General features: G+C 43.7%; 5 protein-coding genes across 5 annotated transcripts; all 5 read right to left on the bottom strand.

Moving 5' to 3' along the window:
• Positions 1 to 12,922: 12,922 nt before the first annotated feature.
• LOC308120051 (protein LBH-like) lies at positions 12,923 to 27,341 on the bottom strand. The gene is made up of 4 exons (XM_080480433.1): positions 27,115 to 27,341; positions 20,178 to 20,256; positions 17,604 to 17,778; positions 12,923 to 14,067 (listed from the first exon to the last, which is right to left on the bottom strand). Exons 2-4 carry the CDS (start codon positions 20,253 to 20,255, stop codon positions 14,003 to 14,005), a joined length of 318 nt encoding a protein of 105 aa, XP_080336559.1. The 5' UTR covers position 20,256; positions 27,115 to 27,341; the 3' UTR covers positions 12,923 to 14,002.
• A 5,441-nt stretch (positions 27,342 to 32,782) lies between these two features.
• Positions 32,783 to 33,808, bottom strand: LOC308120165 (uncharacterized protein; the record flags this gene model as incomplete). Its single annotated transcript, XM_080480608.1, has 1 exon — positions 32,783 to 33,808. The coding sequence occupies one exon, from the start codon at positions 33,806 to 33,808 to the stop codon at positions 32,783 to 32,785; it is 1,026 nt and encodes a 341-aa protein (XP_080336734.1).
• Positions 33,809 to 33,848: 40 nt separating this feature from the next.
• Positions 33,849 to 35,140, bottom strand: LOC308120164 (uncharacterized protein; the record flags this gene model as incomplete). The annotated part of the gene is made up of 2 exons (XM_080480607.1): positions 33,849 to 33,909; positions 34,404 to 35,140. The coding sequence occupies 2 exons, from the start codon at positions 35,138 to 35,140 to the stop codon at positions 33,849 to 33,851; spliced, it is 798 nt and encodes a 265-aa protein (XP_080336733.1).
• A 547-nt stretch (positions 35,141 to 35,687) lies between these two features.
• On the bottom strand, positions 35,688 to 40,018 carry LOC308120162 (uncharacterized protein; the record flags this gene model as incomplete). Its single annotated transcript, XM_080480605.1, has 2 exons — positions 35,688 to 35,747; positions 35,837 to 40,018. 2 exons carry the CDS (start codon positions 40,016 to 40,018, stop codon positions 35,688 to 35,690), a joined length of 4,242 nt encoding a protein of 1,413 aa, XP_080336731.1.
• Positions 40,019 to 40,602: 584 nt separating this feature from the next.
• Positions 40,603 to 60,583, bottom strand: LOC308120161 (protein AHNAK2-like; the record flags this gene model as incomplete). Its single annotated transcript, XM_080480604.1, has 8 exons — positions 40,603 to 40,614; positions 43,676 to 44,374; positions 44,461 to 44,621; positions 45,653 to 45,806; positions 47,031 to 47,144; positions 47,575 to 47,685; positions 48,466 to 48,524; positions 60,526 to 60,583. The coding sequence occupies 8 exons, from the start codon at positions 60,581 to 60,583 to the stop codon at positions 40,603 to 40,605; spliced, it is 1,368 nt and encodes a 455-aa protein (XP_080336730.1).
• Positions 60,584 to 72,089: the final 11,506 nt, after the last annotated feature.

Below are 72,089 nucleotides of genomic sequence, written 5' to 3'. Positions count from 1 at the left end.
CCTCCCTCTTCTCCGTCCCCGGGTGGTGGTGGTGTCAGTCTGAGCACCGTCACCCAGATCACATTGCACCATTAAGAACCTTCCAGCAGGTGGAGAGCCCACAGGAAGGTGGAGAGCCCACAGGAAGGTGGAGAGCCCACAGGAAGGTGGAGAGCCCACAGGAAGGTGGCGCCCGGCGTGGGACATGGACCCTCTACCTTGAGACAGAGAGTCTCATGCTCTACCAGCTGAGCTGGCCGGGGGACATGAACCCTCTACCTTGAGACAGAGAGTCTCATGCTCTACCTACTGAGCTGGACGGGGGACATGAACCCTCTACCTTGAGACAGAGAGTCTCATGCTCTACCTACTGAGCTGGACGGGGGACATGAACCCTCTACCTTGAGACAGAGAGTCTCATGCTCTACCTACTGAGCTGGCCAGGGGCTGAGATTGTTCATACAGCATGTTATTTTCAAGTAGGACTACGAACAGGATTCAGCCTTTTACAATGATTTACAATGAAGCCAGTTCTAATGAGATGGCTGGATCAACAGAGAGCAGCCAGAGTCACTGAGCTCCATCACGTTGAGCCCTCAGAGAAAACAGCATCATCTTCAGATCTTCAGCCGTAACGATAATTTATCCAGCAGATGGTCTAAACCTCATGTCAATATCAGGGAGTCAGTGGGACTCCAGGAAGAGACAGAAGGAACTCAGACATCCTCAACATGTTGAGTCTTACCTGCTCAGTACCTCTGAAAAGAGCGTCAAAGTCTCCCTCAGTCACTCAGAGAAAGTTTCTGGTTTTAAACTTTGGTGGGGAGTTTTCATGTTCTATTTGAGTTTTCCACAACTTCCTCTCATATTTACCAGACATGTTCGTTATGTTCCATAACTCATTCCCGCGTTTCCACGGCGATGGAGCGTTTTTGAAAAGTTTGCGATTTGGGTGTCTGTTTCCATGGCAGCGGTCCTCAGAGACACTGGAAACGCAACTTATAATATACTTGAGTTTTAAAAAAGTGGATACTGAACCCGGCCGGGGCACTGTGTTGGAGTGCCAGAGGACCTTCCAGATGTCGTTCTTCCTGTGTGAGAGCTGCAAACTGACGCTTCGTTTCAATAACATCTGCCAACACATGATGTGTCGGAGTCACAAGGTAAATTATGTGCAGAAACATCACACTGAGGTATTGTACTACTGGACCCTTCAGGATTTGAGCGAGGAAGAGTAACTGGAACTTTTAGATCTTTTAGAATCAACAGTAGATGATATGGCAATTCAACTCTTAACTGGATTTGATAAAGTAGTTGATCCCATATCTCCTAGTGACAGGACCCTGACCGTCCTCTGACCCTCCTAGTAACAGGACCCTGACTGTCCTCTGACCCTCCTAGTGACAGGACCCTGACCGTCCTCTGACCCTCCTAGTGACAGGACCCTGACTGTCCTCTGACCCTCCTAGTGACAGGACCCTGACCGTCCTCTGACCCTCCTAGTGACAGGACCCTGACTGTCCTCTGACCCTCCTAGTGACAGGACCCTGACCGTCCTCTGACCCTCCTAGTGACAGGACCCTGACCGTCCTCTGACCCTCCTAGTGACAGGACCCTGACTGTCCTCTGACCCTCCTAGTGACAGGACCCTGACCGTCCTCTGACCCTCCTAGTGACAGGACCCTGACTGACATACAACACCTGGAGGACATTGACAGTGACTTGGAGGATGGAGATGATGGGAATGATGAGAACGGACAGATATCGCAGGAGGTATGACAAGCTGTTCAGAAGACTCGGTTGTGGTACCCGCTCAGGCCTGATCACCCTGACGGTTATTACAATGCTGATAGTCGGACCCATTTTGTCGTGGGAAGCACAAGTCAGGAAGTTACTAAAATAAACGGCAAAAATTAAATCAGTAGAAAATATGACCACAAAAGACAATTGGATAGGATCTGAATCTATTTTTGTTCGGAAACCTCAGAACAAAAACATGGAACGCATCAACTATGTCCAGTATAATGTACAAAGGCTAAACAATCTGACCAGAGACGGCTCGAAGCGGCCCGTGGACAAATGAGTACATCTTCACCTATGACCTACCAAAGTAGGCTGGCCATGGATTAATGTTTGTCTGGATCGGTTGGTGTGTGAAGCATGTTTGGCTCTTTCTGTTGCACATTTATTCCTGATAATATGGAACCTGATGGATCATTCACTAGGGCCTTAGAAGGTCTTAGGTTTATGCTTGAATAATTAATAGAACACTAGGGTGTAACCAACTCTTTCACAGAGTGGTCAGAGAAAATATTTGGCAAATGTAAGGGATGTTTTTATCCTGCTGATAGTGGTAATTGCAGTGTTAACTCTCTGCGGGTGCTGCTGTATCCCTTGTATCAGAGCACTCTGCGTTAGACATATTGATACAACCATTAACAAAAAATAAAATTTACTACCACCACTCTACCAAATGACAGGAATTGCCCACTAATACACACCCCAGAAGAGGAAGACGTGGACCCACCTGAACACCTAATGTGCCCAGATGAGCCATGGGACGAAGATCACTCCCCACTCTTCCCCTAATTTGATTTAGACATTTTGCTCTGGCTAATGATATTACATAACCATATATACTTCGCTACAACATGTAAAATACTGGAGTGATAGGCAGGAGAACAAATGGGGGATATATTGTAGTTTTTGCTTCGGTAAAGGATGGTAAGAAAGGAAAAGCTAACGCTAGTGATAAAATGCTCTATTATTACCAATGCTGATCTATTTCATGTTAATCAATAATTCTTACTCTGTGCTGATAGTTGCTATACATACACGGCTTACACATACTTGCAAGATCATCTTTACAAGGGCATGGTGACGGCCTTGTTTGAAGTCCGATGTACTAAGGGGGGCAGTACCACGGTGTTGAAGATGGAAGGACCAGCTCACCTAAACCGTGGCATGACTACACACCTCATATTTAGATTATTAAAGTTGACTTAACACCAAGTGACGGTTTTACCTCCACACTGACAAATGTGGGGAGGATGTGTCACTGGCTTTGTCCTAAAGATCAACGAGGGGCCTGGAAAACAAATCCCTGGGTCATCCCATTGTGGGTGGATTCCCAGATGACTCTGGAATATTCAGACATTTTTTTCACTAAACAGAAGTACTCCTCAGGAGGATTTCGCTTCCAAGAACAGCACACTTTTGAATTTATGATGTGATTTAATCAACAGGGGGAATTGAAGGGATGGCAAGTAATATGCTTCACTGAGCTGCAATGCTACTCTATGTTTGAACAACAGAAAACTGCCTGAACCAGGGAGTCATCAAGACACCCGTACCAGGTCAGTAAAACACCTGCAGGAAGCTTTTGCCAGGGAGTCACGGTGTCGTTGAGATAAGAACGACTAAAGAATTTTAGACTCATTAATTTGCCTCGTTAGCTTCTCCGGGCGGAACAGCAGACACACAGTTTCATGAGACTTTTTTAGACAACCAAGTTCAGGATCAGCCCCCAGCTTGGCGGTACCCGAGGACCGTCTGTCCATAGTGCCGAGGCCAATTATGTCTGCAGAATTATCTTATCAAAACCAATCACGACGCCCGCTCCATCTTTCGACTTCGAATCAAATGTGCTCGATCATGTTTCACGAGCCAATCACACCGTCAAAGATTGTCCCCGCGAGCAAATCGCTGGTCCCGGATCATCTTTCGTTCAACCAATCAGGGGAGGGCGTCTTCAATGACCAATCGTGGAGCGGAGCGGCGTGACGTGATCGGACCCAATCGCGGTGTCAGCTCTATCTTTGCAGTCTAATCAAAAGCCTCGGGCCATGTTTGGCAATCCAATCGAGCTGCAGCAGGATGGTCTCTTCCAGCAAATCACAGGTCTCGGATCATCATTGTCTTCAACCAATCAAGGGACGAGCTGCCAACGAGCAACCAATTATGGCACGAAGCATCTTTTGCCACTCCCTCCCACCTGCCGCTAGTTTTCCGTGGATACCAACAGAGAAGGTGAGACTTCTAAGTTCTTACTGTAAATCAAACGGAATGGCTGCAGCAACTTGTTGTTAACTAGTTAACCACTGGGGGGCGGTGCAGCTCGTTAGAACCCAGATCCTTTGTCCCGGTGTCTGAAGAACCCTGAAACTTTGGGATTATGTCCCAAATATGTAGATCATGCATAGGACTGTATAGGTATGTGATCAAGTTTTACTGAAGTACATTTACACATTTGTGGTACTTCTACCTTGGGTATTTCCTTTTGGTTTTTTTTGGTTTTTTTGTTTTAAAAATGTATATTTCTACTACATCACATTTATGAGGGAAATACTGTAATCTACTGAGTGTCACCAAGCTTTAGTTACAAAAGTTTTAGTTACTAGTTACTTTAATTAAAGCCCTCCTGTCCATACAGTAACTGCAACAGACTTATTAATACAGCAGGTATTTAGATTTAAGAAGGATATACTGTGCACTTTTGATACTCTCGGTACATGTTTCTGATTTTCGTACTTCTAATTAAGGACCTGGGTTCTATTTTCATCACCAGAAGTCCTCATATAATGCATTGTATTATATTTAAGTGAAAACTGTGGTATATTGTATAGAAAGAATGTTTGTTTGTTGCTCTAGCATTAAACTACTATTTTATTGAAAATACATGAGCGTCTGTTCCATCGCTTCATTCCACATTTGGGATTGCTTGAAGTTGAGCACTTTTGCAATTTCTTTTGTTTTGTTTTGACTCGGAGTGGCGTTCACGCCTCAGAATGTTTGCGGCCACTGGAGCCTGGCCGTCCAGCGCAGGCAGCAGACAGAACCTCTGGCACCACCTTTACAATAAGGTGGTGCCTGGCCGTCCAGCACAGGCAGAACCTCTGGCACCACCTTTACAATGAGGTGGTGCCTGGCTGTCCAGCGCAGGCAGCAGACAGAACCTCTGGCACCACCTTTACAATAAGATGGTGCCTGGCCGTCCAGCACAGGCAGAACCTCTGGCACCACCTTTACAATGAGGTGGTGCCTGGCCGTCCAGCACAGGCAGCAGACAGAACCTCTGGCACCACCTTTACAATGAGGTGGTGCCTGGCCGTCCAGCACAGGCAGCAGACAGAACCTCTGGCACCACGTTTACAATGAGGTGGTGCCTGGCCGTCCAGCACAGGCAGCAGACAGAACCTCTGGCACCACCTTTACAATGAGGTGGTGCCTGGCCGTCCAGCACAGGCAGCAGGCAGCAGACAGAACCTCGGGCACCGCCTTTACAATAAGAATACAAAACGCTGGCAGCTTGGACTTTATTTCTTTGAGGACGAGGACAGAGAGCAGACGAACACAACATTATTAAATGAAGACGGATTCTGTAAGACAGTAGAAAGGTTTTGTATGGCCTCAGATAGACAAGTGTCCTCTGTAACAGAGGGGACAGAGGACCTCACTGGGACAGCCACGGCGGTGCCTTTGTGGATTTCACACCAGGTAACTACACATAATTTCTAAAAGCTGCAAATATGCTTTACTGTATTTCTAATGTGAAGTCAATACTCACACTGAAAGTACATGAGCAACCCTCCATGTCTGTCCTTTGTTTTCAGTTGTCCTCTTCACAGTAACATGAGTCCACATCGCCGGGCAGTGGAGTTATTTCCTATTAAATCATCCTAGAAACAAGAGACTGGACAGGGACAGATACTAGTGTTTTTAGTTCAACTGAGCTTAAGAGAAAACTGTAGTTGTGTACGTCATAGTACACGAGCTCCAGTACCAGATTTTGGTTTGAGTTTTCTATCTTATTTAACTAATTTCTCAGAGCAGTTGGATGGAATATTGCAGAAAGTATTTAACCTTCTGGCAATGTAGGTCATCTTCAAACAGTACTATTTGGGCCAAATATAAAAACGTCAAAACTACTCTGCAGGAAACATCAGGGTACAGTCCTCTGTAGTAATAAGACTTCAGCTGGGTATTTTCTGTGAAGTACTCTGGAATGACAGGTGTAAAATCCAACCTGTCGCTGGATTGTTTGTGTTAATGGACCATCAAAGCAGCAGCTCCATTGTTCCGCTGAAGAAATGGAATTACTGACCATCAGGTAAGAAAACACTGCAATGGGTAAACAAACCCTGAGCTAAACAAAATACTTACATAATGTAGTTTTATAGTTTTCATGCATCCCACAGGCACTAATGGGTACTAATGGGTACTAACCAGGCACAGTTGGTGGTAGTAATGATTGTGTGAAATGACTGATTAGTTATGCTTTACATCCACAAGACAAGAGGATTGTTAGAATGTGTGATAGACATAGGGCATATAGTCATAGAGCATATAGACATAGGGCATATATACATAGAGCATATAGTCATAGAGCATATAGACATAGAGCATATAGCCATAGGGCATATAAACATAGAGCATATAGACATAGGGCATATAGACATAGAGCATATAGACATAGGGCATATAGACAGAGCATATAGACATAGAGCATATAGTCATAGGGCATATAGACATAGGGCATATAGACAGAGCATATAGACATAGGGCATATAGACATAGAGCATATAGTCATAGGGCATATAGACATAGGGCATATAGACATAGGGCATATAGTCATAGAGCATATAGTCATAGAGCATATAGCCATAGGGCATATAGTCATAGAGCATATAGCCATAGGGCATATAAACATAGAGCATATTGACATATAGCATATAGACATAACCGTCTGTTGAATGCATGTAAACCTTTGATTATTGACTGTACAGGTTTCTGCTGCTACTGGTCAGAGCATCCAGTCCCCCACCAGCAGTCCAGCCCACATGTCCTCTGTGGGAAAATTGACCTCCAAATAATTGGTTTTGCACTTATTTAATTAATAATCATAAGTATCATTTTATGTCCAACTGCCCTTTCGTTGTCTGTCTGACTGTGTGTGTGTGTGTGTGTGTGTGTGTGTGTGTGTGTGTGTGTGTGTGTGTGTGTGTGTGTGTGTGTGTGTGTGTGTGTGTGTGTGTGTTGTAATGTCCAGCTCCCCTCTGTTGCTCCAGTGGTGTCCCATGCAGGAGACACATCACGTCCTCCTGCTCCCCAGGCAGTGTCATCAGACATTGAGTCCCTCAAAAAGGGGAAATGAACTATAATAATGGTGAGTAAGATGGACACTCACTTATTTTACGAGCCATTCCTACATCACCATTCTAGTCTTTAATATCTTATTATACAGTGGTTCAGCTCACCCAAATTATCAAATTAAGAATTTACCAAAAGCATGTGAATGTTAGTTTGTTTTGTTTTTTCTCCTTTAAGTTTGAAAGGTGAAGGTTTGGTGGGAGGAATGTCTGAGAGGCTAAACCAAACCTGAACCCCCAGAGACAATGTCCTCAGACATGGACCCACATTCAGAGGAGACATCCCAGTTGCTGGAGCAGTTGGATGTGTCCGAACCTGTGGAGGAAGAGGAGGGCTTCCAGGGTTGGAGGGAGGAGAAACCACATTTGCAGACCTCGTAGTCTGTGAACACTACAGAGGTGTTCCACTCCTAGAGCTCTGTGCTGCCTCTCCACCCTCTCCACCCTAGAGCAAGGAGCTCCTCCCAGCAAGATGGAAGTGATCATTCACAGGTCTATCCACAATCAACACAGACACTGGAACACTGGATACAAAATAACTTTATTACTAAAGCTTAATTGGAGATTGTGATGCTGTGAGTCAGTCTCTATAATCAGTTCAATCACTCCAGTCTGCATCGCCTGAGCCTCCACTCCAGTCTACATCGCCTGAGCCTCCACTCCAGTCTACATCGCCTGAGCCTCCACTCCAGTCTACATCGCCTGAGCCTCCACTCCAGTCTGCATCGCCTGAGCCTCCACTCCAGTCTGCAGCTCCTGTGCCGCTACTCCAGTCTGTAGCGTCTGTTCCTCCTCTCCACCCTCTCCACCCTCTCCACCCTCCAGCAGGGAGCTCCTCCCAGCAAGATGGAAGTGATAATCTTATCATTTCTGTTTTCTGACCAGTCAGTCTATCCACAAGGAACTCAGGCTGAGCAACACTGAAAACTCTGCAATCAGTTACATATTTTTCTGTAACCAAAGCTTAAATAGATAGTAAAGAGATTATGATCTGGTGGAGTCCGTCTTTAACACCACCTCTATTTCTCCAGGCTGTGGATCAGAGTAACATTCCTGGCCTGGATGGTGTGGAGGACCTGGCAGAGTCCCTGGTGGAGTTCTGTTCACTGACGAGCCTGAAGCGCTGCTCCCTGCAAACACACAGCCTGTGAGTCTCCCACCGCATCAACAGGAACACACATACAACCTGCCACCAACCACCGCATCAACAGGAACACACATACAACCTGCCACCAACCACCGCTGGACAGGAACACACATACAACCTGCCACCAACCACCGCTGGACAGGAACACACATACAACCTGCCACCAACCACCGCATCAACAGGAACACACATACAACCTGCCACCAACCACCGCTGGACAGGAACACACATACAACCTGCCACCAACCACCGCTGGACAGGAACACATACAACCTGCCACCAACCACCGCTGGACAGGAACACACATACAACCTGCCACCAACCACCGCTGGACAGGAACACACATACAACCTGCCACCAACCACCGCATCAACAGGAACACACATACAACCTGCCACCAACCACCGCTGGACAGGAACACACACAACCTGCCACCAACCACCGCTGGACAGGCAAGAACACAATTTAAGAGGATTCAACCTGCAGCTCCCTCCACAGCACCATCATCCAAAAGTCACGTTTATTCCACTGCAAATGCCCCTGGTCCAGGGACCTAGTCCAGGGACCTGGTCCAGGGACCTGGTCCAGGGACCTCTGTTCAGCAGGGACTGAGACTTATCCATCCTGTGCCCACAGTGCCACTGTCCCAAACCCAGCTACTGCCACAGCCCCAGCTCCAACGACTGCCCCAGCTACTGCCACAGCCCCAGCTCCTGCCCCAGCTCCAACGACTGCCCCAGCTACTGCCCCAGCCCCAGCTCCTGCCAAAGTTCCAACGAGTGCCCCAGCTACTGCCCAGCCCCATCTCCTGCCCCAGCTCCAACAACTGCCCCAGCTACTGCCACAGCCCCAGCTCCAACGACTGCCCCAGCTACTGCCCCAGCCCCAGCTCCTGCCCCAGCTCCTGCCCCAGCTCCAACGACTGCCCCAGCTACTGCCCCAGCCCCAGCTCCTGCCCCAGCTCCAACGAGTGCCCCAGCTACTGCCACAGCCAATGCCACCTACCAGTAACACAGCTGTGCAGTGAAAAAGGAAATACATGAGAAGCGTCACGTCAAGCAAAAGCAGAAACTGGTGATTTTGGGACAAAAGACGGGACATATTGACCAAAAACTGAACAAATCACGGAAGAAGAGTGTCTGAGGCTGATGAGGCAAGAAGTAAAAGCTCTTAAGTTTTCATTTGTGCATCGATAAAGCCCAGGTTTCTTGAAGTTTTGTGTTTGTAATTTGTGTGTTTTCAAGAAACCTGTGCTGCAGTATATTGTACCTTGTTACAGTATTATTGCTACGTTCACACTATGTATGTATATAATAGGTTTATGTCTTATTATAAATATCTATATATTTATTGTTTTTTTTAAATGTATTATATATTGAAACTATTTTACTAAATGTGTGTATAATAAATACCAATGTGTTTTATTGTACAGTATATTCTATGTGTGATATATCTGTATTAACTAGTGATTCCTAACGTGTCTGAGGGTCTTTGGGTTGTTAGAAGGCGACAGTGTTGCACTGGGAACATCGTGTGCTAAATTTGATTTGTCAGCACCTTTCAAACACCCGAATTCACTTTAATTACTAGTAATTACTAGTAATGTAGTGGCAGATTTAGGTACATCGGTAGTATTATGAGTATAAATAGTTTTGCTTTATTGTATTATACTTAAACTTTGACACCTTAAAACAAATTATGCCAGCATTTCACAAGAAAAAACGACAACATTTGACAACTGAGCGGGATTCGAACACGCGACTTAACGTTGTTGTTTTTTTCTCTTTCCTCCTCCCCTCCTCCCCTTCTTCCCCACTTTTTACGGATGAATGTTCCCCAGCTTTGGTGGAGTTGGTAGAGCATGAGACTCTCCGTCTCAAGGTAGAGGGTTCATGTCCCACGCCGGGCACCACCTTCCTGTGGGCTCTCCACCTTCCTGTGTGCTCTCCACCTTCCTGTGTGCTCTCCACCTTCCCGTTGGCTCTCCACCTTCCCGTGGGCTCTCCACCTTCCCGTGGGCTCTCCACCTTCCCGTGGGCTCTCCACCTTCCTGTGTGCTCTCCACCTTCCTGTAGGCTCTCCATCTTCCTGTGGGCTCACCACCCTCAGGAAGATTCTTAATGGGTCAATGTGATCTGGGTGACGGTGCTCAGACTGACACCTCCACCACCCGGGGACGGAGAAGAGGGAGGAGATGGATGGAAGTTCAGGATCAAAGGACCAGGAGGAACCAGCAGACCCAAGGCTGGGTTCCAAGAAGCTGATCAGTTTTCACTTTGTTTGTGTGACTCAGTGACAAAGTCCCACTGATTGCTGCTCCGCAGCAGCAAATGTTAAAAGCTTCCACCTTTGTGTGAATTATGTATAAAATATGAGCGAGACACAAGCTGTGTGCTCGGGAGGAGAGCCGAGTGCAACTTTTCCCTGCTCTGAAAAGCAGCTTGTGACATTTGAGAGATAATTGATGCTTGCTCCCCACAGCCCTTCATTTTCCCAGGAGTGACCCGGCGTGCTCCGATGAAGTGCTCTTCACAGGGTTGTCATCAGAAAGGTCACATCCAGAGAGTGAGCGGGGCATGAAAGAAATAAGATGGAGATCCCGCCATCCATCTCGCTGTCTGGATCAGGACACCAGGCTGACCTTTCGCAGTATATCAGCTTCAACAAGCTATCAGAGTGGACGTGGGAGCGACACTCGGGTCGCGTCTTCACTTGAGTGTGTATGAGACAGGAAAGAAGAGACAGACTGAGAACAACAACTCTCATGTTCACTCCTAAATACACAATTTGTTTTCATTTCTGCTCCCCTACTTGATATCATCATATACATTTCAGATATTATTGTTAATGCAAGTTAAAAAGCAATCATAACCCTTTGATACAAGCTTTTTGACAATAATTTGCTAAATTATGGATGAAATTGACAAAACTTAAGTTTCTTTCACTTGTCATTATGATGATGATTTTTTCATTTGGATTCATTACTAATTTCAGCTCCACAAAGGTTTTAGATGGAATATCTAAAGATATAAACTTTAATTAAAGCAAATATAGACATAGTTTCACTTTAAATGTGTGCATTTACACTGTAATCCTCAAAGTTGTGGCTGGAATTATCAAAACTATTTACATTTTTGGAAAACTTACTGTATGTATACTTTATTGACAAGTTTAAATTATTTTACCAACAAAAAAGCAGAAAAGTATATTTTCATTTAAAAAAAGACAAATATAAGCATGTCCCACCAATTTAATGCAAGTTTTAAGACAATTTCTAAAATTGTGGCAGAAATTCTTGGAGTAAAGTGTTACGTCACTGTAAATCAATCTGTTTATTTCTATATATTGTGGAGGCTGGGAACGATGAGACGGACGAAGGAGTCGAGTCGGCTTTCTTTATTGTCTCCAGCCTCATGACAGTTCACCTGTCAAACATTTCTCCCTGTGCGTCACAGCACTTCCTCTTTTGACACCTCCCCGTCACCAACACACCCCCGCACGTCACCGACACACCCACTGCATTCTGCTTGGGAGAACCTCCCTCAAGGTGCACACCACAATATATTAATTTACTTCATCGATTAAAAAGGCAGACAAATCTCATGCTGGGAAATTTGAAACAAAGCCAATATAAACACATGAGACTGTAAAGAATGTATCATAATGATTGTTTTAACTCAAGATTAATATTGTGATTTTTCTTTCGAGATTATTTTTAACTTGAAAAAGCAGAAAACCTTTTTTATGGCTCAATTCACAAAGTCAGACCACTATAAATCTTCATAAGGTCAAATAGAAGCATGTCGAGGATAAAGTTGATGACTTTATTATCATCAATGATTGAAATGACCTAAACTAAGACTTGTTTTTGCTGGACAGTCTTATGATCAAATATATCATTAATAAAAAATGTAATAAAAAAGGCAGAAAGTTCAGCTGTGTTGTGAGTTACATCAAAGTCAAAGTTAGGCTGCTTTCTCTTCCTCTCAGTGTTAAAGGCGAGCAATATATTTTTTCAAGCTGACATGTTGAAATGAAGTAATTTCTTTCTCGGGACTGCAGAGAGTAAAATACACATGTTGTTGCTTCATGTCCTTCCTGGATGAGACGAGATGATGAAGCAGCTGAAGCAGATGTTGTGTTCACTTTCCTCGAATAACTGAGAAGCTGGAAACATAAATCAAGAGACTAAAACGAGAGCAGTGTCTGGACTCATCGTGCAGCCTCCAGCTCCTCCAGAAGGACGAAGAGGAGGAGAAGGATGAAGAGGAGAAGGAGGAGGAGGAGGAGGAGGAGGAGGAGACGACACCAGAGTGTCGCTCACTGAGAAGCTTTTATTTACATTGGTGTTCAAAGAACTTAAAGGCTTAAAATATATTAGTTAACATCCAGATTATAGAGCATCTTCCTCCTGTAACATCCAGATTATAGAGCATCTTCCTCCTCTAAGATCCAGATTATAGAGCATCTTCCTCCTGTAACATCCAGATTATAGAGCATCTTCCTCCTCTAAGATCCAGATTATAGAGCATCTTCCTCTGGGAAGTGGAACAAAGAGGAAGCTTTCATTCACCACAGACTCACAGCCCAACAATCAAAGTGAAACTAACCTCTGAACCCAAAGAGGGAATAAACACAAGTCATCATTGTAAGAATTTTCAAAAGGTTTATTACTTGTGCAATATTTTGGGCTTTCCAGTATGTTAAAAAAATATGTCTGACAAGCGACACACATCTAAAATATACTGGTTCTGTTTCCTTTAGCTTCTGTAGCAAAATGGACCTCCTTACATTCCTGTCAGCATATTGCTCCAATATCTGAAGATAAAACACAGTTACATTCCCTTTAAAACACCGACCCAAAGAAGACGACGCATACCTATTTCAATATATTAAAGAATGTACTAACATCGAATAAAGTGATAGATTTGTTCTTAATCAAATACTCATAGCTATTGTTACTAAGTGAATGGTCAGATCAAGATCACCAAACTACAGCAGTCAGCACTCCACGCACACAGATCTCATTTACATCTAAAGTCAAGGTGCACAAAATACAGTCGCTACCATTAGTAAGAGTAATAGTAGTAGTGGTAGTATGGCACACATGAGCTAAATACTTCATACAGCATTTGGAAACATCTGTCCTGATGTGATGTGCAGATGAAGCCGTGGGCATCTGGACGGCGAGGGCTGGAGCCAGAGAGTAAATTAATCACCGTGATTAAAAATCTGTATTTACAAAGCTGGAAACATGTCAACAGTCGTATCCTGAGGGGAAATGTTGACATTTAAATCACATCTGCTGCCAACAGTTATTGTATATTCTGGTTATTTTCCAAGCAGGATGACTCAACATGTCAATGGGTTTTTTTAAAAGGCTTGTTTTAAAAGAAGATTGAGGAAATAATAGCAGCTTTGGTCCGTGTTCAGTTACAGTTATTAGTTAACATGAGTCAGAACAAGCTTCCTCACCTCGGGAAAAAAAAGAGAATCCACCGTGTGAGTTTTTCTGGAAAACTCTGGCTCTAAGCCCGAGAGCTAGGGTTTGGGAATCTGTTGTTTTCTAACTTACTGTCTTCTTCTCTCTCTCTCTCTCTCTCTCTCTCTCTCTCTCTCTCTCTCTCTCTCTCTCTCTCTCCTCGCGTTGTGCTCTCCTCTCTGAACTCGCTGTCACTCCTCCGGGTCCGGACACACTCACAGAAACAGTGTGTTTCACAGGAGACGCTCAGTTGGAGTCCTGCATGTCCACCCCGGAGGCCTCGTCATCGCCCACGCTCGACGGCTCCGCGCCTGGAAGAAGATGAAGACTCAGAGGTCAAGGAACTGGAGGTGAACATCTGACGCAGGGTCACACTGCTCACGTTCAGTCACATGTCACACAAAGGGACATTCAGCTCCACGTACTTCTCTTTAAGGAATCTAACAATGATGTCATATCACCCAAAACACAATAACAATGAATAATGTAATAACCACCAATTACATAGTGTTCACCAAGAACAGAATAGAACCAATAATAAGATCTTCACAAGCAAAAACTTAATAACTACCAATAATATAATGAATAATAACCAATAATAAAATAACAAATAACGTAGTAACAAATAAAAATATAATGAAAAAAACAAAAACATAATAAAAAACAAAAACATAATAAAAAACAAAACATAATAAAAAAACAATAACATAATAGCATATAATGTAATAACAACCAAAAACATAATGATAAACAATAAAAAAAAATCATAATCAACAACATATTAATATATATTTTGTAAAATTCAATTTCTTCCACAATCATCTGGCAACCCTCTAAAATCATCTGGTGACACTAAAATAATCAGGCGAGACCCCAAAGTTAAAATGACTGGTCCATGCAACAGTCCAACCTGGAACTCCAGCTGACAAAAATCACCACAAACTGACTTTTGAACGTTGACGCGGAATGGAAATCATCTCGGAGAACTGCAGAGCTCTGCTGGAAGGCTAAAAAAGGGCCACCAATTTTGGAGCAGCAAGACCAGAGACCCAGAAGGACGAGAGAAAGCTGAAGTCGTCCTCCATTCAGATTCCCTCAGACGTCCAGACGCCGAAGGCTGGACTGTTTTAACGTGTTTGATGTTATAACGGAGGCTCTGTCCTTCCCTGATGTCTCCTCACACCCGTCCCACTGGGAACTTGTCTCTGACCAGGACTATCAAGGCCGTCTCATGACACCAGACGCCGGACTGACACTGCAGAGAGAAGCAGCAGAACTCTCACCCCCTCGTTGGTGTGCTTGTCTTGAAGATATGTTGTAATGTGTGTTGATGCTTTAAATGTGCTTGAAGTGGCTTTTCCTAATGACAAACTGTCCTCCCTTAGAGCTCCGTCTGAAATCTGCCTGTTTTCTCCTCTCCTCACCTCGTCTCTCTTTTCCCAACGCTTAACATGAAATTTTGTTGTATTTGTACAATGACAATAAAGTCTGATTGATTGATTGAAATCAGCACAAACTCTAAATGCAACGACACACAAAGTGCTCATCGTTGTACGTTTGATATCAGACGTCTGCAGCAGCACAGACTGAAGGTTCAGGTGAAAACATTCCCCTCCAGCTTTATTCTCTCATTGCTAAAGCTGATGAAGTCCACAACCCGAGCCGGCATGAATCCAACCAGTAGGAGATGTGAGCTGTCAATCATCTCTTTGAGAAGCTGTTTACCCAGAGTCAGGTGACTCCATCAACGAGACGTTCTGCAGCGCAGCGATCAGGTGGACGCCATATCGATGTTCATTTTTCAACTCAGTGGTGCACGAAATCACTAATTGGTGCCTCAGTGTGTCTCCGCCGCCCGTCTGCTCCAGACGGTTTACATTGTTTAGTTCACCTCATTCGATGATGCTTCATTAGTGTAGAGAAGAGACGACAGGACGCCACATTCATTCAGACGTATGCTCATTTCTGACAGAAAAATGCAAATGAGCTGATATAAATGTGAGCTCCATGTAGGATTTTACAACCAACAGGAAGGATTTTCACACACAATGTAAAGTACTTGGACTGTATCTGCATATTTCTGTATAACATCAGAGAATTATTTTTATTTTCCAGCATTTTTCTGGTTAAAAAGAATTAACTGAAAAAAAAAAGTAATGTCAAGCATGAAGCTGTACTGGGTGTTAGTTTCTTATGAATTTAGAGATTAATAATTCAGTTACACGTACTGAAGTTTCAGTTTTGGCTCATTACTTTTTCCTAAGTAACCTTTTCTCTGCTTGTTGTAGGTTAATACACTTAGTTGTTGTCTCTCACTGTCTTCTTAGCATGAGCATCATCTGAATAGTTTGTCTCGGGTCAAAAGCAGCTTTGTGACCATTAAACTGAACTCCTGTTTACTGGGGGAAGCCTCATTAATCCTGAACTAATCCTGAAAGGCTTCAAGTGAAAATGGAAAGCTTTAGTTGTTCGGCGGTCCGTTTACACAACAACGGTGCTCCAATGGAAATAGACATTGTTTTCAGGATGTTGTCATGGAGACGTGAAATGTTTCTGAAATGAAAATGCAAAAACTATTCATTTTCACTCAGAATGTTGTCATGGAAACAGGAACCTAAAGTTAAAGAGCATCTTCCTCCCGCTAACTGATGATCTGAAGTTATTGAGTGACTCACTCATCGGAATGACCCATGAAAAGATGAAAACAGACTCAAGTGAAGGAGCTCAAGCCTCAAAATAATGAGTTATTTTCAGGAATTCGTCAGGTCTCTGTGTCTGCCCCAGTGTGTCGCACCTTGTGTTTCCAATGAACCAATGGCCTTCTCCCTCTGTGTGCACCCATCGTTGTGTTCCACTTGTGTCCATCCCTTCTTGTGTATTTGAACCCCTCTCCCTCTGTTGTCCTTGTCTACATGTCTTCATGTTGCTCCTCCCGTTGCCCTCGTGTCCCCTGCGTCTCCTCGTGTTCCCTGGACTTCAATAAACCCTGGTTCTTATGGAACTCTGTGAGTCTGTGCTTGGGTCCATCCACACACCACCAGCAATTCCTGACAGAATTACACAGAGAGCGCCACGCTGGTATCGGTATCAGTGAAACCTTTTTTAAAAACCTTTATCAAACTCTTTCTCCAAATGAATGTTTAAGGTTTAAATATGGTCTTTGGTTATGAATGGTCAAATGTGTAATCTTCTTCATTTTTGCTCTTACTTACAATTTTGTATAGAAATAGCTGACCCTACTGTTTATTGTGCTCATGTATCCTTACATCTTGTAACTTTCAATAACCGATCACAGTAGGATTTTAGTTTAGTTTTGGAGGGTTAACATGACACCAGAAACAGTGTTATGAAGCGGTGAAACGGTCCTGACTGTGAGCTGAGCCAAGGAGACGCTCCGCCGCAGCGTCTCAGAAGCTCCTGTGCTTCACTTTATCATCTTGTTACTGCGACACAGCTGCCACTCAGCGCTGTCCATCAAACTAAAAAGTCCTCTTTCTTTGAACTTGATTTTCAGTATGAATACAGAGCGTTAAAGCGGGGCCTCACGATCCGTCTGACTTTTTGGGTTTTAAGCAGCAGATGTCAGAAGTTACAGAGGGAGAACTGGTTTGTGGCGGTCAAGCGTTCATAGCGACGTCACTTTTTGATCCTTGGATGTCGACTCTTCCTATCATTGTGAAGCAGAATTCACCAGACGTTGGATTGTTCACCCACTAATAGGGAAGGTGAGCTGTGGTTAAACTGTGGTGAGACAGGTTAGTTTTACCCTGCTGCTGATGTGTTGTTGCATTAGTAATCCAGGTTGTGTGAATGTGTAGGAGATGTTGAGGTTGTGCCTCTCCTTCACCTCCGGTCTGTTCTCCAGGGATCTTCCTGTCGGCTTTGGCGTCCGGTGAGCCGGGATCATCCGGCGGCCAGCGCAGCTCGCCACTCTCCACCTCGCTGGCGTCGGTGGGCTCCACCACGATGGAAGGGAGCCTCTTGGACAGCTTGGGATACCTTTCATGGGTCTCCGGGAAGATCTGGTGAGAGCTTATGTAAGGTCAGGATATCCAGGGGATGAAAATACCAGAACTCATTCCACATGTGGACGAACAGCAATGCGGTGAAAATTGGATTAGGAAAATTATGTGCGTGAGATCAAAAGTCCCAGATGTACATATGAGGATTACTGCCCTAGTCTGTTTCTCTGTTAAATCTAAACTGTGCCTTTAGGTTTGAAAACCACTTTAAGGCCGTTCATACTGAAGGCTGCGGCTGAAATCCATGTATGTTCACAGAGGAAAGGTGGTGTAGCTGTCATTAACACTCGCAGTAAATGACATTCTGGAAAGATGTATGACAGCAGCGTTGGTGTTCCCACATAAAGGACAAACTGTCAAACAACACGTTGTCTAAGAGCCCTTAAGGGCTCCACAGCCTCAGACCAAGATTCTCATTTCCTCTGGTGCGCCCTCGGCGGCTGGACACATCTCTCATAGCAAAATCCACAACTGAATATACCAAATTCTCCCGACTCGCCACATTCCTGACAGATTAATTATAGAAAGTGACGCAGCACGAAGCTTTGCGCATCAGTTTTCAACACCACGGAACAATAATGGTGACGATGGGTAACGACTCGTGATGATCCGCCACCGGTTCCTGCTCTCACTTGTAACGCATGATAAAAGGTGGCGATTGTCCGTGACTGGGCATGGCGGGGTGTGACGGGGTGTGACGCCTCAACCCTGAATCGTATAATTCAGGTCAGATTTGTGATCTTTTTCATTCATTCATTTTCTTCCGCTTATCCATTTCTGGGTCACGGGGATGACAGTCTGAGCACCGTCACCCAGATCACATTGCACCATTTAAGAACCTTCCTGCAGGTGGAGAGCCCACAGGAAGGTGGTGAGCCCACGGGAAGGTGGCACCCGGCATGGGACACGAACCCACTACCCTCAGATTGTGAGTCTCATGCTCTACCAACTGAGCTAGCCGGGGGATCAGATTTGTGATCTGCAGTCAGGAATTGAGATTCATGTCAAACTTGCCGTCGTTCTGTCTAAACGCACCTTAACAGCTCCACAACCGTTTTCTTGCTTTTTTCGTCATAACTTAAAAATGCCGACATATCGCAGACACAGAGTGCTTGTATGGTGTTATATTTTCAAGTTCTGTTTTGCGGCTGTGGGACTTTGGAGGGGAGTTGGCATTAAAGCTGGCGGCATGCAGAAAGTTGAAGTGCCGCTTTCGATGTTCCACTTTGCTGACAGCTCCGGTCTGTGTGCAGATCAAGCATGGGCCAGTAATATAAAATGAAACTCTTCAGTTTTCCTGGTCCACTTTGCGCTTTTTCATGCTGCTTGACCTACTTTCGGGGGTCGTGAAATTTAAATCCATGAGTGTCCGAGCAGAGCAGCAGACGTAATTACGTCAGATGCGCTCTGACTACGGTGTGGGATGAGGTACAAACAAGGTAGAGCAGTGCGTTTTTTCCACACAAATTCCACTTTATTTTACATTGGTGTGCAGCTGATGGGCCGGTGCCGGCCAGACAGTTGGCTCCTGTGGGCTGGATCTGGCCAGTGGGCCACCTATTGAGGACCCATCCATCCATTTTCTCCCGCCGTCACCCAGATCACATTGCACCATTAAGAACCTTCCTGCAGGTGGCGAGCCCACAGGAAGGTGGAGAGCCCACAGGAAGGTGGAGAGCCCACAGGAAGGTGGAGAGCCCACAGGAAGGTGGCGCCCGGTGTGGGACATGAACCCTCTACCTGGAGAGTGCGAGTCTCATGCTCTACCAGCTGAGCTAGCCGGGGGCACCCCTGCTATAAAGTGATATTTAGTTTCCAATAATTGCTGATAAAATTGGGTGGGTGTGTTTTAAGTTTGATTGGCATTTTCAGTGGCCAATAGCCCAGCTCCATCTGCAGAGGACGTATGGGAAAGGGGGCGTGGTTTAAAAAAAATCTACCAAATATCTTAATTGGATACAGAATTAGGAAAGAGACATCTACAGCAAGAGAACATTTGGTCATTTATCTTAATAAGTATCAGCTTAAAATATTTGTCGTCGTCTAAATTTTGGATGATTTGGGGGAAACGTGCCGACGCTTGCAGTGCATCCAGCATGGAGCCCACAGCGGCTATAAGAGGGAGAATAAGTGGCCTCTTTGCACCCGATGATGATACTCTGTGTCGGTGAAGCAAATTGCAGGGTAGTAGAAGATAACTCACTTGTCCCTTCGGCTCAGCTGGATAAGACGTTTACCATTTACTCACAGCAGGATCGAGTCCAGCCAATGACCTGAGTCGCGTCAACCCACATCTCTTGCTCATCGCTGGTGTGACTCACCGTCGTGAGCTTTCTGCTCCAATAAAACAAAGCTGGTTTGAAATCAGGGAAACACACACGCATGCATGGGAAGGATACTGCATCCTGGTCTCCCCCCGCTCCGGCCCCGCTGAAGTCCTCCGTCCCCGGCTCCAGAGAGTTCATCACCTCGGTCATCCTGCAGGAGAAATGACCACTGATCAATAAGCCGTCAACACTCTGCTCTGTTAGTGTTTTATCAGGTTTGATGTGAAACGCTGGATAACAAAAGTGCACAAGCTGATTTCCCTCGCCGCCTGCAGTGCTGGTTATCATTCACACTGTTTGTCACTGACTCTGGAGCCAATATTTACAGGGACAATCAGTAATGTTTCTGGAAATGGCTGACTCCAATTTGCCAACAACAATGGACAATTGCAGTCAACAAGTCAAATCAACGGCAAAAAAACAGCAGGCGGTGGTCAATCAGTTCACACAGCAACAACAGCTCAGAGTGTAAAACCTGTGTTAAACCAACGTTTACCTTTTAAAATACACCAATAAGCCACATCAGCCCGATAATCTCTACAGATATGGTTTCTTCTGGAGAGCCACAAAAGTAGAAAACAAGTTCAGTCACAATGTCTAAACTGAAATGTGACTTTCTTTCAGAGTATGATTGAGGCCCCGTTTACACGACAATGATTCCAGGGAAAAAGCAGTTTTTGATTCAGAAATGTTTCACATTTTCATGGAAACAGCAGAAATGGACCTTAGTGGACAGACAACCAACTTGGATTGTTCATTATTACGATGACTGTCAACTATCCAACCAACAAGTTCCAGGACAATCTGGACTGAGAGCCATGACATCCCTCCATCCTCTCCCTCTTCTCCGTTCCCGGGTGGTGGTGGTGTCAGTCTGAGCACCGTCACCCAGATCACATTGACCCATTAAGAACCTTCCTGCAGGTGGAGAGCCCACAGGAAGGTGGAGAGCCCACAGGAAGGTGGAGAGCCCTCAGGAAGGTGGAGAGCCCACAGGAAGGTGGAGAGCCCACAGGAAGGTGGCGCCCGGCGTGGGACATGAACCCTCTACCTTGAGACTGAGAGTCTCCTGCTCTACCTACTGAGCTGGACGGGGGTCTGAGCCATGATATGACGAAGGAAAACATTGTTCTGATTGTCCAGCTACTGAGTACGCACACAACTACTAGATACTACCAACGTGGTACGCAAGCACAGTAAGCAGCGTTTCATTCATCGACACGTTTCAAAAAGTTGCTTCTTTTTTCTTTTTGGAGACACTGTGACCCAGTCATTCTCAAACTCCCTCAAATCCTTAAACTTGGCAGTTTCTCTGCTTCTCGCATCAAATTTGAGGACAAAATGTTCACTTGCTAAAAAAATAATCAACCCACTAACAGGTAAAGTGAGCTTCAGATGGTGGCTCCTGCCAGCGCGTCCAATGTTTAATAATTAGTGTGTACCGACTTATATGTGCGTGTATTGAATTTTTGTTGTCCACAAAAAGCTTTTCTCTTGAACTACAATGAGATTTATCAGATATTTCGGCAGGAATTGTCACTGAAAAGACATGATTTTTTTTACTACTGCTACCTGAAGATGAGTCATGTAATTACTTGCTGTGGTAATAATGATAATAATGACAATAATAATAATTCTTCAAACTACAAAAAAGATGGAATAGTTTGGATGCGAGCTTCACTGCGGAGTAGTGATGAGCACCGTCATCTCGCAGCTTTCTGTTTGGAGTTTGTCAGAGTGGATTTTTAACAAGTACTCAGACGTGCTCTCTTAAAGATTTACCTGTCAGATTCTGTGGTGTGTCAGTATTTATACTGACGCCAGAATCTCATGGATGAATGTTTTGTTCTTTGTCATCAGCTTCAAAATATGGACTCCAATAATGTTGAGTGATTATTGTTGTATGATGACAGAAGCTTTGGCGATGGTTGAAGAATGACACCGGGTCTGTCCAAAAGGTGAGCGTGTTATTTCAAATAGCAAAGGATTGTTGGCACGGGACAAAACGGCTCTGGCGTCGTGCATACTAAACATTTTCCTTTCAGTTCCCCCATTTTGCCCCTAAAAACATCTGCAGCCCCCAAAATCTCTGATCAGCCAAAATGCTGGTGAGTTCACCAGAAAGTCCCTTTTGTGCTTTTCACTGACGTCTGCTAATTTAATTCTTACGACTTCGGATGGAGTCGATCCTCCAGAGGTTGAGAACCGCCGGTGTATAAAATGTGTTACAAACAGCAAAGGATTATGGGAACATTTATTACGAGAGTAGAGCTGCTTTACTGGGAATGGAGTAAACATACACATGAAAATCTGACCAATATAATCACAGAATTCATCAATTAACATCGAAGCGTTTGGTAAAAACACAAATACAAATGAGCACAAATACGCAGAACTTGTTACGAAAACAACCAGCAGCACCAACTCCATCGCTTTCAGTTTTTCTGCATTGCCATGAAAATGGATGTCATTTCCAAAATGTTGCTGTAGAAACGGGAAACTTTTCTGAAACAAGCATTCTAAAAAATGATGCCTTTTCACTTGAAAGCTTGTAAATGAGTCCTAAACTTGTATTTTTTGTTGACATATTGTAATTATTTATGCAAGTATTGCATTTTTAAACTTCCTATTTTAATTCGGAAAATTTGAAAAGTTCAATAGTTGTTGAAGGTGATAGTGGCTCCAAAAACAAAACCAGTTGAGAACTACTAATTTCAAGTATTTAAGCAGAGGGAGTTTTCCACAGTTGTTTTTGCTTTTCTCAATATGTTTCAGGGTTTACAGTTCCGTACACTGTTGTGTGTCTCTGCTTCTGTTCTAAGCTAAATACACTAAAACCAGAATCAGGAATCTGCAAACTAATGGAGAATTGTTTGTTTTGTATTGTTGTCACCAGAAGTGGTGAGAAAAAATACACAAAGTGTATATTAGGTTTGTGTGTCTGTATCTGACCCTGAACCAATCCAGACCAGATTAGGCAAATTGTTCATGTGTGGAACCACAAACGCATCCCACAAATGCACGTTACAATTTATTGCTAAGAAACTTTTTCACCACAAAGAAAATGTACTCACAAACTTTTGTTTTCTGCCGGCGTTAAACTGATGAATCCAGTTCTAAGTTATCAAAACACACCACTTTCAATACAATCAGGCCAGCCGTTGCTGTTGCCATGGAGATGAAAGATTGAGATTTTATGCCCCTGATTGTCTGAGAGTTGCACTTTGCCGAGCGCACGAGGCCTGCAGCTGATTTGGGGGTTTTCATGAGCGTCGTTATGCAGCGATTACACTGAACATCTGAACGAGCTGTTGTGAGACTTTGTTTGCAGAACCTGGAGACTCGTTGCAGCAGGTCGGACAATACGACCTTTATTCCTCTTCAGAGGCCAATATTGTTTCCCCGCGCGGTCACTCCGTTCGCTCGTTTGGAGGTTTTGTGTTTGGAGCTCTGCACATGACTTCAGTCTGATCCAGACTCTCAGAAGTCGCTCTGTCTGTGGTGCCGTGAAGCAGAGCAGACACCGGAATGTATACTCTATTCTTCAGCAGTTGAATAATGGTTTCTTATTTGAGGCATTAGGTGTGAACAGGGTTTATCCATGTGTTAAAGTCTGTCTGCTTACAGGAAGACTCGTCACTTCTGCCTCAGTGGAGACTCCAAATGAGAAGAGACTTTTCTATTTACATCTCGAGCTGGGTCAAGACGAGGCAGCCGGAGTTTGGAGTCGTGACTGAATTTAAATGAAGTTGCTATTTACTGTTCCACCATAACATTATGACCACATGCCTGGTGTTGTGGAGCTCCCACGTCTCTGGCTGGATAAAGTATCGACATCAGCAGACCTCTGAATCAGTGCTGTTTGAGCTGCACCAACATGGCGTCACATCTCCTTTCAGTCCTGGAGGTTTCCTCTATAGATCTCCCTTGTTTTATTTTTCCTGAATGGATTGTGCACGCTTATGACGTTTCATTCTTGCGTGGCCACGTCAACCGACATCAACGCAATTGCGAGTCGGCGCAAACTGGTTCGTGCAGCCTGCAAAAACGATTATTTAAGATGGTCTGGTACAGTTGTGAACAGTGTGAAGGCTTTCATGACCCCGTCCACAGAGAATCTCGCAGAGCAGTGGAGGGGAGGAGCCAAAGTTTCCCAGCCGAACGGACCGTCACACGACCACATCTGGCTCTTCTACCCATAATGCATCCTGATGTTTCCTAAGTAAGCCAGACACACTAAATGAAGCTAAAGAAACCTTGATCCATCACACCACACCACCTTCTACGAGGCTCGGCCGTCCAATTCTTACCATTGTCAGAGCTTTTGGGTGGTGGACATGGGTCAGAGGTCAGCAGGGGCTTCCTGAGTGCTCTGCAGCACCGTGAGCAACAAACTGCACTGCAATGAGTTTTCTGTCTGAACCAGGACGGACGTCTGCTCTTGGGTTGAATCGAAGCAAACGTGTCTGTCTTCACTTCTCACCTACATCAATGAGCGCAAGTCGTCAATGTTCCTGACAGCCGGCCGCCTTCCATCGATCCTGACCACTGCTGATCGGGACTTAAGCTAAACCAATCATACTTTATTAATTCCTTTGGGTACTATTCCTTTTTTCCGTATTGACCCATGGGTTAACATCATTATGGCGCTCTGGGAGCTGGTTGGGGGGGTCAAGGGTCATGCTCAGGGAGCCTGTTTGTCCACTGTGAGGATTGAACCTGTCAACTCCTGATCCTGAGCCTGCCTCTCTTGGCCACCACTGCCCCCCATCCCACTAGAGCTTGTCAAACTCTCCAAAGGTTTTGTGTTTTCACTTGAAATTATTGCCTTGAGAAGAGTAGAAAGGCAACGATTTCTGGGAGAAGACTCCAAAACATCATCACATCACGACCAACGACATGGAAGTGAACAACACTGGTGATTCACTTGAAAGCGCACAGGCACCGAGACACATCAGGAAGTCCGAGACGCTGATGTGTCTGAAGCAAACATGAAAAATTAATGCGTTTAAGGATTTCAGCCATTTTGACAACAGACGGACAATCAGAACAATGTTTCCTCCGTGGTGTCATGACTCCCAGTCCATATTCTTCTGGGACTTGGTTTTATTTTGACAGTCACCGTAATAACAATCCAACTTTGTGGTTTGTCCACTAGAATGTCTGTGTTCTCCCAGTGTTCATGTTTAGAGCTCATTGCTCTCTGCTGCATGTGCGTGCCCTTTCATTAGAAAAACAACCAACAGCACCCACTAGTGGCCCAGCATGAAAGTTACATCATTTTCAGGGTTGGTGTGTTTTCATGGAAACGAATATTGTTTTAAAATGTTGTGCAAACACAAAACTTTTCTGATATAAAAACATATACCTATTTGGAGTTTTACTTCTTGCTGCTGTTGTGAAGCAGAATTCACCAAGCATTGGATCACCCATTCACCCACTAATAGAGAAGCTGAGCTGAGGCAGGTTAGTTTTACCCGACTGATGATGTGTTGTTGCATTACAGTTTTACTCTGCAAATAAGTCTTTTTTCATCATGATTTCTATTCAAAAACAAAAGGAACAAACCCTGCTGGGACAAAGCATCTCCCTGAACCCTTGAGTTCCCATTCTGATAACGCCTCCTATCACCAAAACTCTCTGGCGCCCCCTACAGGAAGCCTGCTACACACTTTGACAGTCAAAAATTGAAATCAATGAAATCATTAAAAATCCTTTGATTTTACAAAACAAAAATCTTTCGGGATCAACAGACATGACTAAAGCCTGGAAATTACACAAATGACGCCGTTTAAGACTGTTGGTTTAAAATGTCTTTGTTTTACATGCATAACACAAATAATATATTGAAAGTTTGAACAACTTGGACACTTTGACTACTTTCAGATAATACCTGAATTACAGATCAACTGATGATCTAAATCTTTGTTTGTTGCAGCCTGGGAATCAGCTGTAAAAGGCCAAAATCCCAAAAGAGCACACACTCTGATGTCTCTGGGATTGTTAAACCAGATGTTTGCAAAAAATACATTTGGGTGTTCTCCCACATATAGAGACATGGTCCATCCAGCATCCTCCGCCTCCTTTCATTCTTGCAGTTGGATGAAACCCGTACATCTGGTGTGACCTCACGGATTAAAATTCCTCCTCTCTTCTGTCCATCATCAGGAGATTCTCATGGTGGAGGAAGTCCAAACTGGCTTCCTGCAGGTCTATTCAGCCCTCACAATTTAATTCCACTTCTTTATTTTTGGAGAAACCGAGAATTACGAAAGGATGTAACAGGAGTGACCGCTCTGCTCTCATTGCTTCCACTTCAAACACTTTTTTTCTCCATTTGTGCTTCTAAATCAGAGCCAGAAACAGCACCGCCTCCTCAAATACAAGTCTCTCTGTTAAACCCAGCGAGTTTTTCACAGCCCAGGGACACGAAGTAAAGAAGAAATATCCAATCCAGCCAGAAATACTGATCTTATTTTGACTTTTCATCCATTGCTGTTTCTGCTCAAGTTCACTGTGATTCCTTTTGTGTCTGTTGCCTCAGTTTATATTTCGTGTTCTATTTTCTCACTTCACTAGTGCTTTATCTACGTGGAAACTTATTTTTACGCATTGCAAATATGCGCATAATTCCGGATAAGTGCGCACCGTGCAGGGTTTGAAGGCTTTACCTGTGCAGCTCACAACAAGTAGGAAGTGGAGAGACTATTAATAGACTTAAACGCCAGTATAATAATGCCCAGTTTCTCTGCTACACCTACACTCTGTGCATCTGTACAGACTGATCTGCGCGTTTCTGCCCACAGCTCGTCCGGTGGCGCAAAAACCCCGAGAAAAAAAACAAAACAAACTCTCTAACATCTCAGCAGCATCATTTACAAGGATCTATTATTTAATTAGTCTGTTGCAAGGAGGGGGGGGGGGATTAAAATAGGTTGCAGCGTGCTAAATGAAGAATGTTAGTGTTTTAGTTTAACAAAAAGAAAAAGAAGCGCCTAAAGCTCCGTACCTGTCTGCGGGCTGATCCAGGGTCTCAGGTCCTCTTCATCACACTGATGCTGCTGCTGCTGCTGCTGAGGATGAGGAGGGTGAGGATGATGATGATGATGATGATGATGATGATGATGATGATGATGATGATGATGATGATGATGATGATGATGCGGGCTGTTGTGGGCGACAGGCGGAGGGGCGCGCGCGGCTCCCGTGAAGTTGCTGTTAAAAGTGTCTGAGTCTGCGCAGTACGACCAGACGCGTGCTGCCTCCATGGACCGTGGGAAATCACAGTATCCCAACCCAACAGGCATGCCAGATGTTTCGATAGTCACTTGGACCAGGGATAGAAGCAACACATTTATTATTCACATCAGAGTAGTTATCGAAAACCGCAGCGGAACTTGGAAAGTTACCGGTTTGGAATTTCCCATTCCCAACAAGTTTAAACAATCTGTGTGAAGATAATGAGTCCCCATATCTTCACATATTCATAATTTGAGTTTCTTGTTCCAACAGAGAGCTCCGCTGCTTTTTTTCTCCATACTTTGCTTCACAGAAACCAATTTCCAGGAACCAGTTGTCAGATGATGGTCAGTTAACATTATTCCAAATCAATGAATACATTTCAAGTTAAAATAAAAATTGAATGTGCACTGACTGAAGTGTGCGATTATCATAATTCTCATAAACCTTTTAGAAATTCCCAGTTGGGAGTGTTCACGTAAGCATTTGTTCCAATAACCTGTGTGAAGAGTCAGCTTTATTTTCCATACTTCCCACAAAGGGATTTTATTTTATGTTTCACGGGAACTTGTTGGATGATGTTCATTTGAGTCCATTTCAACCAAATATCATCTGACATGGCTGCAAATTACTGAATGTATTTAAAGGTCAAGAAATAATTAAATGCACATCAACTAAAATGAAATAAACAGATTTTCTTTGCTAGTTTTCTGCTGTATAAATTGTTTTTCTATGGAAAAACATCACAGATTTAAAAAGTCATTTGATTTGGTCATCTGGTGGCGAAAATGCAAATGTTGCACTCAAGAGCACCAATTAAGTTTTAAAGATGTTTAACTTTGTTAGCCTGTGAGAAAAGTGAGATTTGAATGATTTTGTTGAGCTCTGCAGCACTACCTGACAACAACGTTTGTCTGAACGTTCCACCTAAAGGATTCTTAAGTTTCATATCATATTTTAGTTGAACATTCCAAAGGAAAATAATTTTGGTTGATTATAGCTGTTGTGCCCTGAACACATTATTCCCTCTATTAAACAAAGAGAAAATAAACAAAAAGCTTCAGTTTCTACCTTAAATCTCGCGTAAAAAGGAAAGTTATGAAAGGCCCTTGAATGCAGCACAAGACCACATTTGAAGCAGCTGCTTCTTTTTTAATTGTGAACGTTTTCAGCTGGTTTTTTTATCTTTATCCGGTAAGTTTTTCTGTTAAATACAGCTAAGCTTTGACTTTACATGAACAAATGTTGTCTCTTTAAGAATGTATTGTTTTATCTTGAGATTCATGACTCCTGGTCAAAGAAACAGAAAAACAGAAAGCTGGAAAATGCTCAATTAAAACAGCACAGAAATGTCTCCATGCATGGTATTTAGACTGGTCTCTCTCTATTTTTTTATTTTGGGAATTTTACTTTTAGAATGTTTCTTAAAGGGGACATATCATGCTAAATCCACTTTTTTAGCCCTTAAATGCATGTTGTTGTATATTTAGAGTGTTTAGAAGTACAGAAAAGTTCAAAGTAGTCTCTTCAGGTGCTCCGTTGATATCTTTATATTCTGCTTTGGTCATATTTTGCGATCCGTTTCGATTTTTCTATTCTCTATTACGTTTTTTGAACTATTACTGCCAAATTAGGACATCGACACTTCGAGCAATCCGCCATTTTTGTTTCTCGCTGCGATTTTGTAGTCCAACCGAAGTTACGAGAGGATAAGTGGAAATGTTCGGTTGTTGGATGTAGTAACCCACAAGCTTCGTTACACCGTCTCCCAGCATCAGAACCTTTTCCAAGTGCCTGGTTGAGTTTTATTTTTCACAGAAATGTACCCACATCTGTGGGTAAGGTCATTTTTGTGTGCGCGAATCACTTTAAGGACGACTGCTTCAGCAACCTCCGCCAGTATAAAGAAGGATTTGCCGAAAGACTTGGTCTGATTGAGCGGTCAGTTCCTTCTATCTATGGAGACGACGAACAGAGCACTTCGGTAAGCTGTATATAACGCTAAAAAGTGTGATGATAAGACGTCCCTGTCATTGTTTTGTTAGCATTAGCAGTTGCACCGTCTTCATATGTTAGCGCTGTGTGCTCGTTTTAGATTAGAATGTAACTTCTGTGTTAAATAGTCGTTGTAATACAGGCAGTATTGTAGTAGTGGGCATGGATGGAGAAGTTAGTGTAAATATAGTAACACACCATTGCGTTACATCCATATGAAGACGTTGTTCTTCAGGTGCATCATGGTCATTTTCATCTGGCTCCGCCGGGTCCGACTCTGGCTCCAACATGTATGGCTGGATGGACAAATCTTCCCTTGTTGACATTTTGTAAATAATGTGTGAATATAAAGTTTCTGCGCCGCTAGATAATTGTATCTGTTCTATCAAACTACAAAGATGGCCGAACAGGGTGGCGTTGAACCGAGTGTCACCTCTGCAACCTGGAGAGGAGGAGGGGTATGAAGAGACCGCCCCAAAACGAGTTGCTCTCAGAAGCACATCAGAAAAGGGGTAGAAAAGGGGCCTGTGGAGCTCTAATAATGAGGAATTCAGACCCAAGCATTGCAGTTCCGCTTTATATAGACCACAACTGTATGATTTATATGTAAAAAGGAAGGATTTAAAAGCATGATATGTCTCCTTTAAATCTCAAGACAGAAGCGTTGGGGACGTTATTACTCCGAGCTGTGTCTCCCTCTAGTGTGCAAATACAGTTTGCTACTATTTTCTATGGAAACAAAATGTAATATTTTTTTTTAAATTCAATTTGTTTATTAGATAAGCAGGAAATTAAGTAGTTTCTCCTAATATGTTTGAAATATCAGAGTGTATGTAAGCTTTACAATGAGCTTTAAATTAATCAGAAACATATATCTGAAAATTACTAATGTCGTAATAATGTTATAATAATGTAATTATCAGGCTGTTAAACAAATAATGTGTCCAATAGACCACATGTGGCTTTGTGTGTGAGTTTTAGAGGTTGCTGATGACTGATTCACTCAGTAAGGTACATCGGCTACAGGAGGAAGATGCTCTATAAGCTGAATGTTAGCTTTCCATTGCATTTAGTTTTATCAAGAAATTTAGAGATTTTTTTACTTAATTTCATCAATGTGAACATTTTATACCATCTATCTTTACTTCTTTGCACTAAAAGTTTTGATAACGTTGGATTTGTCATTATTTATAAGGGTTTCTATCGATAAAGGTTCTTTTTAAGGGTTTGTATTCTGTAGATTTTCTTCCTTCACCCCATTAAGCTCAGACTGAGCTGTGTGTGGCTGCTGAACTGAAAGACAGAAGAAAAAAACAAACATTTATTGAACTCTGATGACCTGAAATGATCAGTCCCACACACACGACTATGTATTATAGTCTTTATTTATTATGTATACCTTTGCAAACATGTTGAGTTGAAGCCGATCAGAATACAAACAGGAGCAGTCATCAATAAAACTCCAAAGGTCGTTAAAAGCCATTTACACAGCAACTTCAATATTCCCATTTTGAAGAGAAATTGAAAGAGTGCTCACTTTCCACAGATTTCTATCGTAGCAAATTAGGTTCTAAGTAGCAAAGTATTATTAAAAAATAGAGTTGCAGCAGTACAGTTGCATTTCAGCTTTGCATTGCTAGTATCTCTTTACATTTTAGCTACAGCAGTAAGAATATCTGTGATACATGGAAATATTCATTTCTACCAGTCCTATATTGTTACTGTGTTGTCGGGGCTCTCTACTTCCAGCTTTATACTGTAAACATATTTTGGAATGTCAGTAACATTTTTCTATCTTTATTTTTAATTTTTTTTTACAAGATTGCGAGCTCGGACAGTACGAGCACACGTTACTGGATCAGTACCTTACTATTAAAAACTACAAAATGAGCGATTTGCTAAGCAGGAACAGGAATTGTTGCACTGGAAGCAAAGATATTGCGTGAAGCTCCACAATAAATAAATCCCCATCTTGGTGGGCCGTGCCAAAAAGACGTAGCGACAGTTCCCGACGGGATCCACACTGATGTTGGAGGAATGGAGCACAAGCTCATTCTGGTCAGAATTGGATGTTTGTTCAAGAAACATGATGATTGAGAATCATTGACTCCATAATTATAAGGTAACGCTTCATGTCCAGCATGTATCCTGCTATCAAACATCAAGCAAGTTAGATTTCATTACAGAGGTGTTTAATCTGCAGGATCAAAAACGTGACTGAGATTCTGAAGGCTTTATTCTTCACTTTCTAATCAATGAGAATTGATTTGGGCTCCGTTCACATGACAGTGTTTCAAGTGAAAACACATCGTTTTGGCATTTTCATTTCTGAAATATGTCATATTTTCATGGCAACGTTTTAAAAACGATGTCCGTTTCCAGGGGAATGGCAGAAACATTCAAAATGATGTAGTATCGATGTTGGGCCCCTAGTGGGTGCTGTTGTTTGTTTCTGTAGTGAAACCACACACACATGCAGCAGAGAACAATCAGCTCTAAACAGACAGACCACCAAGCTGGATTGTTAATGCAGTGACTGTCAAAATAAAACTACCAAGTCCCAGGAGAATATGGACTGGGAGTCATGACACTCTGGAGGAAACTTTGTTCTGATTGTCTCTACTGAGCATGTGCAGAACTACTAGCTACAACTGCTGCGGTGCCACAGTAGCAGCGTTTCCGCCATTTACATGGAGTTGGAGCCTGAGTGTTTTCCAAAACTTGCCTTTTGCCCCGTTGATACAACAAGTTGTGTTTTCAGTCGCACCGCTGTCGTGTAAACAGATTCACAAATTGCAACAAAAGTTTTGCTTTTTAACTTGAAATTGTTTTTGTGTGAACGGTCCTTCAGTCGAGTCGATGGTCGAGTCCGTATCCCTTCAGTTTCTCCTTTTCACAGGAGTCACTGCAACTTGCATCATGGATTTCACCTTTTTTTATATTATTGCCTCATTCAGGATTGAAACCTGCTTTCACCCAGACTCGAGGTGAAGACTTGACCTGAACCAATACCAGAGTGGAACGCAACAGTTACAAACCCAGTCAAATGTCTTGGGATATTGGACTCTCTTCAACCCTGACCAGAATGAAGCAGGATGGATGGATGGATGGATCCTCCTCCAATAAGAAGTCTATCTGCATGTTGTCGGGGCCCAGTGAGACAGGAGCTCTAAATTGCGGTAAAGACACTCCTTTAAACAGCTTAACATCGTCATCACTTTATCAGTGCATATTCATTTTTCTTTTCATCGGTCAACAACATGCAGTCTGAGCTCTTGACCATCATCAACGCTGGCGAATTCACTCATTAAATTAAGAAATTGAATTTGCCTCACGTTTTCCAGCTGCCAATATCTCATCATTCTCACTTTCCTGTCAAGTCCATGTAAAGACGGACATTCTGAGCCCAACAGCCGCTAACTGTGACGATGGGTGACGTGTTTTCACTTTTCAGTCTCATCGAAGAACTTCATTTTGTCGGAGTGCACGGTGTCTCTGAGCCGCTGGATGGATGACGCCGTCTCTCCTGAGATCGGCTCTGAAGATTGAAACACGTGACTGATCTGTTTAGTTATAACGATTGTTTCCGTACTCTCGCTTCTTTCACTTGACGTCTCCTTCACCAGGCGCCTCTCGAACACAGTCTTAACGCCATCCTGAGTGTCCTGCATGGTCCACGATGAAGCTTCTTTAGCCTCGGATGTCAGAGAAACGCTACTGGACGGCTGGACCTGGACTGCAGTCAGTAGCCTGGCGTGCTGAGATTCTGGCGTTGCTTGTATATTAGATGTAAAGACGTGTATTTTTCCTGATTCGAGCCGGAGCGTGTCCTCCGATGACGATGAGACGCCTGATGACAGGATTGTGATTTTCTCGGGTAAGTTGGGCATGTCTGAGATCAGCTCGGTCCTCGCCGTGGAGGTGATGATGTTACTTTGAATATCTCCAGGTCCGACGGCCGAGTCGGGATCGGAGTATTTGACTGTTACCTTGGTTGGGGAAGATATGGAAGGGCCGATGAGCTCGCTTGTTACTGTGGAGCTGACGTCAGCGAAGGCGTCTGATGATTGGACAGAGCAGGACGGGCTCACGTCGTCATCCCCTGTTTCCCCCGCTGGGCTTCGTTCATTCTCCTGCGAGGCCTTCGGTGCTTCTGAAGGTGAAGACAGACCGAACCTGAAACTGAACCATCCCGTCCTTTCTGGACTTTTGGTCACTTCTTGATCGACCTGTTGTCCAGGTGCTTCGTCGTGTTTTTTAGCTTCTTTTGAACTTTCAACTTTATCTTCAACTTTTTCTGCGTTTGGAACATCAAATTCAACATCAATAGTTTTGAAGATGTTACCGAATGATGACAGTTTCACTTCTTTTGTCTCAACTTTCACTTCCTCTTCATGTTCTCTGTGTTTAGTGTTGGCAGGAATATTCTCCTCCTCAGATTTAGTTCTTGAGAAGCTCAGCCTCGGCATTTTGAAGGATGGTAATTTGAATTTACTTGGAGATCCCAGCTCAACGCTGTCCGGCTCGTCCTTTGGTGTTTCTGAACCTGAAGTTGCTGCTTTGGAAGCGTCTGTTTTAATGTCAACACTTGGACATTTGAGGGTTACAGTCATGTCTTGCTGAAGTTTGATGTCCTCGATTTGAGCCACTTGTTCTGCACTGGGTGTTTCTGTGGTACTGTCTTGAGTTGCACCTCCAAGTTTCAGCATTGTCATTGTTGGCATTTTAAATTTCAACGGTGATCTTCCAACATCTTTTGACTTGGCTTCAATGCCTTTGACCTCACCTTCAGAGAGTTTGAGTTCTGGCAGTGTAATGTTCACGTCTTTCTGTGATATTTTCAGTTTTTCAACGCCAATCTCTGCAGATTTGATTTTAATTTCAGGGGCTCTGACTTCTACTTTCATTGCAGATTGTTTGACTTCAACATCTGGCAGAAGGACTACTGCTTTGGCATCTGATGCTGCAACATTAACTTTGGGTGTTTCAAGGTTGAAATCTGCATCAGAAACTTTTCCGCTTGATTTTGAAAATGAGTGTTTTGAAAATGTCCAGCCAGGCCGCCTTGCTTTGGCCTCTGAATCAGCAGCATCATTGTCTTTGACCTCATTATCAGGTAGTTGGACTTCTGCACTAACTTCTGGCAATGTGACGTCTTTCTTTGATAAACGCAAATCAATTTCAGGCCCTTTCACTTTGGGGGCTGAAATACCAAAGCTTGGTAGTTTGAACTTGCCTCCAGAGCCCTCGCTTTCTGTCATTTTTATGTCAAAGGTTGGACCTTTTGTTTTAATGTTCGGTGCTTCAATGTTAACTGTCAGAACCTCTTCAGGAATCTTAATGTCAGCTCCCTCCAGCTTAATGTCTTTGTCTACATCAGGAACGTCCACTGAGACACTTGGGCTACCACCACCAAACTTTGGCATCTTGAATGTTGGCATCTTGAACTTGGATGGAGATCCATCCGTATCCTTTGTTTCAAGTTTGATCTCAGGAGATTTAATTTCCACCTCAGCAGAAGGTTTCTTCACTTCAACATCTGGTAGTTTGACCTCAGCCTTCACCCCTGGTAGTTTCACATCAACATCTTTCTTTGATACACTTAAATCGATTTCAGGCCCTTTGAATCCAAGACTTGGAAACTTAAACTTGCCTTTCTGACCATCTAACTGCACGTCACCTTCTGGTTGCTTGACTTCCACGGTTCCTTCAGGAATAGAAACATCAAGTTTTGGGGCCTCAAGGTTGATTTCAGCTTCAGGTGCCTTCACACTCGCCTTTGAGAATGAAAATCTTGGCATTGTCCAGCTGGTCTTTCTTGATTTGGCATCAGCGTCTACCTCCGGAACCTGTGGGATTGAAATGGAGCCTGCAGGCTCTTTAACTTCAACATCAGGTAGCTTCACTTCAGCTTTAGCTCCTTTTATCTTCAGATCTGCTCCTTCAAGTGTCATGTCTTTGTCCATGTCAGGTCCTTCCACACTAACATGGGGACCTCCAACTCCAAATTTGGGGAATTTGAACGTTGGCAGCTTTATTTTGGATGGTGATCCTTCAACATCACTTGTTTTTAAATCAATTCCAGGAGATTTAATTTCCACCTCAGCAGAAGGTTTCTTCACTTCAACATCTGGTAGTTTGACCTCAGCCTTCACCCCTGGTAGTTTCACATCAACATCTTTCTTTGATACACTTAAATCGATTTCAGGCCCTTTGAATCCAAGACTTGGAAACTTAAACTTGCCTTTCTGACCATCTAACTGCACGTCACCTTCTGGTTGCTTGACTTCCACGGTTCCTTCAGGAATAGAAACATCAAGTTTTGGGGCCTCAAGGTTGATTTCAGCTTCAGGTGCCTTCACACTCGCCTTTGAGAATGAAAATCTTGGCATTGTCCAGCTGGTCTTTCTTGATTTGGCATCAGCGTCTACCTCCGGAACCTGTGGGATTGAAATGGAGCCTGCAGGCTCTTTAACTTCAACATCAGGTAGCTTCACTTCAGCTTTAGCTCCTTTTATCTTCAGATCTGCTCCTTCAAGTGTCATGTCTTTGTCCATGTCGGGTCCTTCCACACTAACATGGGGACCTCCAACTCCAAATTTGGGGAATTTGAACGTTGGCAGCTTTATTTTGGATGGTGATCCTTCAACATCACTTGTTTTTAAATCAATTCCAGGAGATTTAATTTCCACCTCAGTAGAAGGTTTCTTCACTTCAACATCTGGTAGTTTGACCTCAGCCTTCACCCCTGGTAGTTTCACATCAACATCTTTCTTCGATACACTTAAATCGATTTCAGGTCCTTTGAATCCAAGACTTGGAAACTTAAACTTGCTTCCTCTTTTTTCAGGTTCACTTTCTGTCATTTTTATGTCAAAGGTTGGACCTTTTGATTTAATGTTCGGTGCTTCAATGTTAACTGTCAGAACCTCTTCAGGAATCTTAATGTCAGCTCCCTCCAGCTTAATGTCTTTGTCTACATCAGGAACGTCCACTGAGACACTTGGGCTACCACCACCAAACTTTGGCATCTTGAATGTTGGCATCTTGAACTTGGATGGAGATCCATCCGTATCCTTTGTTTCAAGTTTGATCTCAGGAGATTTAATTTCCACCTCAGCAGAAGGTTTCTTCACTTCAACATCTGGTAGTTTGACCTCAGCCTTCACCCCTGGTAGTTTCACATCAACATCTTTCTTTGATACACTTAAATCGATTTCAGGCCCTTTGAATCCAAGACTTGGAAACTTAAACTTGCCTTTCTGACCATCTAACTGCACGTCACCTTCTGGTTGCTTGACTTCCACGGTTCCTTCAGGAATAGAAACATCAAGTTTTGGGGCCTCAAGGTTGATTTCAGCTTCAGGTGCCTTCACACTCGCCTTTGAGAATGAAAATCTTGGCATTGTCCAGCTGGTCTTTCTTGATTTGGCATCAGCGTCTACCTCCGGAACCTGTGGGATTGAAATGGAGCCTGCAGGCTCTTTAACTTCAACATCAGGTAGCTTCACTTCAGCTTTAGCTCCTTTTATCTTCAGATCTGCTCCTTCAAGTGTCATGTCTTTGTCCATGTCAGGTCCTTCCACACTAACATGGGGACCTCCAACTCCAAATTTGGGGAATTTGAACGTTGGCAGCTTTATTTTGGATGGTGATCCTTCAACATCACTTGTTTTTAAATCAATTCCAGGAGATTTAATTTCCACCTCAGTAGAAGGTTTCTTCACTTCAACATCTGGTAGTTTGACCTCAGCCTTCACCCCTGGTAGTTTCACATCAACATCTTTCTTCGATACACTTAAATCGATTTCAGGTCCTTTGAATCCAAGACTTGGAAACTTAAACTTGCTTCCTCTTTTTTCAGGTTCACTTTCTGTCATTTTTATGTCAAAGGTTGGACCTTTTGATTTAATGTTCGGTGCTTCAATGTTAACTGTCAGAACCTCTTCAGGAATCTTAATGTCAGCTCCCTCCAGCTTAATGTCTTTGTCTACATCAGGAACGTCCACTGAGACACTTGGGCTACCACCACCAAACTTTGGCATCTTGAATGTTGGCATCTTGAACTTGGATGGAGATCCATCCGTATCCTTTGTTTCAAGTTTGATCTCAGGAGATTTAATTTCCACCTCAGCAGAAGGTTTCTTCACTTCAACATCTGGTAGTTTGACCTCAGCCTTCACCCCTGGTAGTTTCACATCAACATCTTTCTTTGATACACTTAAATCGATTTCAGGCCCTTTGAATCCAAGACTTGGAAACTTAAACTTGCCTTTCTGACCATCTAACTGCACGTCACCTTCTGGTTGCTTGACTTCCACGGTTGCTTCAGGAATAGAAACATCAAGTTTTGGGGCCTCAAGGTTGATTTCAGCTTCAGGTGCCTTCACACTCGCCTTTGGGAATGAAAATCTTGGCATTGTCCAGCTGGTCTTTCTTGATTTGGCATCAGCGTCTACCTCCGGAACCTGTGGGATTGAAATGGAGCCTGCAGGCTCTTTAACTTCAACATCAGGTAGCTTCACTTCAGCTTTAGCTCCTTTTATCTTCAGATCTGCTCCTTCAAGTGTCATGTCTTTGTCCATGTCGGGTCCTTCCACACTAACATGGGGACCTCCAACTCCAAATTTGGGGAATTTGAACGTTGGCAGCTTTATTTTGGATGGTGATCCTTCAACATCACTTGTTTTTAAATCAATTCCAGGAGATTTAATTTCCACCTCAGTAGAAGGTTTCTTCACTTCAACATCTGGTAGTTTGACCTCAGCCTTCACCCCTGGTAGTTTCACATCAACATCTTTCTTCGATACACTTAAATCGATTTCAGGTCCTTTGAATCCAAGACTTGGAAACTTAAACTTGCTTCCTCTTTTTTCAGGTTCACTTTCTGTCATTTTTATGTCAAAGGTTGGACCTTTTGATTTAATGTTCGGTGCTTCAATGTTAACTGTCAGAACCTCTTCAGGAATCTTAATGTCAGCTCCCTCCAGCTTAATGTCTTTGTCTACATCAGGAACGTCCACTGAGACACTTGGGCTACCACCACCAAACTTTGGCATCTTGAATGTTGGCATCTTGAACTTGGATGGAGATCCATCCGTATCCTTAGTTTCAAGTTTGATCTCAGGAGATTTAATTTCCACCTCAGCAGAAGGTTTCTTCACTTCAACATCTGGTAGTTTGACCTCAGCCTTCACCCCTGGTAGTTTCACATCAACATCTTTCTTTGATACACTTAAATCGATTTCAGGCCCTTTGAATCCAAGACTTGGAAACTTAAACTTGCTTCCTCTTTTTTCAGGTTCACTTTCTGTCATTTTTATGTCAAAGGTTAGACCTTTTGATTTAATGTTCGGTGCTTCAATGTTAACTGTCAGAACCTCTTCAGGAATCTTAATGTCAGCTCCCTCCAGCTTAATGTCTTTGTCTACATCAGGAACGTCCACTGAGACACTTGGGCTACCACCACCAAACTTTGGCATCTTGAATGTTGGCATCTTGAACTTGGATGGAGATCCATCCGTATCCTTTGTTTCAAGTTTGATCTCAGGAGATTTAATTTCCACCTCAGCAGAAGGTTTCTTCACTTCAACATCTGGTAGTTTGACCTCAGCCTTCACCCCTGGTAGTTTCACATCAACATCTTTCTTTGATACACTTAAATCGATTTCAGGCCCTTTGAATCCAAGACTTGGAAACTTAAACTTGCCTTTCTGACCATCTAACTGCACGTCACCTTCTGGTTGCTTGACTTCCACGGTTCCTTCAGGAATAGAAACATCAAGTTTTGGGGCCTCAAGGTTGATTTCAGCTTCAGGTGCCTTCACACTCGCCTTTGAGAATGAAAATCTTGGCATTGTCCAGCTGGTCTTTCTTGATTTGGCATCAGCGTCTACCTCCGGAACCTGTGGGATTGAAATGGAGCCTGCAGGCTCTTTAACTTCAACATCAGGTAGCTTCACTTCAGCTTTAGCTCCTTTTATCTTCAGATCTGCTCCTTCAAGTGTCATGTCTTTGTCCATGTCGGGTCCTTCCACACTAACATGGGGACCTCCAACTCCAAATTTGGGGAATTTGAACGTTGGCAGCTTTATTTTGGATGGTGATCCTTCAACATCACTTGTTTTTAAATCAATTCCAGGAGATTTAATTTCTACCTCAGCAGAAGGTTTCTTCACTTCAACATCTGGTAGTTTGACCTCAGCCTTCACCCCTGGTAGTTTCACATCAACATCTTTCTTCGATACACTTAAATCGATTTCAGGTCCTTTGAATCCAAGACTTGGAAACTTAAACTTGCTTCCTCTTTTTTCAGGTTCACTTTCTGTCATTTTTATGTCAAAGGTTGGACCTTTTGATTTAATGTTCGGTGCTTCAATGTTAACTGTCAGAACCTCTTCAGGAATCTTAATGTCAGCTCCCTCCAGCTTAATGTCTTTGTCTACATCAGGAACGTCCACTGAGACACTTGGGCTACCACCACCAAACTTTGGCATCTTGAATGTTGGCATCTTGAACTTGGATGGAGATCCATCCGTATCCTTTGTTTCAAGTTTGATCTCAGGAGATTTAATTTCCACCTCAGCAGAAGGTTTCTTCACTTCAACATCTGGTAGTTTGATCTCACCTTTGACTTCTGGTAGTGTCACATATACATCAGGCCCTTTTACTTTCGCCATTGTGACACCAAACTTTGGCATTTTGAACTTGGTTCCTTGCCCATCAAGTTCAGCTTCAGTCTTCAGAGGTTTGATTTCCAGTTCAGGTTTTTCTAATTTCATCTTTGCGTCCGGTAGAGAAACATCAACACTTCCAAGTCTCACATCGATCTCAGGTGCTTCTGGGAGTTTTACCTCAGCTTCTGGTAATTTTACTACTTTCTTTGACATGCTGACATCAAATTTAGGGCCTTTTATTTCTGGCATTTTGATTCCGAACTTCGGCACCTTGAACTTGCTTCCTTCAAGTTCACCTTCGACTTCCAGAGGTTTGATTTCCAGCTCAGGTTGTTTGATCTCTGACTTTGTTTGTGGAATTGAAACAACCACATTTCCAAGATCAGTATCAACTCCAGAGGCCTTTGGAAGTTTAACATCAACTTTAGCTTCTGGTAACTTCACGTCTCTTTTTGATAAGTTGAAGTCAATCTCGGGTCCTTGAACTTTTGGCAATGATATTCCAAATTTTGGAACTTTGAACTTGCTTTCCTTTCCCTCACCTTCACATCCCGTCATTTTAACATCCAGTTCAGGTTTTTCTAATTTCATCTGTGCATCTGGGAGGGAGACATCAATACTTCCGAGTTTAACATAAATCTCAGGTGCCTCTGGAAGTTTGGCCTCAGCTTCCATTTCTGGTAATTTGACATCAGCATTTGTCTTTGGTAATGTGAAATGTACATCCGTCCCTTTGATTTTCTGCGTTGAGAAACTTATATCGGGCATTGTAAACTGTGAAGATGTTGCGACAGTGTCGATCTGAGGAGCTTTCATTTCTATTTGTGCAGACAGTGCTTCAAGTTTAACGTCTGCTTTGACTTCTGGTGCTGTTACTTCTGCATCTTTCTTGGAGAGTCCCAGATGGATGTCAGGTCTTTTTACTTTTGGCATTGACACTCCAAATTTTGGCATTTTCAACTTGCTTTCTTGTTCTTCAAACTCAACTTTTCCCACAGTGACATCACTTTGTGAAGTTTTGACTCCTGGATCTTTCTTTGACTGGCTCATGTCGATTTCTAGACCTTTAACTTTGGGCATTTTTATGCCAAAGCTTGGCATTTTAAACTTGGCTCCTTGTTGACCTTCTATCTCCAGTGGCTGCATTTCCAGTTCAGGTTTGTTCACTTCTATCGTGGAGTCTGGTAGTGAAACATTAATTGTTCCAGGATCAACCTCGGGAAGTTTGTCTTGAGTTTCTGGTAATTTGACGTCTACCTCGCCTTTGGATATACTGAAGTCAAATTCAGGACCTTTTACTTCGGGTAGTTTTATCCCAAATTTTGTTTTTTTAAACTTCCCCTCATGCCCATCACTTTCTGCTTCAAACTCTGGTGCTTTCACCCCCAAATTCATTTCGGGAAGTTTGACTTCAGCTTGTGGCATTTTCATCTTCACGTCTGGAAGTGAAACACCTTTTTCAACCTGATCCGTCTTTGGCAGTGTAACGTCGACCTCTTTCTTTGATAGATTTAAGTCAAGTTTAGGTCCCTTCCCCTTGGGCTTAGAGAAACCAAGACTTGGTATTTTAAATTTGTCGCCTTTTCCTTCAACTTCATTTTCTTTTATATCGATTGAAAGACCAACAACATCAATGCTGGGAGCTGCAATGTTGACCTGTAACCCCTTCTTTGGGATTTTAATGTCAGTTGCTTCAGTGTTGACATCAGGCTTTCCTGCAGAGATATTTGGAGCACCAACTTCAAATTTTGGAAGTTTAAATGTGGGCATCTTAAATTTTAATGGGGAACCTTTTGCATCCTTTTCCGCAACTTTAATTTCAGGAGCTGTGATTTCCACTTTAGCCTTCAGTTCTGCCTCAGGCGCATGGATCTTACCCTTGGCTTCCTGTAACATCACATCCGCCCCTTTCTTTGATGCACTTAAATCAAGTTCAGGTCCTTTCACTTTTGCCATTGTGATCCCAAGTTTTGGTAATTTGAATTTGGTTCCTTCAGGATCGAGTTCACCTTCAATCTTCAAAGGTTTAGTTTCCATTGCAGTTTTTTCGACGTTGCTTTTGTGCTCTGGAATGGAAACATCAACACTTCCCAGCGTGAGGGCAACTTCAGGGGCTTTTGGGAGTTTGACTTTCGCTTCAGTATTTTCCGTCGGGCTTTCAAATTGTGGCATTTTGAACTTGTTGCCTTGTACATCAAGTTCACCTTCAATCTGTGGTTGTTTTATATCCACTTGAGGTTTTTCTGCGTCGATCTTTTGCTCTGGAAGAGAAACTTTAGCCTCTGGTAATGTGACAGTCGCATCTTTCTTTGATGGGCTCAAGCCAGTTTGGGGTTCTTTCTTTTTGGAGAAGGAGATGCCAAAGCTTGGCATTTTAAACTTGCCTCGCTTTCCCTCGCTATCAAGACTTTCCATTTCAGACCTATCCATGTTTATGTCTCCTCCAGGCGCATTAACACTGATGTCTGTAGTCAATTCTCCACATTTAGGCATTTGAACTGTGTGTTCTATGGCCTTGACATCTTTGATTTCACCGGTGATCTCTGGAATCGAAGCATCAGATTTTAGTTTTGCATCCAGATTAACATCAAAACTCAAGAGCCCGACGCCAGCATCCTTTTTGGCTGGTGAACCTTCTGTTGAGTCAATGAATTCAATGCCATCAATTTCTGGTATTTTAACATCACTTACAAATCCTCCGATCCATCCCTGGTCTGTCATTGTTTCAGTTTCTGAGATCTTTATGTCTTGTAGATAAATCGTCTTTTCTCCTTTTATCCCATCAGATGTTCGGTCAAAGGAATGTGTAGTTTCTCTTCCTGGTATTATAATGTCTTCTCTTTCATAGGCTCCTGTTTTAATCTCTTCGTGTTGTTTTTGAGGTTTTTTAGCATCCAGTCTGGTCTCAAATAAAAGTTCCTGTGTTGTTAAATCGGCGGCTCTCATCTTTGGTAGTTTGATTGTGGTCTTGGAGGAATCTTGACGGGCAGTTGCATCAAACTTTGTGAAGTGCGTCTCATGTTTGGTTTTGGTATCTACGATTTTAGTGGGTGTTTTTACCGATATTCTTTGTGCATTTGCATCAATCACAATGATTTCTTCGGGAATCGGCATACCGGATGTATCGACCTTCGGCAGCTTGTATCCGGGCAGTTTTGAAACGGCCTCTTTCACACTGTCAACATCAATTGACATTTGCACAGTTTCTTCATGATGTCTTTTAGATTCCTTCACTCCTTTGACTTTGGTCTTTGCAGATTTGTCCTCCATCCCTGGAATCTCAATGTCTTCACGTTTTGGAAGTTGTGTACTTGAAATTCTGTCTTTTAACAATTTATCATAAGAATGAACTTTGACTTCTGCACCTGAAGCTGTGAGCAGCTCAGTTTTAGGTTTGTATTCTTCAACATTCACACTCACTTGTTGTATCTTTTCTTCGCTTGTGGCGTCACCCAGTCCCACTTGAGGCAGTTTGATTATCGCTCCTGGCTTTGCTTGTTTTTGCTTGCTCTTCTGTGTTTTTTCTTTACCTTTCTGTTTAGAGTCAACATCCGATGAATCAAGTTCCACCTTTGGTTTCCTCAGATCCGTTTTTGTGGATTCAATGTGAGCGACATCAGATTTTTTCGCGTCATTCTGATCTGATACTTCAAGACTTGCCCCCAGTGTTTTTAACCTTTTTGGTGAAGACTTTGCTTTCTTGTGCGATTGGTCTTTCCCCAATATTTTCAGTTTTAACTCTGACTTTTCTTTCTTCGTCTTCTTCTTCCCCTCAGGGGACTTGACACCAGTCTGGCTGTCTTGATTTGCCAAAGCCACAGTGAGATCGGTTGTTTTCAAAGTGCTGTCGATACTGATGAGTTCAGCCTTCCAACCAGGAGTTCCACTTTCAGTCAGTGTTTGATTGTTTTGCTCAGGTCTCAAGTCTCCCACTGACTTCTCATCCTTGCTCACGTAGACCTTTGGGGCGTCTCCGGAGGGGCTTTCAAGGCACTCGGGTGAAAGCATATCTGATTCTTGTGTATGCTGGACGTCACTGCTGATCTGGCCAGTGGTGATCGTGTCCTGGTCTTCAGATGAACTGATGCGACCCCGTTTTGTCAGGACAGAGAGCTTCATTTTATTCTTTTTCCTGCCTTTGAGAGCATCCTGAGATTTGATTGGTGACTCTGTGTCACTGGTTGTTGGGCTCAGCTCAAGTTTTCTCTGCTCTTCAGCCTCCGAGGAGCTGTGAGACCTCTTGAAATGGGCTTTACGTCCTTTTCCAAAGGAGGGAAACTTTGGCCATGAAATGCGGGCGTCCCCATGCCTTTTGGTCTTTCCTTGTTCCCTCATCTCTGGAGCATAGACGTCGTCCTCCTGAGAAGCAACAGAAATAAAACTCAGTTTTATGCTCAAAACTCACAGACACAAAGACTTGAATAAGTCATCTTGAAGATGTTTACAGGGATCACATCCGATTGGTTGGGTGCGTCGGTCTGCGAGATGTCTGGTTTGCGTTTCAAGCAAAGCTTCATTTTGTATGCCTGAGCGTGCTCCAGAATCTGGATGGCGTCCTCGTACGACACGTTGTCAAAGTAGACCGTGGCACTCAGGATCTGATCGCCTGCAAGGACAACACAAGTAAATAGAAAAGAAAAAAATTCAATCAGTTTTATTGTCATCATACAGGAGTACAACGACTCTGCCTCTTAAGATATAGAAGAATAAAGGAACAGACACATTTTAAAATATATAAATCTAAATGTAAAAGATGGAGTGCAAATCATGAGATGAGGATGTTGCTTTGAGATGATAGTGTTGTTGGAGCTTTACAAATTAGATTACATCGAAATGATGGGGAAACCTTGGCAGCAGCATTTTTGTACTTTACATATTAGTTGTATTAGTTTTGACTGGAGATCTCTGGCAGTCCTATTTTGAGGTTTAAGTTTTCTTGGTATGCCTTAGTTTCTTCTTTTGTCATTTTTAGGTTTAGGGGGAAAGAGCTGGCTCTGACGGCTCATTGTGTGGTTGGTCCAGTCTCTTCCCATTGATACTGCTTTTAAATTCATAATGTGCAGATATTTTTCAATTTTACCATTTACATTATTGTTTTTTATGATTAATGTAGGTTCAATGCTTTTCACAGAACTTCATGAGCCTTCACTTGCTTCCTCCTGTGTGTCTGGGATTGTCAGTCCTAGACAATATTGTGTCTTTTGGAGTTCAAAACATCAGTGTGTTGCACTGACAGGTTGTAAAAGATCCATAATGAAAGTGGCATGAAAAACACAACGGCATTCTTGAGAAATGGGACATTTAGCCATCCCTCCTTTTTGTGTTTTCATCAAGGACCGGGATATATTTTCCAGAAACTACATTAATTAACCAAATTGCAATTTGGTTACAAAAAGTGACGATTTGACTATCGGGGCACCGTAGTAATTGTACTTTATGACATTTATTGTTTTACACATTATTGCATTCAGTCTCCATTTACATTTAGTGTCGGAAATATTATAGAATTCTGAACAAGTTCCATTTATTATCTAAGTAATCACAAAGTTCTTCCTCAGATCAATTAGGCTTTTTCTTTTTAAAATTAAGACAAAACATCCGTCCACTTGCTTTCTTTCCACCTGCGAGCTTCCGTACCTTCCTTCAGCTTCAGACTTTTGGAGGCGGGTGATTCTGGTACCACTCCCTTAATAAAGATGCCGTCTCTTCCTCCTCCCCCATAAACCAGCCCCTCTGCACATCCATCTTTGGCTGTTTTCACGATCACCGCAGACTCGGGGATGGGAAGTTCCTGCAGACGTTTCAGAGGGCAGACGGTTCAGAGAGGAGACGGTTCAGAGAGGAGACGGTTCAGAGAGGAGATGTTCAGAATGCTGACGGTTCAGAGAGGAGACGGTTCAGAATGCTGACGGTTCAGAGAGGAGATGGTTCAGAGAGGAGACGGTTCAGAGAGGAGACGGTTCAGAGAGGAGATGGTTCAGAGAGGAGACGGTTCAGAGAGGAGACGGTTCAGAATGCTGACGGTTCAGAGAGGAGATGGTTCAGAGAGGAGACGGTTCAGAGAGGAGACGGTTCAGAATGCTGACGGTTCAGAGAGGAGATGGTTCAGAGAGGAGACGGTTCAGAGAGGAGACGGTTCAGAATGCTGACGGTTCAGAGAGGAGACGGTTCAGAGAGGAGTCGGTTCAGAGAGGAGACAGTTCAGAGAGGAGGTTCAGAGGGGAGACGGTTCAGAGAGGAGACGGTTCAGAGAGGAGACGGTTCAGAATGCTGACGGTTCAGAGAGGAGACGGTTCAGAGAGGAGACGGTTCAGAGGGGAGACGGTTCAGAGGACAGACAGTTCAGAGAGGAGGTTCAGAGGGGAGACGGTTCAGAGAGGAGACGATTCAGAGGACAGACAGTTCAGAGAGGAGGTTCAGAGGGGAGACGGTTCAGAGAGGAGGTTCAAAGAGGAGACGGTTCAGAGGACAGACAGTTCAGAGAGGAGGTTCAGAGGGGAGACGGTTCAGAGAGGAGACGATTCAGAGGACAGACAGTTCAGAGAGGAGGTTCAGAGGGGAGACGGTTCAGAGAGGAGACGATTCAGAGGACAGACAGTTCAGAGAGGAGGTTCAGAGGGGAGACGGTTCAGAGAGGAGGTTCAGAGAGGAGACGGTTCAGAGGACAGACAGTTCAGAGAGGAGGTTCAGAGGGGAGACGGTTCAGAGAGGAGACGATTCAGAGGACAGACAGTTCAGAGAGGAGGTTCAGAGGGGAGACGGTTCAGAGAGGAGGTTCAGAGAGGAGACGGTTCAGAGGACAGACAGTTCAGAGAGGAGGTTCAGAGGGGAGACGGTTCAGAGGGGAGACGGTTCAGAGAGGAGGTTCAGAGGGGAGACGGTTCAGAATGCTGACGATTCAGAGAGGAGACGATTCAGAGGACAGACGGTTCAGAGGACATACAGCAGTTATCCTCCCTTCAGATGGGACTCAGTCCTGTGAGAGGAGACGAGACAGACGTTGGGAAGGTCTCACCTTCAGTTTGTTCATCTTTGGAGTCGAACGCTTCTCAAACATGGACCCGAGGCCAGACTTTTTGGTTTTCTTTCCACTCCCAGTTTTGTTTTGTCGGTCATGCTCTCCTTCACACTGAAATAAAATAGAAGGAAAATAAAGTTTAAATATGACAACTTAATAATCAAATCAGGAGAGACAAAGTACAAGCAAGTCACTTTTTTATGGTACAAAGAACCATAAATCCTGATAAGCTTAGTTTGCATGATTCCGCAATTAAAATAAAAAAAATGTGCACCTTTTTTAAGATTTCGAAAAGTACTGGCAACCACTACAAGAAGTGTTTTTGTGTATGATTTACTACGTGTGTCATTCTTCTGGTTACATCGAATAAGAAAAAGGCATCTTCTTTTTTTTCAGTTTAATGGAACGAAGATCGAATAAGTTTGTTTACATGCAGTTTAAAAGTGACTGAGACATTAATAGAAACCCAGAAACTGCTGATCTGCTGTTTTTTATTCAATGAGACTTTGTTTTTTCTCATTTGAGTGTCACTGGTCTTTACCTCTTTGTCGCTGTCGGTGTATTTTTCCGTTTCGGGGAACTCCTCGACGGGAGATGATCCCTGCGGCCGTGGTCTCTCGCCCTCCGTGAACCGAGCCGGCTCGTCACGTGTCTGAGAGGACGGCAGGTCAGTCGACACAAACTTCATCAACATCAGAAACGTTGTCACACACGTCAGACACGTAAAGCAACAGAAACAACTTAACAAGCGTCACAAACAAAACACTGCTGTCATCGACACACACTTAGAAATGCCACAGTGAAGAAATATATTTCTTTACCGTGGCCGTTCTACATTTTTGTATCGATCAATCAATCAAAGAGTTTATTTGTCCCTGGGGGCTAAATAAACGTCGTCATCAACATTTCACTCAGATTTTAATTCTTTTGTAATTCAGCTCCGGTGAAAATCTTCAGATAAAACTGAGTCAGAGTGAAACTCCTGAACGAGCCACAAGCAGCTGACATCAGATGTTTGGATTTTAATGATTATTCCATCAGTGGTGGGTTGGTCGTCTGTTTGTTTGTTTGTTTGTTTGTTTGTTTGTTTGTTTGTTTGTTTGTTTGTTTGTTTGTTTGTTTGTTTGTTTGTTTGTTTGTTTGAAGAGCAGCAGTCAGCAAAATATCAGAAAGTCTTTCTTCGTACTTTGTAATAGTACTAATAATAGATAAATAAGACATGTAGGAATCAAGAAATAATTCAAAGGTAAAATCCTGTGATGATCTTCACTGATGTTTGCGTCACTTCCTTCAAAAGAGAAGTGAAATAATTTCTGAATTAATACAAAATTTTAAATCAAAAACCTCCAGGGAGTCATGAAGCGACCACATGGAAAGTTTCCAAATGAAACATTGATTTCATGCTGACGGAGTCACTGACGGAGTCACTCACTGAGTCACTGACGGAGTCGTCCTCTGTGGCAGCCTCTGGTCCTCGCAGCCGCCGTCCTCCTGTTCAGAGCAGGAACATAAAAATCCATCAAACCCACCATACCATGAATGGCGTGCGTGCGTGCGTGCGTGCGTGAGTTTTGGTGAATTCCCGAGCTTCATTCCTCTGCTCTGCACAGCCGAGGAAATCAGATTATGTCTGGAATATTTTGCATGTCCATACGTAAGTGGAAAATTGCATTAAGTTGTGAAGTTTCAGAGCCGGACAAAGTCACTCACTGTGACTGTAAAGCTGCAGTTTGTGTAACGGAACATGAGAAAGGCACCTGACTGATAATCACTCTGACACACATTCACAAACACTGTAAACAAGATGCATTCAACAGCATTAGTTTTAGAATTACTTGATCGAATTGCAGCAAATTGCATTAAAACTATACTGTGCGAGGGGACATCAGGTTTTCTTTCTCATGTTTAATTATAAAGCATTTTTTAACCACTGATACGAACTGTACGCATTAAATAAATAATGGAGATTACCTCGCATGAAGCCATGGAAAGCAAAGAATTGACATCAAAGTCGGACCTTCATTTTATATATCATCTGCTGGAATAAATTAGTGTAAAAATAAAAAGGTCACTTTTACTTTGAATATATAATGCCCTCTCATTAACTAGATTTATCTTGATTTTATGGCTCTTTTTCCGGGATTTAACTTAAACTTCCGATATCTGGTGTTTCTTCAGTATTGTTCTGGTGTTTAGCTCAAGATATAGATGTTCAACCTGCAGCTGAACCTCCTCTGTGATTGTGGACACTCAGGCTGGTTGGCACTGTCAATTTTACATTTTTCCTCATCATTATTTAGAATTAAGCTCATATTCATGCCGAATTATATAAATGATTTAGAGAAATTCAGTTTCAATCAGGTTTGGGATTTTTCCAAAAGAGTTTATGATTTTTAAGTCATTGCTTAACATTGTTGAGTTTATAATGTGATAACTAACCAGGATAAAATAGGTTCAGAGTTGTTGCAGATCAAAGAAGCTGTTTGGGATTCTGTTATATTAATAGTAGTAATAGTAATATTTAATGTTTACACTAGGAAATGAGGGAAAAGCTTATAGTAAGGATTTAAATGCACCTCAGAGGAGAATCTCACACCTGCTCCTTTCAATTAGAAGCAGAATTGCTCTAATAATTATTGAATTATAAGTTCTTGTTTATACTTTAAAGCTCTTCACGCCTCACAACAACCTCCAGCCTGAGAAGCGCTTGGCGTGGTGCCGTTACCAGACATGTGAATCAGTTTGAGCTCAAACACACCGAGACATTAAACCTGCTGTTTATCTGCGTCCGACCCGAGCTCCCTCCCAGTCTGACTGCTGCCAGAGCCCGTGGAGCCGCTGAGCAGAATATTTAGAGTTCTTCCTGGCAGTGATTCCTCTGGAGACTCGCTGCCTCTTCGTCTGTTAAGTGATCTGCTGCATCGACCCACACATTCCACTCTGCAGCTTCTCAAAGCCTCTCAAAGCTTCACCGCGACCCGAAGGTTCTGAAAATCGGTCCTGATTCAGCTGATGATTATTGTTGTTATTGTTATTGTTGCTATTATTGTTGTTATTATTATTGTTGTTGTTGTTGTTTTATTGTTGTTATTGTTATTATTATTGTTGTTATTGTTATTATTGTTTCAGAAAAGTATTACGTTTATGCGACAAGAGAATGAAAACAATGTAGTTTTGATGTTGGGCCACTGGTGTGAGAACAATCTGCTCTAAACATTAATAACAGGAGAACACCGACTAGTGGACAGTTGGATTGTTTCAGTGACGATTATTATTGTTTGTGTGTGTGTGTGTGTGTGTGTGTGTGTGTGTGTGTGTGTGTGTGTGTGTGTGTGTGTGTGTGTGTGTGTGTGTGTGTGTGTGTGTGTGTGTGTGTGTGTGTGTGTGTGTGTGTGTGTGTGTGTGTGTGTGTGTGTGAGTCATGACACTCCAGAGAAAACTTTGTTCTGATTGTGCAGCTACTGAGCATGTGCACAACTACTAGTTACTACGGCCGTGGTGACCGGGACCAAGAGCGTTTCTGCCATACACACACACACACACACACACACACACACACACACACCCTCTTCTTTACAGTAATAGAAGTCATGCGGGAGCCATAGGAGCTGGTGGTCCATTAGAAACCTCCTGCAGTGTCGGTGAGCCGACGCCTCCGAGGTACAGAAATCTAAACCATTTAAGAATCACAGTGAAGGACAACCTGCGTCATCGGCATCGAACCACAGTCCTGAGTCACACACACCACACTCAGTGAACACACCACACTGAGTGAACACACCACACTCAGTGAACACACCACACTGAGTGAACACACCACACTCAGTGAACACACCACACTCAGTGAACACACCACACTCAGTGAACACACCACTGTGAGTGAACACACCACACTCAGTGAACACACCACTGTGAGTGAACACACCGTCAGTGAACACACCACTGTGAGTGAACACACCGTCAGTGAACACACCACTGTGAGTGAACACACCACCATCAGTGAACACACCACACTCAGTGAACACACCACCGTCAGTGAACACACCACCGTCAGTGAACACACCAGTTTTTAATCATTAAAGTTACTCTTTCTCTAACCAACCCTCTTCAGACACTTTGAATTGTTCTCTTTGCTTTGTTCTGTCGGGTTTTTACTTATTTAGCTTCAGAATCAGCTTCTATAATCAAATCCTTATTTAGTTATTCTAAACTCATCTCCCCGATGTCGTCAGCAGATGTGAAGGTTGTAGCGGTGGTGGACTCCCAGAGTCTCGGCCTTTACCTACCTGCTCCTTTGTTTGTTTAACTCCTGGAAATAAACCTGGGTGTTACTCCAACATCCAAAGCGTCCGCGAGCGTTTCGTCCGCGAGCGTTTCGTCCGCGAGCGTTTCGTCCGCGAGCGTTTCGTCCGCGAGCGTTTCGTCCGCTAGCGTTTCGTCCGCGAGCGTTTCGTCCGCGAGCGTCTCCTCTGCGAGTGTCTCCTCTGCGAGCGTCTCCTCTGCGAGTGTTTCCTCTACGACTCCTGAAGTGTCTGCAGACGTTTGTTTTCAGCTTCGGTTGGACCGAAGAGGCGGGACGCGTCGTTAAGCCTCTGACAAACCTTAAAGCTCAAACTGTCTCTCTAATGGAGTTAGGTGTTTTTAAAGAGATGTTGGTGTGACTCTGATGGAACATTTAGCTCCTCACATGCTTCTTTAAATTAACTCCAATCTGGTTTAACCCTTTAAATCCACTGGAGAGAAAAGCTGTGTCAAATCTCTTTATAAATTCTTTATTGACACAATGCAAAACTTTGATAGACAAATTTAGTTTTAGACATGCAATGGACGTTTTCCTGCCGATCAATGAATGTTCCTTCTTGCAGCATCACATGGTTTTGTCTCGTTGTCGTCCATCTAATAAGATAATATTTTATCTTCAACTCTGTTGTATATAATTCTGAATCATTTTCCTAAAAGTATAAGAAAAACGGTCTCAAAACTAAATGTTGCTGTAACTTTTTACCATCTGGAAATGAAAAAAGTTATTGTAGTAAATTATACTCTTTCTCTACTCTTACACTCTTATGTCTTAAAATATATTCCATCCATCCATCCATCCATCCATCCATCCATCCATCCATCCATCCATCCCTCCATCTTCTCCCTCTTCTCCGTCTCCGGGTGGTGGAGGTGTCAGTCTGAGCACCGTCACCCAGATCACATTGACCCATTAAGAACCTTCCTGCAGGTGGAGAGCCCACAGGAAGGTGGAGAGCCCACGGGAAGGTGGAGAGCCCACGGGAAGGTGGAGAGCCCACGGGAAGGTGGAGAGCCCACGGGAAGGTGGAGAGCCCACAGGAAGGTGGAGAGCCCACGGGAAGGTGGAGAGCCCACGGGAAGGTGGAGAGCCCACGGGAAGGTGGAGAGCCCACGGGAAGGTGGAGAGCCCACAGGAAGGTTAAACTATATTCTCCTTTACGATTAGATTTTTGCTCAGGACAATAAAAAGTACCTTTTTTTTAAAAGGGCATTAAAAGTTTTCTAAAACCTAAATTGAATGAAAAACCTCAACTACTTGAGTTTTTAACTGAAACTAAAGTTTCTCTACCAAAGTGGAGTTTACGCCTCAGCAATTGCAAGAAAAACGGAAAACTTTGGTAACGTTTGTCAGTTTACAGGAAAACGTTGCTCGGAGTCACTGAAAACACAACTTTTTGGAAACAGCTCCTAAGTTGGAACTTGAACGGAGCCGAATCAGACATATTTCACTATTTATGGATTAAAGAATCTTTTAAATGGAATTAGTTTGTCTCCAGACTCCTGAAAACTGTTGTACATCTTTGTCATAAGATGTGACTTACTGCCTAAACTGGACATTGTCAACCTGACGTACGTCACATGCACTTGGATTATTATTGAAAAGCAGAAATCCTTTATCATTTTCATGATTATTTAAATTTGTACAACCATAGCAGCAATTGGCAGAGCTTTTTTAAATATGCACTCTCATCAATTTACAGTTTAGAGCAGAGGTGTCAAACGTACGGTCAGCGGACTGTGAGACGCTATGAAATGTATTAACTGCAATAGATGAATCTGACCACCTGGGGCGCACTTTAGCCTGCATCATATGGTTAGTCAGCTCGGGGGATCAGGATTATGTAGAAATGTCTACATCGTTGATCATTTCTAGATTTTGAGAAGTTCTTTTGAGTTCCAGCTCTGTGACTAAATGTTCTCTGCCTGTAACGATGTAAAGAGTTTAATAAAAGTCTGACCTGTAAGTTGTAAAACGTGTGTGTAAATGGTGAACTGAGGCACGATAATGGTCAAATCTCAGTCATTTTATTCAAATTTTAGGTTTGTCATGTGTTGTAAAAGGATATTTGTTTAGATGTGAACGTCTTAATAACATATTAATACTTTGTTGATCTAAAACAAGACAGAGATTTAGAGTTGCAGTTATTTATAGATCATACAGCTGTTATTAACCGGTCTGGCTCACTTGAGATCAAATTACTCTGTAAAAGTAAAATGAGTTGGATTAAGAAGAGGAAGGTCGAGGCCAATAAAGGGCTCATGTATCATTTTTGTAATGTCACTTTTGTGCGCCAGGCGGCAGTAATGAGTCAATAATAATAACAATAAGTATTATCATTATTATCTGCACCTGAAGCGTCATTAACTTAAATTCCATTAATAAAAAATCATCAGCTTCAGGATGAAGGAACTGAAAATGGAAGAACAGGAACTTATTTCCCCATTTGAGCTGCACAGTGAAGTCTTGATGAAGTTAACCTGAATAAAATTAGCCATCGTCATTAAATTAAGCTGCAGGCTGACGAATGTCATGAGTCGTGTCTCTGTGAGCGGCGATGAACGATGGCGTCGGTGTGTGCTGGGAGCTTTACGGGGGTTCAGGCTCCGCCCACACTGACGGGATGAGGAACTCTCTCATTTTGTGCAGCTCTGCACGCAGGCGGATGTCCAGTCTGGAACCACACACACACACACACACACACACACACACACACACACACTCCCTTTCCAAATATTTGTCATGTGAGCGCTGCAGAAAACCTCAATAGCAACTTTCACGTGTGGCGAGAAGTGAAATCTCAGAGCAGAAGAAGAGCAGTGGTTAGATGTTCTGTGGAGGGTTGGAGGTGCAGGATTCATGTGTGTGTGTGTGTGTGTGTGTGTGTGTGTGTGTGTGTGTGTGTGTGTGTGTGTGTGTGTGTGTGTGTGTGTGTGTGTGTGTGTGTGTGTGTGTGTGTGTGTGTGTGTGTGTGTGTGTGTGTAGCTCTGGATCTGTGTGTGTGTGTGTGTGTGTGTGTGTGTGTGTGTGTGTGTGTGTGTGTGCCCGTGTAGCTCTGGATCTGTGTGTGTGTGTGTGTGTGTGTGTGTGTGTGTGTGTGTGTGTGTGTGTGTGTGTGTGTGTGTGTGTGTGTGTGTGTGTGTGTGTGTGTGTGTGTGTGTGTGCCCGTGTAGCTCTGGATCTGTGTGTGTGTGTGTGTGTGTGTGTGCTCGTGTAGCTCTGGATCTGTGTGTGGCTCCTCCGTTTATATCTGCTGGTCATAAAACGAGAATCCTGAGAAAATAAATCCTGCTGAGACTGAGAGTGTGAGTTGCTTGTCCTCAGCTCCTCTCTGACCTCAGCCACCCCCCCCAAACCTGCCCCCCCCCCCCCCCCCCAAAAAAAAAAAACCCAGCAGGACAGATCACTATGGCTGATGTGGAATTGGATTCTGCTCTGACACACAAGCTTCTTTCACTGTGAGGCGGTTCGCTGGGATCCAGATTATAACCAGATTTGAGTGAAAAGGGGGAAAAAAGGCAAATTAGATTTTCTCCACAGATCATCTGGACACGACGCTGCAGAGCCGCATGTTTTCAATCTATCAATCTGTAAACTTACTACTAGTTTCATCACAGCTCTGGAATCTGCAGCCACTTCCGTCCTGACAAGGGCTTTTCCTTTTGTTTTGGATCAACCACCTGCAGCCAGAGACTGCACACAGCCTCACCACCGACACCGCGCCCTGCTGGCCTCCGGCACCAGGAACCGGGTTCTGCAACAACTTCATTCCTCAAGCCATCAGACTGTCAGGTCTTCAGGATGATGCAATAATTCAGTGAAATAATCTGTAAAATGTATCATAAATCCAGTGCAATCCCTAAGACAAATCAAGTACAATCATTTCTTAGCAACTGAACAGTTTTGTGATGCATTGTTGGTCATTTATTACTGTTTTAAGTGTTTATACTTTTATTGCTCTGGGTTTTTTAGACACTTTTAAAAGTCCAAGTTGAGCCTTTTGCTCACATTTTGTTCTTAACAAATGGTTGGTTTGTTTGTATGAATGACAATAAAGCTTTATCTACCATATCTATCCAACCTTCTATCAGTCACTTTGCATCAGCAAGTTTTATAAATTGCGACTCTTTGTAACTTCAGTAACTCGGTCACAGTTACTTAAAATGGAGTTTCTTTACAAACTGACCAAGAACAAAATGTGCTTTATTTTCCAGAGTATGAGTCAACACACACACACACACACACACACACGCACACGCACACGCACACGCGCACGCGCACACGCACACGCACACGCACACGCACACACACACACACACACACACACACACACACACACACACACAAACCCATTTCCACTTCCGTCTGAACATTAGAACTGGTGGCCTGTGACCCACATGAAGTTGCTGTACTCACATGTATTTTTCCAAAACTATGATAAATGTTTGTCATTCTAATCCCATTTAAAGCAGCTTTCTATAGCCACTTATCTAATTACCATTTATCACAGATGTATCTCATAGAGTTCATCCTTTTCATTGATTCATAAAGCCTTTTTGTAGAAGTGCTTCTTCATTGTTCGGCCCGTCTGGTAGAGCAGACGTTGTTTGACCCTCAATAAGATCAGTTTTTTCTTCCTGTTGCATCTTTCATTTCATTCCTCTTTCACCTTCAAGCAGAAAGCTTTTTCCTCATCATGAAAAAGGAGAATTTACTGGTAAAACATCTTCAACTCACATAAATTCAAAATGTGAGTTAAACACAAGTGATGAGAGTCTGAACTCTTTTCTTTCATCTCGTGTCGTCTTGTTAGTGATGCAGCAGTTTGTTTAGTTCACTTTGGTTCAGCTTTATGACACACTTCTTGAGATTAGAATAAAACGTTTTATTTTTCTATGTGTGCTTTCCTCAACCAGTAAACATCAACCGGAGCCATTTCATTACCGTCAATGTCATGTCCTCATAAAAGGCTTTTATTTCCTAAAGAACATTCAGCATATTAAACACACCAAAAACTATGGACGCCTGAAAGGCTGGTCTGGCTCCGATGCCAGTGACGCAGCAGTTTCCTCAGTTCACTGCAGCTCATCCTGATATAAATTTCACCGCCGGTGACGATGCTTATATCACAGAACCTCACAACAATAATTCACTTCCTCACCACAGGAGCTCCTTCCAGCCCGAGTCTCTTCACACTGAACATCCAGACTCACCCTGACGCTCACTGAGACACAGAAATCTACACTTCAGGGGAAAAAGCCTCTTTTCATCTCTTTCAGTTATTTCTATTTTTCCATCTTTAATAGAAGAATGAAAACCATTTGTAATGAAAGTGCAGCTTTTTAACAACAAACTCACTGAAAGCCAAAAGGTTTAAAAAATAATGTTAACTTTGATATGGAACCTCTGGAGAATTTCTGGGAAACAAACTGACAAACTCTAGAAATTGATTATTTAACTTTCATTACCTCATAAAAGTTGAAACAACTTTTTTTTTAATTTCATGCATTTTACCAATTAAGTAAAAACTGCTTCTCCGTTAATGAATTATTTTCTTATTTTTTTTAAAGTTTTCTATTAGATTTAAATCCTCCACTTGGTGATGTGTTGGAGCCGATCTGAGCTGACGGTGTGTCATTAACTTGTGATCTGTCCCAGTTTAACCTGCCTTCATCCACAAAGAGAAATACTCCCAGTCACACCTGCAGATTACACAACAGTTCAAGTGAAAAGGTTTTTGTATTTTCATTTCAGAAAGGTTTAATGTTTGCACGGCAGCATTCTGAAAACAATGTCCGGTTGAATGGAAACAGCAGAAACACTGAAAACCATGTAGTTAGTATGTTGGCCTACTAGTTGGTGTTGTTGTTTGTTTTTGTCCTGAATTCTCACACACACATGCAGCAGAGAACAATCAGCTCCAATCATTACCTCTGGGAGAACATGACATTCTAGTACACAGACCACCATGTTGGATTGTTATTACGGTGACTGTCAAAATAAAAGTACCAAGTCGATGGACTGGGAGGCATGACACCACCGAGGAAAAATAGTTCTGAATGTCTCTACTGAGCATGTGCAGAACTACTAGTTACTATGACTGTGGTGAGCAGGAGCAGGAGCAGAGCCTTTTCAGTGACTCCGAGCACCGCTGTCGTCAGACTGACACCCAAAACACAACAACAGTTTGCGATCTCTTGTAAACTCGGCATTAGAGTCACCAAGTTTCTTTACTCTCATGTTTACTTGGAGCCATTGCTCCCACTGGGAGAACATGAAACTCCACATAAAAAGGTCCAGCAAGTCCAGACTGTACGAGGGAACCTGACCACAACACCACTGCTTTATTTAATAACCTTCGCTTCTCCAAGCCTCAGTGATACTCAAACACTTTGTCTCCTTCTCAAGAGAAACAAGAACAACAGTGTAAATCCAAATTGCCAAACAGTGCAACTTCAGAAAGGAAGAGGTAAACACCACAAATTCAATTAAACTGAAGAGCGTGAGATGTGGTTGTGTTCCAGGATAAAGGGAACAAGAGAGAAAAAGATCTGTCCTAAACAAAACTGCTGATGGTGTCTATATCTTTTTATTTAAAGATTCACTTTTCAGCTGAACATTCTAAATATAATTATAATCCCACAGTATATATTTTACATATTTGCATGTCTTGTTTTGTTTTCCAGCGGTTGAGCTGGTTCTGGCTGCAGTTCGATTGAAATCCATTTCCCATGATTCAGCATGTTTTATGGTCAAGGCCGACATACGTGATGAGATACGGTTTATTTACACTGCATGCAGCTTCACTGTTATTTCAGCAGCTAATATGAATCATATCTGACCCCTTTAAACACGTCTTGTTAATTAATATGAAATAAAATGGACTTATGACACATTTGCAATGAAATCTTCTGAGTAGAAAAAGGCATTGCAGGCGGAAAATATCAGAATAGAAACGTAAAAGTGTGAGAATTGTTCCATCAGATCTTCTTCATGAGGCAATGGCTATAATAGAATATGTCACAGAGGAGCGGAGCTGATCGACTGGGAGCAAAGCAGACCAGGAGGATGATACCAGAATATATACATTTTGACTTTTTCTTTTATTATAAAATATTATTATTATATTAAATGTCATGTTTTTATGCTCCAGTTTCTTTTTATCTTAAGCATTATTTTCTATTACGTTTTACCATCATGTATTTCAAAAGTCTTCTTTCAAAATGATCTCAAAAGAATTTAAATTTAAATTCTAAAAAATTGGTAGAGCATGAGACTCATAATCTCAAGGTAGAGGGTTCATGTCCCCCGCCGGGCTCCACCTTCCTGTGGGCTCTCCACCTTCCTGTTGGCTCTCCACCTTCCTGAGGGCTCTCCACCTTCCTGTGGGCTCTCCACCTTCCTGTTGGCTCTCCACCTTCCAGTGGGCTCTCCACCTTCCTGTGGGCTCTCCACCTTCCTGTGGGCTCTCTACCTTCCTGAGGGCTCTCCACCTTCCTGTGGGCTCTCCACCTTCCTGTGGGCTCTCTACCTTCCTGAGGGCTCTCCACCTTCCTGTGGGCTCTCCACCTTCCTGTTGGCTCTCCACCTTCCAGTGGGCTCTCCACCTTCCTGTGGGCTCTCCACCTTCCTGTGGGCTCTCTACCTTCCTGAGGGCTCTCCACCTTCCTGTGGGCTCTCCACCTTCCTGTGGGCTCTCTACCTTCCTGAGGGCTCTCCACCTTCCTGTGGGCTCTCCACCTTCCTGTGGGCTCTCCACCTTCCTGAGGGCTCTCCACCTTCCTGTGGGCTCTCCACCTTCCTGAGGGCTCTCCACCTTCCTGTGGGCTCTCTACCTTCCTGTGGGCTCTCCACCTTCCTGTGGGCTCTCCACCTTCCTGTGGGCTCTCTACCTTCCTGTGGGCTCTCCACCTTCCTGTGGGCTCTCCACCTTCCTGAGGGCTCTCCACCTTCCTGTGGGCTCTCCACCTTCCTGTGGGCTCTCCACCTTCCTGAGGGCTCTCCACCTTCCTGTGGGCTCTCCACCTTCCTGTGGGCTCTCCACCTGCAGGAAGGCTCTTAATGGGTCAATGTGATCTGGGTGACGGTGCTCAGACTGACACCTCCACCACCCTGGGACGGAGAAGAGGGAGGAGATGGATGGATGGATGGATGGATTCTAAAAAATGGGTTTATCCTTCAAATTTACTTGGTTGTCATCATTAGACTTTATTTTTTTATCTTTATCTTTTATTCCTTTAGTCTTCAATCCAGTTTCATGAGGTTTTAATTTTGTTTTTAACAGTTTTCTCTTGCAGGTTTGTAATATTTCATCTTGTCTTTGTAAACTGATTATTTGATGAAATTGTCATTTATTTTTTTAATTGATTTATAAAAAACTGATCTAAAATAAATTTAATCTGGCTTAATTTGTTTCTTGTGAGAATTCATTATTTGATCTCGTCTTTATGTTTCCATTTGGTTTGTTTGTTATTTGTGACTTAACTTGAGTTTAATCTGGTCCTATAACTTTTTTCTTCAGTATCGAATTATTTCCTGCATTTATTTATTTATTTATTCATTCATTTGTTTGTTTGTTTGTTTGTTTGTTTGTTTAATTATTTGATCATTTTCACTGAATTTCAATAATCACATTTTTTAGGGTTTTTTCACAGTTTTATTTATTTTATCCTTATTTTGATCTCAGTATCACAGTGAAGCACTTTGAACTGTAATATTATAAAAGTGCTCAATAGAAGGTTTATTTATGGCTGATTAATGTTACGACAGTTTTACTACGTTTTTAGCCTGAAGCATCAAAGTTTCCATCATTCTGGGTTTTTTAGGGGAGATTTTAATTCGTCACCTATTTGTAAAGCCTGGAGCTGCTCCAGCGACTGAGTTCCCCCTTCAAACACACAGCAGGAGGAAGAAGAGAGGAGGAGGAGGAGGAGGAGGAGGAGGAGGAAGAGAGGAGCAGTGCAGAGCAGCTCAACATCCTCCATGTTGACAACACTCCTCTGCAGACACACCCAGCGCTCACTGCAGGACTCAGCATCAGCACCCGGCCGCCTCACGCATCCACACACACACACACACACACACACACACACACACACACACACACACACACACACACACACACACACACACACACACACACACACACACACACACACGCAGAGCAGGGAGAGTAAACAGAGCGATGCCCACCCGTCCCTGACGAGGCTGCGTGCCAGTTGGGGAACGCCAGGTGGAAACAGTCGCACATGATGGTGGCGGAGGTCCTGGAGCGTCAGGCGGAGGGGATGGAGGTGGAGGTGGAGGAGGGTATGCCTGTCCCTGCCGCCTCGTCCTGGTTCAGCCCGTGTGCAGATCAGCTGGATGAGCCTCAGAAACAAGCAGAGACAGAGATGTGCTGCCGTCCTCTGTGCTCGCAGCCGTCCGAGTGTCCGAGTGAAGGAAACTCCCTCGCCTGCCCTGTAAACACAGACCTCCAGCACTGCTCACCAACTTAATTATGGGAGGAGCTGCCGCCCACCTCCCTTCCTCTCACAACAAAGACAGCCTCATCCCTCACTTCTCCTCCTCCTTTCCTCTCTGGTCAGTCTCATCCTATTCTGACATGGACGATCGCCTCGTCACGTCACGGCTCCGACAGTGACTGGACGTCTGATGCATCTGACCGTAACTCACTCTGACACGCCGAAGTTTAAAAGTTGAGATAGTGGTGGAAGTGAGGCAGCTCGGTAACGACCTGCTGTGATGCTCTGCCAGGCTGCAGCCTCATAAGCTCTCAGGTCAGAACAAGCACACAAGCAATCAGAGGAGTCCAGTTTCACCGGACTCATCTCTTCTGAGGCTTGAACTGAGTCTCTCACATCCTCCTCAGGCTGGGGAGTCGTCCTTCCAATCATGAGGTTGACGGTTCAATCCCTATACCTGTGAGCAAGACACTGAAACCCAACATCTCCCATCGGACATCGAACATCTCACACGGCAGCCGTCGTCTTTGGTGTGCGAGTGTGACTGAAGAAAAACACTGGCACTTTTTTTACTCTTACAAAATGAAAAGTTAAAGTCAAAGTGAACTTTATTTCCAGTTCCACTGTACACACTGTACACACTGTACACACTGTACACACTGTACACACTGTACACACTGTACACACTGTACACACAAGACACACAGAGGAATCCACACATATATCACTCAAAGTAGAATAAATATAAGAAAATAGAGAATATTGACCAGAAAATGTGCCGTTATTCCCTTTAAATGTCGACTACAATATACACTCGGTCGGTCGATGGATTGTTCTATTGGTTGGTTGGTTAGTTGGTTGGTTGGTTGGTTGGTTGGTTGGTTGGTTGGTTGGTTGCCATATAAACGTGATGCTCTGCAGGTCCCGTTGAACATCCATCCATCCATTTTCTCTTGCTTATCTGTTTTCGGGTGGTGGTGGTGTCAGTCTGAGCACCGTCACCCAGATCACATTGACCCATTAAGAACCTTCCTGCAGGTGGAGAGCCCACAGGAAGGTGGAGAGCCCACAGGAAGGTGGAGAGCCCACAGGAAGGTGGAGAGCCCACAGGAAGGTGGAGAGCCCACAGGAAGGTGGCGCCCGGCGTGGGACATGAACCCTCTACCTTGGGACTGAGAGTCTCCTGCTCTACCTACTGAGCTGGCCGGGGGACATGAACCCTCTACCTTGGGACTGAGAGGGTCCTGCTCTACCTACTGAGCTGGCCGGGGGACATGAACCCTCTACCTTGGGACTGAGAGGGTCCTGCTCTACCTACTGAGCTGGCTGGGGGACATGAACCCTCTACCTAGAGACTGAGAGGGTCCTGCTCTACCTACTGAGCTGGCTGGGGGACATGAACCCTCTACCTAGAGACTGAGAGGGTCCTGCTCTACCTACTGAGCTGGCCGGGGACATGAACCCTCTACCTAGAGACTGAGAGGGTCCTGCTCTACCTACTGAGCTGGCTGGGGGACATGAACCCTCTACCTAGAGACTGAGAGGGTCCTGCTCTACCTACTGAGCTGGCCGGGGACATGAACCCTCTACCTAGAGACTGAGAGGGTCCTGCTCTACCTACTGAGCTGGCCGGGGACATGAACCCTCTACCTAGAGACTGAGAGGGTCCTGCTCTACCTACTGAGCTGGCTGGGGGACATGAACCCTCTACCTAGAGACTGAGAGGGTCCTGCTCTACCTACTGAGCTGGCCGGGGACATGAACCCTCTACCTAGAGACTGAGAGGGTCATGCTCTACCTACTGAGCTGGCTGGGGGACATGAACCCTCTACCTAGAGACTGAGAGGGTCCTGCTCTACCTACTGAGCTGGCTGGGGGACATGAACCCTCTACCTAGAGACTGAGAGGGTCCTGCTCTACCTACTGAGCTGGCCGGGGACATGAACCCTCTACCTAGAGACTGAGAGGGTCCTGCTCTACCTACTGAGCTGGACGGGGACATGAACCCTCTACCTAGAGACTGAGAGGGTCCTGCTCTACCTACTGAGCTGGACGGGGACTCCCATTGAACAGTTGAGTGTTAAAAGAAAGTTTTGACATGACTGTTTCTACACGAGTCAAAAACAGATTTGGATCCAGATTGTTTTGTGCCATCATTCCTCACTCGCTAACACGGTGAAAACCTCCATCTTTCTTATCTGCTGCTCATGAAATCCTGAACCAGACTCATCAGGATCAATCCCGGTCTTTTAGTGAGTTTATCTGAACCTTTTCTGTAACTCAGCCCATATCAGTGGAAAAGTCAAGCAAAGAAACCAGCAGCTGGCTGTGGTCCATGAAGGTTTTCCCCCTGAAGTCCATTCATTTAGCAGATGGGATTTCGCTGCAGATACCCCCCCCCCCACACTCCGGCTGGCTGGCCTGATAGCTGCAGCTCTGAGGGGATGATGGCCGCACTCGTGCCCTCCCCAGGTGCTCCTGTGTTTGATTGTCAGCACTAAGTGTCAGCTGGAGCAAGCGGACGGTGCATTAGCCAACAAGCACTTGGATCAATGCAGCAGAAACACAATGCAGCGTTACTGCGACGGGCGGTGCAGGTATCAGGTCACAGATACTGTGTGTGTGTGTGTGTGTGTGTGTGTGTGTGTGTGTGTGTGTGTGTGTGTGTGTGTGTGTGTGTGTGTGTGTGTGTGTGTGTGTGTGTGTGTGTGTGTGTGTGTGTGTGTGTGTGTGTGTGTGTGTGTGTGTGTGTGTGTGTGTTTTGTTTTTCTACACTGGTTGGGTCTAGTGGGACAAACACTAAGAGCAACATCAATAGCTGATGTTGCTTCCAAACATGGCCGACTTGAAGCATGTATGAGTCTTACCAGCAGTGAATCACGTGACAGAACAGCCATCAGACACTTGTTGGTGGTGCATGCGGACTTCTCATGACCACACCCTTTTACACTGTTTATGTAAGGTAAAAATCAAACGTGACGGCCATGACCGTGGCTCACGTTCAATCTCAGACGAGATAGAGCAGCATGGCAAATATTTGTACAAAGTTTCTCGTTAAAGTCAAAAATTCACGGTAACAATGAATATCTGCCACTTGTTAAAAGTTGAAGGTGTATCGGGGGAAAAGCTGAATAAATCAGGGTGTGTGTGTGTGTGTGTGTGTGTGTGTGTGTGTGTGTGTGTGTGTGTGTGTGTGTGTGTGTGTGTGTGTGTGTGTGTGTGTGTGTGTGTGTGTGTGTGTGTGTGTGTGTGTGTGTGTGTGTGTGTGTGTGTGTGTGTGTGTGTGTGTGTGTACTCCATCAGGCTAAAAATACCATCATCTGGTATCAGTACAGATATTTTTAGTCCCAAACTGCTCCCTCCTCTTACTCTGCTGTTCAATCACATGCAACAAAATGAACAATTATTCTGAAGGGAATCATTTCTATGTGGAAGTTTCAGGTTTCAGCTTCTTTGCTCAGACGGTCTCTGTGTCTCATGATGTAAGAACGATTATTGACTGATCTGAATTCAAGTCAGGGCGAGTCCAGACAGATGAGATAATCTCTTTGCATTTCTTTTCTTTTCCCCTTCTTGGCTTCGAGCATAAAATGACACAGCATTTAGTTTTGGCTCGACTCCAAAAACCATTTTCAAACCCCAGAAATCAATTTCTGGCTGCGAAGAAGAAGAAAAACATGTTAGTCACAAGCTGATCAGCAGCATATTTCACTTTCTTCACAGCTGAATTCAGCAGGGAGACACTGTGGTTAAACTCTATTCATTTTTAAATCATTTTGTTTATCCAGTCATAGATGTAATAAGATCGTCTCTAAACACACAGTGATGCTGGACTCAGAACAAGGTGAGGGACCAGGAAGAGAAGAGTGTGACGATTTAAACCATGGAAGAAGAAACAGTGAAGAGAACAGAAATCTGTGAGGTGTAAAGAGCTTGGTGTCACAACTTCACTTTATTTTCAGGATGCAGCAAAAATGCTATTTCTGTACAAAAAGTCTTCTTTTAATTGCGAGGTTGCAGGTTCAATGCCCCATATGAAAGTGTCCTTAAACTAAAAATTGAAGTTGGTGTGTCTGTTATTAACGATGTGAAGCACTTTGAGGGTTTCTGAAGCTGGTTAAGTGAAATCCATTTACCTTTTTGGCCCAAAAAGGAAATAATCGCAATCCAGAAAGAATTTTGCAAACTCAGCAAACTCAATGTCTTCCATTACTTTTCCATTAACCGCTGACAAAGTGGACGCTCCTCAGACCAGGCGGGATCACAGTGTCTCTGGGTAAACCATGTCGAACTCTGTGGCTCGCAGCAGCCATCATTGCTTGCAGGTTTCCATGGAAACAACAGAAACGCTGAAAACGACCTCAGCATTCCGGCCTCTCGTGGGTGCTGCCGTTCGTTTCAGAAAAATAGCATTTCCCCCATTTCAATGGAGTTTTTCATTTTCACTTGTAACCGGGACCTCAGACTCACAGTGAACGGATCAAAGTGACTGATGAGAACATCGATCACTACTTTCACTTCAGTAAAGGAAGTGAGTATTCATTCTGTCGACTCATGTAAAGACATTAAGTAACACGGCGTCCGATCATTCAAGTTACATCGGGTCGAGAAAAAAAGTTGCAGAAATTAACATTAAAGGAACAACCAGCAATAGTTCATGTTACAAACGAAAAGAAAGTTCTAAAATGTAGAAGTGTAGAATTGTAGCTCAGTTATTGTAGCTTCATAAGATTTCATAAAATGTCCTTTTCCCCACAAAATGATGCAAACAGCTCTGGAACAACGTTTTTATTGTATATTCACACATTAACTCACACATTGGTGATGCTTAATGATCTGTAGATCTACATGGACATCAGAGGAAACAACACAACATGGTCATTGTCTGATCTATGGCAGCAGATCGTCGCCGTCAAGATGTCGTGAAAAAGTTTGGAAATTCATACAACTTTGCAAAAAGTAGAAGTTCATTTCATTTCCCAGAGAAACGCAACCTGATGAGCGTTCAGTTCCTCAAACAGGGTGTGAAACACAAACCTGATGATCCCACAGACCAGCCGGCATCACATGACACACACACACACACACACACACACACACACACACACACACACACACACACACACACACACACACACACACACACACACACACACACACACACACACACACATGTAGAAAACCTTCATGACTCCTCAGACTTCTGTGTGTTTTCACGCTGATGTTTGCTCTCGGGCTGCAGGAATGTTCACAGATGAACTGTAAGTGATCAATACGCTGCGCTGGGTCACACTGACTTTAAAGAATCTCAGACACTCAAGTCTTCATGTCCTGCAGACACACACACACACACACACACACACACACACACCCACGACCTGCCATCAGGAAGCTCTTCAGTTTCTGATGTTTTTTCATCGAGCTGCTTGCAGACATCAGTGATGTCACTTCCAACTGTGATTAGTATAAAAACTAGAGACGTCCCAATCACACTTTTTTGCCCCCGATACCGATCCGATATTTCAGAATTGAGTATCGGCCGATACCGATACTTTCCCGATCCGATACTTACATTACTATTGCAAAGATACTCAGTAGTGTATTTTTGGAGAACTAAGATGTCTGAAGGTAAAAGTACTATTGGCAGAAGCTTTGTTTACCTAGAAATTATTGTAAAACTCACTTATTGAATCAAAATTCTTCTCAGAATGACTTAAGAACTTATTTAAACTTTATTCAGTCAGAACAACAAAAACCCAGTTACACTCTGCAGTCTTGTTTCTTTATTTATCTTAACTTAAACTACTTCACCTGGGTTTTGTGGCAAAAAAAAAAAACAAATTAAAAATGAAACCCAGTGAATCAGTTTGACATATAAAGTATAAAAAACTACAACATAAACAGTATTCAGTAAAACCAATCAGAAGAACCCAGTTCTACTTCAAAGTGTCTTTGGCTGGTTGGGGTGAAAATAAGTCCTAAAAAAGTACAAATACAATAATAAAGATAAATAAATAAATGTTAAACATAAATACTCTCAGGCTCCAATGTAACTTCTTTGTGTATTAAATTCCAGTTTACCTTAAAGCAGTATGAGAGGTTTGACCTGAATGTCACTAAACATTTACATTTCAATGTGAAGTATAAACTTAATTCTACCTCAAAGTGGTAAAACCTGTTTGACTGAAGTATTCTGAACATAGTACTCTCAAAAACCTATTCACAATATCCCAGTCTCCCTTCAAACTAGAGGAACCTTCTGGGTTCTTTTCTTCACCATATCGCCCCCCTGTGGGGACTGATCCTTTATTTTGAAGTGGAGAGTTTGCTGCTTCAGTGCTGCTTTTTCTTTAGTTGTTGTAAACTGAGGAACATCCACACGACGATAAAACGATCTTTGTCCTCCCTGTCCTTCTCCCAACAAACCGTCCACACCTCACTATGAACACGGCTCAACACCAGGCTTCAAGGCATGTAGTACACATGCCAGGCCTTTAGGGGCGCTGTGACTCACCAAACAATAAAAAAGCAGAAGAAGACAGACCACATAGAGATTTAGAAGTAGACTTCTGCACATAAACACATAACCCACTATATATAACTCTAGTTTTATAGGTCTATGGCCCCGCTCCGCCTGCTTCTAGCTTCTGCAGCTCCACCCGAGCTTCTAGTCCCTGATTGTTCTGGTTATAAGGTGACGTAGGGGGCTTTTCCACCGGAAAGAACCAGGTTCTAGTTCTGGTCCTGGGCCAGACTTAGCACCAGTTCTTTGTCTTTCCACTGCCAAAGCCCCGGCCAAACAGGGGCTGAACTGGTGCTACGCTGGCCCCACTTCGTTGCTGGACCAGAGAGGAGCCAGACTGGGACCCGACGCGTCATCAGCTGGGGGCGGAGTTATCTCTGGAGGTATCTCTGGAGGTATCTCTAGAGTTATCTCTGGAGGTATCTCTGGAGGTATCTCTGGAGGTATCTCTGGAAGTATCTCTGGAGTTATCTCTGGAGGTATCTCTGGGGGTATCTCTGGAGGTATCTCTGGAGGTATCTCTGGAGGTATCTCTGGAAGTATCTCTGGAGGTATCTCTGGAGGTATCTCTGGAGTTATCACGACCTACAAGGCGGAAGCGAGGCTGTACCGGCTTTCTGTGAACACGGAGCCCCAGAGTGGTTATAGAGAAAAAAATTAAAAATACACGTGGGAATGATATAATAAGTCGTTCCCTGAAGTTAATAATACGAGGGAACGGGATTATTTAATTCACATTTGCGGAGCCGAGGCTCTCGAGATACTGCAGAGCTCCACCAGTCAGTCAGCTACGTCAGATATTATTTAGAAGTAGTTTTCCATTGGGGTTTATTTTCCACACTTTTCATGGTGACATTATTATAACTAACGTCACGTCCAGGTCTTGTTTCACCTTCTGACCGCCGGCTGAGGAGCTGCAGCCGCTGAGCAAGGCAGTGTGAGGCAGCAGGGGGCGCTCCACTCCGCTATGAGAGCTCCAGTATTATTTTCTAACCCACAGAACTTCTTTATAATGAATACTTTTGGTTCATCAGCAACTAAAAAACAAACTAAATACTACTGTAAATGAACGCTTGTAGTTTATAGGAATAAAATGAGCCTTTTAACGGCTTCATGTGAAAGAACTTTAATCAGAGTGTTTACGTAGGTTACCATGGAAACAGTTCTCAGAGCTTCGTTCTATCATTCTACACCTCCATTCTTCTCCATGTTGAAGCTTTTGATTCAGACACTCCCAGAAATAAAGGGAAAGGAACAGAAATTCACTATGTAACGCCCAAATGGTGAAAAATAAGACCCAATCTCATACATGCATTATTATTTTCCCCTCTATGTCCACTCTGGGGCTCCGGACTCAAACAAGACGGACGTGAAAAAACACCAATCGAGCTACGAAGAGACGTAATGTCTTCTTTCTCTTTGGTGCATCAGCGTATGGGTGGGTAATATAAACTAACCTCTTCAGTCCAGTCACAGTTCAACTGAAGCTTTTCCTGATCCACTTTGCACTTTAACACGCTGCAGCTCAGGTTGGTTCTTTGTTTAATTTTGACTTTACTTCGCGAGTTGTGAAATTTAAATCCGTGGACGTCCAAGGAGAGCGCGCATTGACGCATTACGTCAGACAGGCACAGACTCCGGCTCCGACTACGGTGTGGGATGAGGTCCAAACAAGGTAGAGCAGCACATTTTCCCCCACAAATCCCACTTCATTTCACATTGATGTGCAGCTCATGGGCCGGCGCCGGCCAGACAGTTGGCTCCCGCGGGCCGCCTATTGAGGACCCCTGTTATAGAGCATCTTCCTCTTCTACCATCAGATTATAGAGCATCTTCCTCCTCTAACATACAGATTATAAAAGCTCTTCCTCTTCTACCATCAGATTATAGAGCATCTTCCTCCTCTAACATACAGATTATAAAAGATCTTCCTCTTCAACCATCAGATTATGGAGCATCTTCCTCCACTAACTCTTCACTCTCTTCAGTAGTTTCCACATTATTAAGCAAACTGAAATGATAAAAATCATGTAAAATTCTTCATAATTCTTAAGAAACAGGTTAATAAAAGATTTATTTCAAAAACAGAAAACTGATTGTGACGGAGCGGCTCGGCAGACACAGCGGACACTGAAGCGCTGTGGCTGAGCTTCGGACCCGGACGGCATTGTGGCACTTTTTTTTTTTTTCCACTGGAGACCGAAGTTGTTTTTCGGTCTTTTTCGAATATTGTCCCCCGTTTGCATCCATTTCCCTGCAACGCCGTCTGTAGCAAGCCAGCCAAGCAGTGCACACTTGACTGGCTCGCTGTCAAACGTATGCACACACACACACACACACACACACACACACACACACACACACACACACACACACACACACACACACACCATTGATCACTCTTCCGCTGCTCACACGAACTCCTGACCGGCCAAACCGATGCATACGCACTTCCGGCGTTAAATAGTGCATCCGTGCGTCAGGTGTTCCATGTTATTTTGTGTTATTTTGTCTTTTGTGTTAATAATGTGTTTGACAGTTTGGATATATGTAGAGACCAGTACGAGTGATGATTGATTTGGAATGGTTGATGAAATCATGTGAAGGAAAGCATATTTTGTCACTAATTGAAGGTCCAGGACCAGTTTCGCCCAGGGGAGGGGCTTAGGGAATAAAAGGGAGCCATCTTGGCTTGGAGGAGCGTAGGCTGGTGAGTTACAAGGGAGGTAACTCTGGAAGAGAGAGATCCAGAAACGTTTGATGTATTTTTCCCCTAATTTATTTATTGTTTTTTTTGTTTTTTTTGTCTTTGCACTGTAAATAGCTGCACTTGGGAGGCCGGCGAAATGTAATGGTAAAAAGACATTTGCTCAACTGCGCCATAATTTTTTTGATTTTTGTTGTAGAAAAAAAGAACCCACGACATATGGTGTCAGAAGTGGGATGGCCAGTTGAAGGAAATTCACCCGTCCTCCAAGACAGCGGACAGGACTGCTGTCCCAAAGAACAGGGGGAGCTGCAGCAAGTGTCGGTGATCCATTCTCATCTTCAGCATCGGAGGCAGAGGAAAGACAGCCGGGATGAAGCAGGTGCTTCAGCTTCAGGTGCAGTGGAGGAGGGCGGAATGCTCACAATCATGAGGGACTTTTTGAAAGCACAAAGCAGGAGAGAAGAGGGGCTGTTGGCAGAACCCTGGGGCTTGAGAGCGTCTCTTCCTGGCACTAACCAGGGGCCTGACGTAATGAGCCAGCTGCCAAGCCGTGCCTCAGCTGCTGCTGGTACCCCAGCACTCTCACAGCGAGCAGTCCTCATCTTCCACTGCCTACCCCAGCACGACAGCGCATACCAAGGAGGTCACTGGCTGATTTTGCAACACCTCTTCCAGAAGAGTCCCAAAATAGACTTAAACGGCCAAGGGCAGAATATAGACACTTTTCAGACCAGAAAATCCCATAGTTTCAGATGGTTGAGGACATTGAAAATTACCTGCTGTGGTTTGAACGCATTGCTCGAACCTGGAACTGGCCGGAGAGGGAATGGGCATCCCGCCTCGTTCCTCTGCTGACGGGAAAGGCTCTTGAGGCCTATACTGCCATGGATGAGGAGAGGGCACATTGCTATTGTGACCTGAAGATGGCACTCCTGAACAAGTTCGACATCCCACCAGATGGTGCCACCTGGTGAAAACCCCAACGAAACCTACCACCGTCTGAGGGGGGTCTTTACCGGCGATGGGTCCATCCTGAGCAACACACCAAGGAGGAGATTGGTGAGATCATCATCCTCGAGCAGCTGCTGCGTGTACTTCCGCCTGAGATGAGGACCTGGGTGAAGGAGCATGAGCACAAGGGACGGGCTTTCAGCTGCTAAACTGGCCCAGCAGTACATCAACGCAAGGCGGGGAGGACCAGCTGCACACCCGAACAATGGTCCACACCAGCCGACATCCCAGCCAGATCTACAACGACAGCCGAGGAGGGAGACCAACCATGAGCTACCAGGGAACTACAGCTCTGCCCCAAATCAACGAGGCTCTGGTAAGGAGTTTGTGTGTTAGTATTGCCAGCAGCAAGACCACCAAGGCTTCAGTATATCCACTACGAAAGATCAAGTTGGCTGGCACCTGTTATGCACCTCAGCTTGAGGGAGGTGGTGTGAGCATGAGATTGCAGTGCCATAAGACTACAGCCTTAATGGCCAACCAGTGACTGCTCTTTTGGACAGTGGGAGCTTCATGTCTCTGTTAAGACCAGAGTTAGTTTCGGTGAACAGTGTGGACTTCAGTAGACAGGAAGAAATAACCTGTGTGCACGGAGATAAACATTGTTACTCTGTGGCTGAAATAACAGTGACTATTGATGAACAATCATACCTGTTGACTGTGGGGGTAGCTGAAAAGTTGCCTGTTGTTGCCCTCTTGGGCTGGGAATTACCTGTTTTACTGGACCTACTGCTAGCGAGCCGGCCAGCAGAAGTTGAATCCAGTGTGGCAGAGAAAGAGGAGGTTTCTTGTCCTGCAATGACTCGGGCAATGATTAAAGCAGGTGTGCAACCACCCACAGACTGCGTACATAGGCTGGGTGAGAGTGACTTTCAGGGGCCGAAGAAGTGGGATTTCCCTGTGCATTCGCTCCGACTTTGACAGTAGTCTGCTTGACGGTGGTACGAAGGGCCCATGAAAGTCCCGGCGTAAGCCCCGTTTTGAGAAACAGCTATGTGTGCCTGAAATGAATTGTGATGAGTCAAAAGCATTGTGGTCAATACCTGAG

The sequence above is a fragment of the Lipophrys pholis genome (assembly GCF_963383615.2).
Source record: "Lipophrys pholis genome assembly, chromosome: 14".
NCBI classification, from domain to species: Eukaryota; Metazoa; Chordata; class Actinopteri; order Blenniiformes; family Blenniidae; genus Lipophrys; species Lipophrys pholis.
Note: the sequence above shows the minus strand (reverse complement) of the source record. Positions and strands in the feature narration are given on the sequence as shown.

Bases quoted from the DNA above. Each gene is read 5' to 3' on its own strand.
- LOC308120051 (XM_080480433.1), bottom strand. From the start codon at position 20,255: ATGACCGAGGTGATGAACTCTCTGGAGCCGGGGACGGAGGACTTCAGC. The intron at 17,779-20,177 runs GTATCCTTCCCA...AGCTCTCACCAG, and splicing joins CGGGGGGAGACCAGGATGCA to ATCTTCCCGGAGACCCATGA. The intron at 14,068-17,603 runs GTGAAGGAGAGG...ATCTTCTTCCAG, and splicing joins CCCTGGAGAACAGACCGGAG to GCGCGGAGCCGTCGAGCGTG.